General features: G+C 38.0%; 2 protein-coding genes and 1 long non-coding RNA gene across 4 annotated transcripts; 1 reads left to right on the forward strand and 2 right to left on the reverse strand.

The window, feature by feature from the left end:
• Positions 1-23,191: 23,191 nt before the first annotated feature.
• On the reverse strand, positions 23,192-30,561 carry LOC139127756 (death-associated protein kinase 1-like). The gene is made up of 6 exons (XM_070693642.1): positions 30,544-30,561; positions 28,809-29,072; positions 28,541-28,664; positions 27,053-27,201; positions 26,396-26,578; positions 23,192-25,798 (listed from the first exon to the last, which is right to left on the reverse strand). Exons 1-6 carry the CDS (start codon positions 30,559-30,561, stop codon positions 24,713-24,715), a joined length of 1,824 nt encoding a protein of 607 aa, XP_070549743.1. The 3' UTR covers positions 23,192-24,712.
• A 6,260-nt stretch (positions 30,562-36,821) lies between these two features.
• On the forward strand, positions 36,822-37,619 carry LOC139127757 (protein unc-13 homolog C-like). The gene has a single exon (XM_070693643.1). It carries the CDS (start codon positions 36,822-36,824, stop codon positions 37,617-37,619), a length of 798 nt encoding a protein of 265 aa, XP_070549744.1.
• A 7,982-nt stretch (positions 37,620-45,601) lies between these two features.
• Positions 45,602-53,397, reverse strand: LOC139127775 (uncharacterized). 2 transcript variants are annotated; one of them, XR_011551122.1, is made up of 3 exons: positions 52,949-53,397; positions 49,155-49,267; positions 45,602-47,264 (listed from the first exon to the last, which is right to left on the reverse strand). It is a non-coding gene; the product is annotated as an uncharacterized lncRNA (long non-coding RNA). The 2 variants fall into 2 exon arrangements; XR_011551123.1 differs by having other exon boundaries at positions 46,713-47,264; positions 49,155-49,273; positions 52,949-53,173.
• Positions 53,398-72,089: the final 18,692 nt, after the last annotated feature.

The following is a 72,089-nucleotide window of genomic DNA, read 5'->3' on the forward strand; positions in this document are numbered from 1 at the left end:
TCCCTGGCTGCCGCCGTGCCGCCGCTCCATGCAATTCCAAAGTCAAAAGCTTGTGGATATTCTACTGGCCCGACTGTCTCGGTATCAATTGTTGGATTAAGTATATTCTTGAGAAGGAGGGGGGTAAGAGATTGATGAATTACCAAACATGGAAGTCTGTAGTCGTGGCAAATTTCTAAGAAAGTCTGTTTGAACTTGTTATGAATCTCTTCTAGTTCTTTAAGGCGGTTATTTCATATTGTCTTGCTCGAGTCAACACATTCCGCCTGCAATAATCCCAAGGCATATCTTTGAATATGATAATGAAACTGTGTAAATGGTCAAATGCTCTAGAAACAATCTTTTTTTCTTCCGCTGCCACGCCCCGGATTCGAGAAAAAGTTAGATGTTGAATTATGGAAGAGTCACAAATAATGTTAGCGTTCCGAAGGGGACCACCCCTCCTCCCCAGCCTGACATTGTAAACTAAGCGTATGTTCTATAAACTGTTTCTGAAAATCGGCAATCGAAACGTGGCGCCCATTATAAAAGTCGGCAATGTTGCTGGAAAAACTAGTGTCAAATTCTGGTACGTGAGTCACCGTAGCAACTCCCTCCGCCAAATTTACTGCATCGTAACTCTTACCACTTCCAGTTGGTCCATTTATGAATATGTATGACATTTTGGGGATACTATATCATAGAAAAAAATTTTTTTAAATTATTTTTTATTAAGATATATACGATAAGACAATGACAATCCTTTCTATTTCAACTGCAATAAAAATACTTGAAACCGGAGAAGGCGTCCGAATCAGTGACGGCAAACTCATATTTGAAGAATCTTTGGTAGATCCTTTCATATACGTAGACAGTGAGCTAGAAGTGGTTTTCCCCATCGGACCTAAGTACGGTTCTAAAGATCCTGCTACATGCGATGAAATGTGTGTCCGTTGGCAACCGAGTCTTCAAAAGTTTACTGATTTAATAATATTCCGTACCCTAGGTGAAAGTTTCGATGCAAGCACTGCTAAAGTTATGCTGCAAGCCTGGCCGCTCACTCCAAGAATACTACTGGATTTTACAATCCATCTAAAGTGTATCAGAAGCGAGGGAGCGGGGCGCAGCCAGTTGCGTATTTTAAATTTCGGTTTAAAAGAGGGGCACGATTTCGCTACATGTATTGATATGGTTCAAGAAATTGACTGTGCTTTTAAAACAGTGAGCCCATTGCCAGTCCGAGAAAATCCTGCTATTGTACCTCGTAATATCCGGAAAGGTAGTAAGATAGAATTCTTAGCATTTAAACCGCGCTTAAGTAAGCGTGCTCTTTCTTTCACTGTTGAGAGGTTATTTTGTGCTGCGCCTAATAAACCAGAAATTCAAGATGCGGAAGAACTAGTCGACTTAGAAAGATTAGGTGAGATATATAAACAAATAAATGCTGACAAAAATATTATAGTGGATTTTGATGACCTATCATAGAATAATTATTTTTCATTTTAAAAATTTTAGGATAGTATATATCATAAAGATTATTATGGCCCGTCGATTACATACAGCATTCAAGGGAGCAGTTTTACGAAAAGAATTTCCTGAAGTCAAGCGAGTCAAGGATATCGGGGAGCTGGTGGATATTGAAGGTATGGTCAAAGAAAGAAAGATGTACTCTGTTTATACTGAAATGGAAGTCAAATTATCGGATCCGAAAACTGGTAATACACAAAATCGTACATTGCCTGTTAAATTAAAAGATACATACACAAAAGATGTAAGAGGGGCGGATGTGAAACAACAATTAATAGATCGCTACGATCGTATGCTTGATACAATTGAAGCTGTTGAGGGTTCTGGCCTCGTTCTCGAGGAGATACTTAATTTTGAAGTAATTCTAGTAGAAGTTTTACTCGGGGCTGGCGCAGTCCAACTTCCCGGATGGTTAAAAAATAAGCATTGTGTTAGCGAACTTATTCTACCGGTGGGGGCCGAGAATTGTTTTCAGTATGCCGTCGTAGCAAGTATAAAGTTGAGCGATCCCGAGTTTCGCAAAAAGAAATGTGGTCAGGTAAGGAGAAAATGGAATACGTTTTACAAATTTATTGCTGACTACTGTTGGGAGAGCATTCCGTTTCCCACGCCCGCCGATCTGACTGTATTCAGGCGCTTCGAGCAGCAAAATCCGAGCACGAAACTTCAAGTGTTTCAGATCCACGAGTCCGATCCCGCCCCGTCAGACATAACTGTGTTATATAGCGGAGCCGAGGGACCCGGCGGAGCGGATCGGGTAGCAAATATATTACTGATAGTTGGTGAAGAGGGCGGGGGTCACTTCGTGCCAATTACTTCGTTAAATCGTCTTCTTAATTCTCATACTAATCGTAAGAATGAGCACAGACGGAAGTGTATTTGCCCGGTTTGTAAAAGAGGTTTTAAGTCAACAGAAGAATTAGAAAAACATCAGGTATACTGTGGAACAGACGCCGCCCAGCCAGTTTTTCCTAAGGAAGTATGTCAATTCGAAGGACATCGGAAGAAGGTCCCCGCCCCCTACGTCGTCTATGCAGATACTGAGGCAATTATTGAGAAGGGGACCGGTCGACATATTCCAATTTGTCTTTCGTATGTTATGGTGGAACGGGGGTGGGCCCCTTCGGAACGGCGGCCAAAAGTTTATGGTAAAAGAACATTCACAGGTCTCTCCTGTGTTACAGAATTTCTAAAGGATATGAAAGAACGGGCCGAGTATTATTCGAAATCGTATTATTGGAAAATAATACCGATGAAAGATCCTTCTAATTACGACAATCCAGTCTGTATTGCATGTGGAGAGCCGGCAGGATACCGAGTAGTGAAGGAGGGGGCGACTTTTTATTGCGAGGGATGTCGACCGTCGAGAACCATTCCTATCTACTTTCACAACCTCAAGGGATACGATGGTTCTTTTATTTTGAAAGAATTACATGAAATAGATGATGGTTCCGGACCAGAGCCTAAAATCATAGCTAAGACGAGCAATGGTGGAATTATGGGTCTCTCGAAAACATTTATTTTTAGTGCCTCAATTGTTGTTGATGGGAAGAGGGAGATAAAGAAACGTTTCTTTTCTATAAAGTTTATGGATAGTGCTCAGTTGATGATGGGGTCGCTCGCGAAGTTGGCAAAAACTGTGCCGGAGGATGGGTGGACGGTACCACTTTCGTACCCGGACATTCAAAGGGCGAAAGGTTTCTTCCCCTACGAATATTTAGACTCGGTTGACAGACTGTGAGAGGCGGAGCTCCCGGAGAGGGGGGAATTTTATAGCGAATTGACGGAAGAGGGGATTTCAGAGTCCGATTACGAACATGCTTTGCGAGTATGGGACGAAGTTGAATGTAAGACGATTCGTGATTATATGGAATTCTATTGTGAGACTGACGTTCTACTTCTTGCAAATATATTCGAAAATTTCCGTGACACATGTTTAGAAGCATATAAGTTAGATCCGGCCCATTACATGTCAGCGCCCGGCTTGACATGGGATGCTATGTTACTTTACACAGGTAATAAATTTGGGCTCATTCAAGATGCTGAGCAGATGAATTTCGTACAGAGGGGGATTCGAGGCGGTATCAGCCAGTGTAATATTCATTACTTACAGACAAATCATCCTGCTTACGTCGCCGAAGGGGCTGGTGAAGCTGGCGGGAACTGGGATCCAGAGAAGCCGGTGACCGAATAAAATATCTCGATGCAAACAATCTCTACGGCTGGGCAATGAGTCAGGCAATGCCTACGGGCGGACTTCATTGGATGACGATGGAAGAGTGGGAGGAATGGAAGGCAGGGCCCGAGGCGGAGCGGGGGGAGCGGGTTCCGGAGGGTGGGGACCTGGTTCCACCTTTCCACCAAGTTTTCTAGAAGTAGACTTAGAATATCCGGTCGAATTACATGAAGAACACAGCGATTTGCCATAGCGCCACATCACTATGAATTCCGAGGCAGGGCACTCGACTGATTACAAGTGTGTTGGACAGAGAGAGATACGTCTTACACTACAAGTTGCTGGAATTCTATCTTCGGATGGGAATGAGATTGAAAAAGATTTATCGGGTGCTTGCTTTCGATGAGAGGGCATGTCTCGCGAAAATATTGACTTTAACACTAAAATGAGGGCAAGGGAAAGACAGATTTGAAAAGAATTTCTATAAGCTGATGAATAATGCAATGTTCGGTAAGACAATAGAGGATGTTCGAAAGTACAGAGACTTTAAATTTGTTTCGGACTGGAACGGTACGGATAGTGGCCGTAAAAAGATTCAGAAGTATAATCCAAAGACGAAACATATAACTTTCATAACTTCCGAAGAGGATGGCGATTCCTGCGACAGTGCCCTACTGGAACTGAAAACGGATGAGCATAGATATGTAAAACCAGTTTTCATCGGCGCCGCAGTACTGGAACTTTCTAAGCTGCTTATGTATGAGACGCATTACAATTACTTTCGAAAGCAGTTCCCTGGAATACGATTAGCCTACATGGATACTGACAGTTTTGTTTACAGTGTACCTCTTCCTTCCAAAGACGTAACTTTCAATGATATAGTCCGAGAAGATGTTGAAAAGAATGGTAATGAGTCTATATATGATACTAGTGGGATGAGCGGCCCCGATTTTCCGAAGATTAATAAAAAAGTGATAGGTAAATTTAAAGATGAGTTGAATGGTGAACCTATTCTTGATTTTGTCGGCATACGCTCGAAAGTGTATGCTTTTCGAACTCCCGTTTCCGAGACGAAAAAAAATAAAGGGGTTAAAGATGTTTGTGTTAGAAAACATTTGAACTTTGAAGATTATAAAGATCTATTTGAAACTGGGAAGAAGCCGGAGCCGGCACAATTTGTACAGTTTGTACGGAAAAAGGCTGGAGAAATCCGTAGTGAAAAGCGTAGTAAAATCATGATGGCGCCAAATGATATCAAACGTGTGCAGTTATACGATCTGGACACGGGCGAATGGCTGGCAGAAACATGGCCGATAGGAATGAGTTACGGTTAAAATTGTAAAGACTTTAATCTACTATTTTCAACAGAGACCAGGGCATCACTGATAACATAAACGTGGGCAAATATATTATCATTGTGAGCGTCGTCGCCACCCCACGAGGCATCTTTCTTCAGGATCTCAAGCTGTATTCCATCCTTTGTGTTCATTACTTTAAGACCATTTCCATGAAACTCAATATCTTTAAAACTACGCAGATCGATAAACAGACAGAATTTATTCTTCAAATAATCGACCTCATCTATATCAATTTCACACCAATCTTTATCTTCAGCAAAATACCGTCGTGCCTCTCGCCAAAATTGTCTTGGTATCATCTTCTGAGCGTATACTTTATTTGCAATACCTTCGATTGATACAGACACAGATTCAATGGATGGTTAAAGAAAAGTTCACTGATTAAGTTCTGACTGATTCTGATTTTTAGTGAAGAGTATAGCGATACCTCTAATGCTACGTCGTGGTACATTTATATTTTCATTGATAACCGTGGTTGATTCTTTGAATGGTATTATTCTAGAATAATGTATATGCTCGTAAAGGTAACTTTTTCCACCGTTGTAATAACCAGCAGTTTCTATCGCGAGTTTGGGGTCAGTTATTGTTTCGTATTCCATTTGAATGTTTTTTAATTTATAATTGGCTGTAACAACCTGATTACTAACAAGTAATTGGGAGGCGGGTGCCAACGTAATTCCCCATTCGATATGACTCCCTAACGCTTTTGGATATGCAACCCCATGACCTGTTATGAGGGGATGGGACAGACGAATAGCATATTTTGTTTTATATGTGTCGAAAAGTAACTTATCGCCCACGACGGCGGCATCTGCATCGGTCGCGCCACTTCTCAATTTTCTTAGATTTTCGTTCTGAATTCCGTACAGTGTCATGTTCGTTCTCTCCTTTTTATGTTTGAAGAGATCGCGATAACATTCAATGAGGTTATATTTATTCAAATTGAAAAGTGCCTGACCCTCAAATTTGAGTTCCATACGCTCCACCAAATTTTTTGCAACATTTTGTACTACTCGGTTATATTCATCTCCCGTTACTTCGAGATCAAAAACCAGGTCGAAAGTATCTGGAACTAGTACTACTCCGCTTTCTAACTTCGGACATCGTATGATAAGTGTCTGGCCTGGATCTGCCTCACTTGGATTATGGGCAATCACATGATGAGTTCTTTCTGACTTCGTTCCCTTCGGTATTCGGTTGGTGAAAGTCGGTGATAATGTTCTATCGTACCCCATTTTCGTGTAATGTATATAGTAGAAGAAAAAAAGAAAATTAATCACATCTTTACGTAAATATTTCCGTCTGCCTGAAAGATAAATCGATTGCCTGTGTCGCGAATCAATCGAAGAACCCAATATTCTTGTAAATGTTGGACTTCCATTTCATCATTGTCAATCTCCTGAAAGACGTTTATGAATTCTAGTCGCTTAAAGAAGTTAGTCTTTTGACATTCTTTAATGAAAGCTAAAATGTTATGATAAAGATTATCATCTTTGAGTCGGACACCTGGATTTGCTCGAAGGATATGTCGATTTACCCGCCGAAGTTTGCACCATTCCAATTCGACAGAGAAACCAAACAGGTCTTTATTTTTAGAAAGAAACTTTGCAATATTCTTTTCACCAAACATGCGCGGCCATATATTAGTACATAATTTTATTATAATGACTAATGTTAATCCAGTCAAAAATATCCATAGCTGTTCTCCAACAAATCCAACCACCGATCCTGCTGTTTTTAATAGAAAACTGACGAGGGAACCGATTAAACCTGGTATTGCAGCAGCACTTTTTGCGGCCAATGTTTTTAACCATTCACCAAATTGCTTTACAATTTCTTTCGCTTTGTATATACTTTGGGTGGACCTGAACCTCCTGTGTTTGCTCCAGTTCCTCCTCCCCCTCCTCCCCTCCTTAGTCACAGCCAGGGCAATTGTTGATATGTCATTCCAAGGGCAGTCAGTATTGCAGCGATTGTTATACCATTTCGTTTAACAAGGGACTGGGACACAAATTACAGGGGGGGGTGGGCCGGTGTTTTTTGGGGGTGGGTCGCCATTTTTCGCGCAAGCATTTTTGAAGGGTCATAAAATTTTGTGCAAGCCTATGGGGGAGGGTCACCTTTTTTATGCATCAAAGCTGAAATTGCATGTGCACGTTATGGAATACTGAAAAAAGAAAAAATACCTCCTGGCACTTTCATTTTCTGCCATTACCATTTTCGGCGCGCCCTTCGGGCGCAAATTTCAGGTATAATAAACAATGTATTGATGATCCAAGCAGCCACATTGATTTAAGTTGTCATGATTTCTACTTATTCAACACTATTGTGCATAACTGTCCCCTATAATAACTCTTTCAATAACAATTTGGGAGATTACTTATTTGACATCATTCTCCCATTGACAATACATTGGGTATAGGTCGGTGTCAAACGTTCATGTCGCTGTATGTACATTTTTTAATTTTTTGAGGACATTGACAGAATACAAACTGTTCAGAATAGTGCATAGTGTCATCAATAACAACTGGAAGCTTCAGGTCGAACAACTTTTGAATAACAATTTAGGATCAGATAACCTATGAGTTATTTGTAGTTTCCTCATAGCCTACAATGTATAGTGAATCAACATTTTGGTGAAATTCCAAAATCAAATTTCTTGCACAACCATTGACTTGAAACCACTCTAGTCTAATCATGAATATTAATACTAATAATTAGGTGTACATAAATGCACAGGTTTACCAAGTTTGTATTGGAAAAAAAATTATTCATAGTTTCATCATAGACTGCCATGTATAGTGAATGGACATTTCAGTGAAATTCCAAAATCAAATTTCTTGCACACCCATTGACTTGAAACTACTCTAGTCTAATCATGAACATTAATACCAATAATCAAGTGTACATAAATGCACAGATTTTCCTATTTTTTTATTGGAAAAAAATTATTCATAGTTTCATCATAGACTGCCATGTATAGTGAATCGACATTTAAGTGATATGCCAAAATCAAATTTCTTGCACAACCATTGACTTGAAACCACTCTAGTCTATCATGAACATTAGTACCAATAATTCAGTGTACATAAATGCACAGATTTACCTATTTTTGTATTGGAAAAAAATTATTCATAGGGTTTCACCATAGACTGCCATGTATAGTGAATCAACATTTCGGTGAAATTCCAAAATCAAATTTCTTACACACACATGGACTTGTAACCACTCTAGTCTAATCAAGAACATAAATATCAATAATCAAGCATACATAAATACACAGATTTGCCAAGTTTTGTATTTAAAAAAAATTATTCATAGTTTCTTCATAGACTACAATGTATAATGGATCCACATTTCATGCGAAATTCCAAAAACAAAGTTATTGTACACAGATGCACGTGTTACCACCCTCTTCTAATCAAGCACAATTATGTCAATTATTCAGGGTCATATATACACAAATAGTGCATATTTTTAATTCTGAAAATTTTTTTTTACAGTTTTGTCATAGACTCCCATGTATAGTGGATCAACATTTTATGCGAAATTCCAAAAACAAAGTTATTGTACACAGATGCACATTTTACCACCCTCTTCTAATCAAGCACAATTATGTCAATTATTCAGGGTCCATATATGCACAAATAGTGCAAATTTTTAATTCTGAAAATTTTTTGACAGTGTTGTCATAGACTCCCATGTATAGTGGATCAACATTTTGACAGAAATTCCAAAATCAAATATCTTGTTCACATGTGCACTTGTAAACAACCCATGCTAATCAAGTATATCTATATCAGTTATTAAACATCTGTATATGAACAGATATAGCTAGTTTTATACTGGAAAATACACGTTCGTAGTTTTCTTATAGTCGACTACATGTATACTGAATCAACATTATCGATAAAATCTAAAAATTACATTTTTTGTACAGGCATGCACTTTTTACCTGCCACTTCAAGCAAAGTACATTTACATGAATTATCACACACATATGATTGATATTTCTTGGACAACGCGTTATATCGGCCACATTTTGCCTTCCTTTCGGGAGGGCGACTTAAAAAGTATAGCAAGTCAGAAGGGGGTCTTTAACACATTGCGGTTTTTTTGGGGGGTATTGAGTAACAGGGGAGGGTCACTTATTTCATGCACGGATAAGGGGGAGGGTCACTAATTTTTGTGCATGAACTTTTGAAGGGTCACTATTTTTTACGCAGCGGTTTTTCGAAAAACACCGGCCCACCCCCCCCCCTGTAATTTATGTCCAGTCCTAACTCTGTCAGCTTCAGCCTGAATGACAATTCTGGATCGGAAATTACATCACGAAGAGACCTAGTCGTAGCCAGACTTTCACGTGCCCCGCTAATCTTACCATTTTCGTATTCAATTCGATTGTCAATTTTAGCTTCTCTTGTTATGAGTTCAGCTAGTAGTTTCTCGGCTTTTTCTTTTCCTTGGGTGTGATCTTCAGGAATTTCCTTTAACTGTTTTTCAACTTCTCTTTTCTCTAGCCTTATTTTAACTTTTTCGTTGTTAAGGTCGCCAAGACGCATATTCGCAATCCTTAATTCATCATTAATAGCTCTATATTCAGGGTTTAGATTGTTCCATTGTTCGATTTTATTTTCAAAAGCTTGTATTTTATCTGCATTACCAGAAGCATCTTGCCGTAAGAATGTCAGTTCATCTTTGTATACACCCATGTCTTCTGGCGTCATCTTCTCAGCCGGTATTTTATCGTTTTTCACATCTTCAGAATACAATGTACGACTCACATATTCAGGCTCTGCGCTGTCCCCCGTCTTACTGTATACTTTAGTTACAAATTCATATCCTCCCGTTACTTTTTTTACTGTCTTGAGCGATCTAAATCCACGTCCTGTATCTTTTGATAGCCTGAGTTCTTTATAATACAGCTTTCCATCCCTAATCTTTGCATTCAAAATTAATTCGTTTCGTGCTGCTTCATCAGTAATATTATTTTCATCTAAGAATTGTTCAGCCATTTGTATTCTAAGTTCTACTCTCTGTCTAGTCGAAGGATCTACCTGCGGGCTCCGCGCGCTTGAGCTAGCATGGAAAGGATCGGCTTCTGCAAGAGCATTATCGTCGTCTATGAAGTATGTTTCAGCAGTAGCGTCATCATCATTTAAATTTGCATCATCGAAATCCTGGAGTGGTATATCTTCTCCTCCTTCTGCCATATTGTATTTCTATATTACTACAATTATTTTTTATCATCCCTTACATATACAGTAAAAATGCACATCTCAGTTGTTGAAAGCGTTGAACAATTGGCTGATTACATAGAAAGAACAAGTGCTGCATATCGACGAAGTTATAAATTGATGGGTCGAATTGATATGGCTCTTAATGTGACTAAGGGAATTCTTGTAAGTTCAGCTGTCATAGCAGCAATTCCGACAGTTCCAGTTCTTTTAGCTTTAACTCCTATACCAGGTGTTATTATTGATGTAATACAAGGGAAAACAGGAGTATCAAAAAGAAGAGAGAAATATAAACATTATTACGTTCAATATAAACAGCTGCTTACACAAATACAAGAAAAAGGCGCAACAACAGAAAACGGGTCAGAACTTATTCAGAACATTTTCAAGCAGGCACTAGAAATACAAAAACAAGAAGGATTTAGTCCGCCGCTGGAACGATACCTACGATATTATGGATTAAATGGATATGAAACCTAGAATGTTTCATCTCAATCATGACATCACAAGTTACTAAGCAACCGGAACGGTATTGCGAAAGTCCCACTGGAAAGTCCTTCTGGAAACGTCCCGATAGGGGTATTGCGCAACATCCCTACGGTTCCGGTAGGGTATGTAGCTGCACATAAATTACATGTACACTGTAGAGGATGGATCCACTGGTCATCAAATATAACAACCATTCAAATTCTACAGGTTCTTCAGTGTTGGTTCCAATAACTATATCACACACGCCTAATTCGCTCATTCAGAGCTGCTGGACTCCGTCTGTAGATCTTGAAAGTGCCAGTCTGTGTTGAAGAGTCTCCGTCCTTTGAAATGTGACTATTTCTTTCTATACAGATGTTGAAATACCAGGAAAACACTGACGTCAGTTTCCGGTAGCTATTACAATGAGTAATCTGTCAATGAGTGACGTCAGTGCCGACTGTCCACGTACGTGAGGTCATCCTCACTTAATGTAGGGGACCTACCAGCAGCTTTCATGTCTATACATACCACACTGGATTATTTTAGATAACCATCTGTTAGCTATATCAATGACAAAGCCCGTTCCGTCTCCGGGGGTTACTGCATATTGGAGCAGTTCTGGGTTTTTCTTTTTAGTATAGTATATATTGATGTTAGGCGCAGTCATAGCTAGCGCTGAGTGACAGGGAACTCCCTCTTATGCACATGCGCGGGAGTTCCCTGTGTTAAAAACAAGATGTTTTGTAGAAAAAACAAGATGTTTTGTAGGAAAAAACAAGATGTTTTGTAGGAAAAAACAAGATTATCCCGAAGGCCAAATACTTCTTACTACTTTTACCCAGAAGTACATTGTTGCACATCCACTTGATTGCTAACGGATAAAAGCTTTTCAAATTTAATATTCATCACAGAAATATGGGTTTTCCATTAATTATTTATAATATATTAAACGAAAGAAATTTACCTTTCGACATTAATTCCTAGTATATTAGTCTCAGCGATGCAATTTAAGCGAACATATACCTCGATATTGTTGTGGAAACCGTTTTAGCAGCCATCTATTTCATTGTTGGTTCTAGAGTCAGGCCATGAGAAAAACCCTTAGCACAAACTCTATCGCTAGACATTCATTACAATGACAATACAGAAGTGTAGACAATGTTTGCTATCCAATAAACATCATGTGTTTTGTAAATAAACAAGCGTGTTTACAAACACAGAATGAAAACCCATAATACTCACTGTATTTGCATGGATTATTGCCTATATATTTTAGCTGAAGAGTGCATATACAGATCAATACAGTCAATAATTCATAGCTTATATTCAGCAAGCCTGTATTCGTGTGGATTCGTGTGAATTCACGTATATTATTGTATAATATAGTCAACTAATTAGTGTGAATTTATCTGCATTATTGCGTTTTGATGCAGTGAAACTTGCACAGGGGAGTGGTAATAGCCAGAAGTTTTTACTTTACAATTAAACAAGAGCGCACTTGATTAGGTGTGAAATGGTTGGTCGGCTATTCTTAGTACACATGCCCCTTGACTTTTAAAGCAAAGTCTCGTTCAAGAGGTTTATTTCGTAGGTCAAGAAATCACTCAAATTTGCTCTGATCCTGTCTCTAATTGGGAAATTTCTGACTTATAGGATACATCTAATTAAATGCTTAAACTTTGGAAAGGGTACAACTCTCGTTACATACATGTTATTGCAATGCGATGTCAGGCTCTTGTTTATATCTGGCGTACGAGGTTACACAATTTCCACGAAGCAGCTGGATTCACACTTTTGTCGGTGTGGAAGCTGAAAGAGGGACCCACCCGATTCTCGCTGATTTTATCACGGGGGGCATTACCCCAACACATACTCTGCCAACATACTGGGTTGTAATGTTGACAGTGTCAGTGCCGAAGTACAAACAAATCGTGATGTTTTCTTGGAAACTAAAAATGGTGATGCAGAGACTGTGCCGATACTAGGCATTGATGACGTTGCATTAGCACAGGAGTGAACAACCTAACCATAAACGGCAATTTTCAGGGCCACTACTTATTCCGAAATGAGAGCTACCGAAAACCTTTATCAACATGTTATACTGAAAGACACTTTGATTTAGCGGCATGAATTTGTTAACGAATTTTCATTTCCAGTGGAATTGCTAGCCGAATTTAGCTATGACGTCATGGTAAATATAGAGAGAAGTTTGAATTAGCAGCATCTAAATTAGCGGATTTCACACCTAGCTTAATTACCTAAAATAATGTTCTAGCTACAAAGACATGTTTTACAGTAAGCTGCACGTTCCAACTAGAAGTAGAAAGACGCATTAGCTTTCTTTCTGAAATCGCTACTTTTAGTCTGTTACAAAGTGATAAAAATATTTGAATTGTGCATAGCAATGTAAAAACTGCCAGATGACAATTTCTATATATATATAATATATATATATATATATATATATATATATATATATATATATATATATATATATATATATATTATATATATATATAATTACAGTAATCGAGTTTTGCGAGCACTTTCTCTTTTGCGTGTAACAAATTGCCGTATCGCGGTTGCATGAAAAGGTCCGTTTACGCCTCCCGGACGTACACAAAGTAACAATTTTGCTCAGTTTGACATAAATTCTGAAGACAAACAACTCTGTGATGTCTTTCAAATTCTTGTTTGACTTAAAAGTTTTAGCATGGAAAACTGAAAATTCAACTGTTCACAATGTCAACTTTTAGCATGTGACGATGTTCTTCATTTTGAATACATACTGTGGAAAGTTTCCTGCACAGAAATATTTATGTGCAATAAAATCAATACAATATCCTGGCGGAGGTGTTCGTAATAGTAAAACTGATTCTACAATCGCCTTTGACTAACCAAATCTATTACTTTTACGAGCACCATCACTTGCTCGTGCAACAATTAGTGATATTGCTATTAAGGCGTGCTCATATCATGTTATTATGTATTATTTCATACAACTATATTGATGGGATCGGTTAGGGCGTGAGAACAACTGTACTTTGTTCACGATGTTGATATCCCGCAGGAGGAACAAGCGCAAGTTCTTAGCTGGAGACAAAATTTCGCAATCACTCGTGCATAAATGTAATCTTCAAAATACTATTCTACACTCGTTGCGGGTGTGGTTTATTGTTAAATTTATTCTTGATAACGTGAACGTTTTATAACTTACCGATTCAAACTCGAGTTATTGAGATAGTAGCTGTCACAGCATGTGTATACCCTATGAGGAGATAACAATAAACATCATAAACAATACCGAATGCAGTCCGTCTTGTCATGAAAAGGAATAATTTACAGTTATTCACAATATATAGTAGTTTCTGTCTGAGTACATCACAGTTCAGGAGGAGTTCTGAGTTCAATACTAAGGTAAAGGATGTACGAGGACGGAAGTCTCCGAATTTTGTGAATAAGCATATTATTATTCACAGTTTAAAGTCGAATTTACAAGCAAAGTTGAAAAAAAATATCGCTTCGAGAATGTTCTATTCAGTACCGGCGAGATCGCCTGCTGTCAGATATCCGTAAAGTAAAGAATCGCGGTTTAGCAGAGAGATTTCGTAAATTATTTTTGCTGTTTGTGCCTTGTTGCTCATCAATTGACACTATGTTGTTGAAATGACTATAATATTTACAGCTTATGTAATCTTCATAGGCTATGCAAGCGTGATTATCACTCTGCTTCACACCGGTATGCTGGTGTATATTAGAATATTCATAGTGGAGGATAAATACAAGAAGATGTGAAAATGATACACGGAAGGCATGTCCTGATTTCATAGCTGGAGTTATGAACTTTCTAGTTATGCGAATAATGACTCAACTCTACCCGTAACGAGTATCAAGTAGGATAAAGGCAAACAATTCAGATTATGAAATAAAAATGTAACTGCATGTCTACCACAGGATATGCACCTGAACCTTAGCGAATTGTAGATCATCCATGATGTGGTGTTCTCTATTAGTAAGTCGGAAATGAAACGTCCGTGTTCGTGATCATCTTTAGTTTCGAAGTGGTTAAACGAGGCAATAAACAACTTATGCTAGAAAAAAAACTTCGTCACACAAGTAGAGATCCTTCTACCGTTACCCTGCAATGGAAGCCAAGTAACGCAACTAAGGTACAAAACCTGACGGATACGAGCTGTCTAACGAGTGTGACTAAACAGTAACGAGGAAACGTCCTTTTACTTGTTTTGTGATTGTACCAGGTACCCCTAAGCTTTTCTATGAACTCATGTATACTTGCGCATTAATTATTGGTGGAGTACATTTGATCCTTTGGTGGCGCACCCTATCAAACTCTAAGTAATCCTATGAAACATAATATGGCGTATCCATATGATTACAGAACTGTTCGAAGTTTCAACGCGGAATCATTTCAAGAAATCTATTTAATTTACAAAAGACGCACACCGATTATCCTTTGTTCAGTTCGCTAAATGCTAAAGACGACGTCATTACCTTGTCACATTTGTTGTCTATCTGTGGTGTCATAGTCATCTCATTTGTATCTTCACCACACGGAAAAATATATGGAAATAATTATCGGCTTACTGTATTCGAAATATGAGAATGTTGCGACTTACATTCAGGCTTGATATGTTGCTACAGGTAACATCGGTTGCATCTTCGCTTCTTCGTCAAGAATTCTATAACAGTCATTAAAATTTGTAACGTAAATTTCTTATTTCCGTCAAAAAAGTCTTACTCAACTCAATGAATTTATTACTTAAACCTTGAAAAAGTGCGCCACCACAGTATCGAAAGTCCTCCACCAAAAAATTAATGCGAAAGTGTACAGGATTTTCCGGGAAAAGTTATGGGCATCGGTGCAGCCAGCCAAACACAAAAGTGTGATTTCCTTGTCGTTGTTTATTTACACGTATTAGGCAAAGCGCTTCGACAGCTTATTTTCCTTTTAATAGTTGTATAACAAGACTTTGAACAGTAATAGTAACAGTACTGTGTAAGTAGACTTCCAGTGCAGAGGAACAGCAGGTGGACCTGTAATTGTCTCGCTTAGATTGTTCTACAGTATCTCCTTGAACTTTGACCATTCAAAACCAAAATTGATCGCGAAACTTGACAACAACTGTACATGTTTCACTTCGGACTTATAAAAATAACATTTCACTACTGTCTTGGTGAATATCCTTTGCGAACGTACAGTTACAATTTGTTTTCCCTACTGAGAATTGTTTGAAAGTGTTTGACGTTACTCTTCTTGATACGTGTTACAGGTAACGTCTAGTCATTCTCGGCGTTGCTGGAAGGTCCATAACTGCAGCTATGAAATCAGAACATGCCTGCCGTGTACCCTTAACACATTTACTTGTATTTATCCTCCACTGTGAATGTTCTAATACTAAGCATACCGATGTGGATCACAGTGATCCTCATGCTTGCCTTTTTAACGTCGGCGAACGGCAGCATTTCAGGCATTCAACAACATAGTGTTAAATTGGACAAGCAACCAGCACAAATGTCCATAACAACAACAGTTTAGTAAAGCGAATGACTAAAATTTCAGTCCTTAATCAGATACTGTTAAACGGTATGCTTGACAGTCTGCACGACAGAGACTGTAAGTTTTGTTAGATTTCAGTATTCGCCGAATAGACAGAATTTTGAAACAGAGGTGTACTTCAACAATTTTGTTGTAACTGATTGTTACATACTTAGCAACGTTCTGTTGAAAAGTATTTGGTCTTGAACCATTATTTTGATAAACTGTCGTCGGACTGAACATATGTGCACGCAACGGGAGCTTTCTATACACATAATCTAGGATAGAAATATAAAAGAAATGAAATAAAAGCAATTAATAACGTAATGACATAAACTTACACTGTCTGACGTTTATTTCTCCGCTCGTAGCCAACACAGAACACAACACCACTACATCACTCTTCTTACATTCTCCTTGAAAAAGTAATTTATTTCGGCATGTTCGGAATAGTTACGCCCTCTATGTTGTAGAAGTAAAAATATCCAGCAGTGAGGACTGTGGCAGTATCAGTTCTAGCAGATATGTATTAACTTGAATGTATTTCCCAGAAAATATAGAGAGAGACTTTCTTCTATCTACATTGTACAGATGGTGCAATAGTTACCACTTAAAAGAAGGGTAAACCTGTAGCACACATAGCTTTTCGCGAACGAACTTTATACAAGATGATACATGTAGGCAGTCAATTTGCAGTGAGGGAAAAAAGGTATTTCAAAAAGACTAGTCAAAAGCGTAGCACCCGGTTGGGTAACATGCGAACCCTGCAGCTAGAAGAAGAATGAATGCTATTTTAGTGTCAGTGTCATCTATAGTCAGCAATTTTTCGATTTATGCTTATACGGTTTTTGACAGCTGAGAAAGCTTTATATTACCGAATAATTTATAGCTTCTATTTTCATATAAATTTTGACAACGACGATCATTATATAACGTAGCATTGTCTGCCTAAATTCTGATAATTTCGATGCAAGACAAGTATTTAGAATCCATTTTGTTGACCTTGCATAAATATGACCTCGATACTGCAAAGTACACTATTGACATTTATCAGGCGCTTCTTCTAACTAATTAATTCACAACTTTTGCGCTGAAGTAAATGGCGGCTATGTGTTGAATTGGAATCAACCCAGGTCACGCCTGCTTCACCCACAGCCGAGCTCAGTGTAGCAATGTTTCGATTTATTTTATAAATTGAACTTTTGTTTGAAATAAAATCACTTGATTTGAATTTTTAGGAGTGGAGAACTGAAGAATACAAATGAATTCACTCTATTCCCTTTTACTGTTTATAATCTGTTTATGACTCTCCTCTTTATACTGTTTCTACAACATTGTAGCAAAACTAAAACAAATAATCAGACTTAAATTGTAAATGCTTCCCGTTTCTGAGCAACTTTTTTTTTCTGAAATAAGGACATAAAGGTACACACATTGGAGGTATACACTTTATATTCAGCATAACAGCTTTTTCCCACACAGATTTAGACGTGGCTGATAAGGCCTATTTGGGCCGAACCGGCCATACCCACCTCGTGTATTAAAATTCATGCGTTTATTTTTCTTGTTTACGCACACATTTTATAGATTGGAAATCTAGGTAATGGCTATTGCATCAGGTTGACATCCCCCACATGTGGGCAGCGAATTCAGATTACTCTTTGGTAGCTCTATGCATGGAGCTATCTTCATGCCCTTTGTAAGACAATTGCGATTCCGAATAAAGCAAGACAAGTTTGCTACGAGTACAACACTAACGTTCATCATGTCGTTTGTAATCACAATGTTTGCTGTTTAGACAGTCCCTCCACAGAACCGTGCCGTATAGCAATGAGGTACTAGCTCTGCTCCTGGCTCCATGACTAACTATGGAGGTAGAAAAAAAATGTTTTACCTCATTTGACTGACGTACGCGTGACCTAAAACTAAAGCCACAGAGGTTACTATTAAAGCAATTTGCTGTCACGGTATCAACCGATGCGCGATGGTCAGCCATTAGCCCTACGGCCGGTATAAGTCAAGAGTGTTCAGCTATGACCTTGGTGTAGCAGTATTATAGCCCTGTCACGCAGAGAGGAGTAGCGTGTGTGTAGACGCCAAAGAAGTAGCCTAGGCCCTTCTTTTATTGTACATGTGGTCTTTGGTCCTTGCAAACTTTGTGTGTTCGTCCACGGTTTTCCTCTATTGTGGTGCAGTAACATAGTGAACGGAACATGTACACAATGGTCCACACAGCATCGTACCAATGGTGCATCAGAAAAACATGATAATTTTTTTCTCTATATAGAGAGGGATTGGATGCATACAATTAGCACCTAGTAAAAACTTGTGGCAACTTTTTAGAGAACACAAACTGACCCTGAATCATTTCCTCTAGTATTAACAATCCATGTAGGCACAGACCTTGTCCGTGATGTAGGGGACATCATAGTTTTTACTCCATGGATCCACTATGTGGAATGGTGGGACACCATGGAATTTAATTTTCCTTTTTCGGCCCAACAATGTGTGTTGCAAATTTGATTGTATTTTTATTTTGAACTGATATGACGGTCACAAACTTGAAGAATCTGATGTCGATTTGTTGCAGTTCTAGCCCCCTTACCCTCCACATCCACGACGGCTTCTCTATATTCTCGTCGCGAAACATCCGGGTTTTAGCGTGGCGATTGAGTCATTTGTTGCATGGAGCTACCTGTTGTTGCGTCACGTCACGGCTCCAAAAGTTTCGGAAGCTCTATTGATTGTTCGACTTCTATGCTGTACAATATATATTCAACTTTAAATGTAGATGAATGTTCAGTTATCATGTATGTCACACAATTTCTGTATCGTTTGCTGCTTTGTAGCGTCTGATCTTAATCAACCCCTATGTTAGAACCCACTGAGAAGGAACTCTGCATGGTGTCTCAAACGAAACTTTTTAGTATTGTAACAGCTCTTTGTAGTTTAGAACTACTATTATATAGGCAACAGGATGTCTCACCAGTGCATAGGCCTAGGGGTAATTACAAATCCTCAGAACAGCCATTTTATCCAATCACATACGCGCTTCGTGAAAGGTGTCAAAACATTGGGCTGATCTAATATTTCTTGATAAACATCGAAAACAGTAGTATTAGTGCGTGTGTTATAATCCCAAGCAGGCCAGTTTCTTTGTAGGGATAAGTTTGGATATTTGAAGTGTCATCCGGAAATCGTTAGGCGAGGTTATCGAATATTTTATCCATAAAATCACGTCGGATATTCACTGATAGCTCTGAGTGGCAGGGATGTGATATAACGGCTAAGCATCCAACCGAGGGCTGTTTAGGCACAGTACAGCTAAGCAGAGGTAGTCTCGAAGTGCTTTTCAGCATTCAGTGTCACATAGTTTACTGTCGTTGTTTCAAAATTGGAGAGAAATTTCGAATTCTCAGTAGCTATAGCTTGACCTCGGTGGATGGTTGATGGGAAGATGGGTCCGTCCATCCGTCCGTCCGCCTGATGGATGGACGGACGGACGGACGGACGGACGGAGAGACTTGTCCAACAAAAAAAACCCTTAAAAACCAAGCCAGAGGAACTCAACACCAATGCCGCGTGAAACATCTCAAGAGCCATGGTTTCAGTCAAACGTTGTTGTCGGCTCCGTGCAAATGTACTTCCAAAATATCATCGTAGAGAAGTTGTCAGAGTATGACAGCTATATGATTCACCACACTAAAAAAAATCTGGTACAAATATATCATAAAAATGACGTCAAACGACGGAAATAAGGAGTATTACTGAAATGTTGAAGTCTCTATCTTGTGCATTTGCAATAATCTCAACAGCGCCAGCCAAATTTTCTATTGTCCGTCGTTTTAAAAATTCTGCAAGAGTCAAAAATATGTTGCGACTGTCTTGGAGTATTGTGAATTATCAAAAATGGAAATGACAACTACAATTTTGCGGCATTGTAAACCACTCTACCAAACGTAGAGGATCGCATTCCCTTTCACCTTGCACTACCCCGGTTAAAACATTGACAGGCGCATAGATTGCAGTGCGGGAATACCTGCAGCTTCAAACCTTTGTTGAGAGAGTGTTCGTTTGTCTGTTGCTTGCTGCGTTGTTTTTACTTCCATTGCAATAAATTTTAATGCGTTGTTACTATACGAGGACCCTTGCAGAGCAAAAAGGCACGTACTTGTGGTTACGTTCCCATAAGAAATGATCTGTTTTTTGATAAACAAGTTGTGTGTGACTCAGCATACGTTCTTTTCACGTATATAGTAACTCTAAGACATCGACTTCGTCTACAGAAACAATCTCCAAACCATTTTAAACCAAATGTTCATAATTGTGAGTCGGAAGCGACGATGAACAGAACAAAGAGCAAACTTTATGCTCTGATAGTGGAGGTATAGCTGTTGCAGCTCAATAATCTGCTTGGCCGGCAAGCCTTGGATTAACATTGCCCATGAACATGCAATCGTCTTAATATTTTGTTCTCATAAGCCTATCGAATAAGACCTCCAGGTAACCACAAGTGAACGTCAGGCGGCTTGTGGTTCCAATGACAGTGACCCCTTGTCTTTGAAAAAATTATTCATAAATGATAACTGCTTGGGGCCTGAAGAGAATGAGCAGGCGAGGACGGTTGCGATTCAAAAAAGGGAGATGGGAAATTGTCAACCCCGCCCCTAAACTTTCGTTACGGTATTGGAAAACATGGTTCTCTCCGGTTTTGATTAGATGCCCCTGTATTTATAAAAGTTATAATCATTATAACTATTTTACTAGTAATTGTAAATGAATGAATATTATTCAAAGACGAAAACTGTACGATAATTTAGAATTTAAAGGAGTGCTCACCAAGAATATAAAACATTAATTTATTTTTCCTTCTTAAACAAATATTAAAAGTGTATTGCCGTCCACATTGAAAACGTACCAATGTACATTAAAAAGTTAGGCCATTGTTGCAAGAACAGTTCTGGGGAAAAAAACTGAGGCCCAAGTGAAGAATAGTTGAGGACATGCCATTTGGCAATTGCCTATTCTTAATCATTGCCAACAGCGCCCTCAGACATGCCTCCCTATACTAGCCTGGGTAAACGCTGTTACAAATGAGAGCTCCCGGCAGTGAATTCTCGGTACACCGATTCAGATTACACTCTTCTTGCCAGCATCACAAATTAGAGTAAAAATAAATCTACTTTTTCTGATACGTAGGTCAATCATTAGATCGATTACTGAAAACGTAGACAACAAAATAACGGATCAATTCAGCTCTTCTTTGATCACGGTCACTTCCTCATCTATCTAATCCAAAGTCGCTGGTAGCAAGACAGATACACGGCAAAGGTGCGTGTTCTCATTAAAAAGATTTCATTATAGGCATACAGCGACCTCCACCATGAATCGATCCACAAGAACTGTAATATAGTTTAAAAATTGAATATATTATATGTTGAATGGTGGCGATACAGTGGACTCGCTACCAAGAAATTAGAAACTTAGCCGTCATCATCGTATCATCAAGAAAAGAGTGAATTCCTCGTCAATTGGTGGCGTTGAGGAATACAGATCGGTTGTTTTGAACATTATGAAAAAAAAAACTTGCCAGTTAAGGGCTTATGTTGAAATTATCAAACAGAATCTACCTGACGAAACTTTGTAGTAGGGGCCAGCAGACTAAATTTGCATGTCACTTTCCTTTGATTTGTTTGAGGCTATAGTGGCCATCAATGTCGCATACAGTGATTTCTGGAAATGTATTAATGCACACACATTACTTTTACATGTATAATATAATTATTGTTGTTAAACAAATGACTTTACAAAGGAAATGGTCTTATCGAAAAGATAACCCTACACGGTTGGGGCCGCTATAAGCATTAGAAGGATTCTTACAGCGACTTTCGTCGTGTATCAAACCACAGGCGCCTTTGTGTGCATGAATAAAAGCCTGCATTATATACGTATATGTAAATGCTTACTGACATACTACCTGTAACATACTTTTTAATATCCTTGCAGAAATAATGTTTCTTAGAATTAGAAGCAACATGCTGGATATGCAAATAAAATATAGCGTTATGCCGACTGCAACAAAACAAATAGTGTGCATCCATTTTAGGTTCGAGACAACACAGAAATTGGAAGTCACACGACATTTACTACTCGATATTCTTGGATGTAACACGCCTCATCTTATTATTCTTGTCGAAAAATCGAGTAGTTCCACCATAAACCGTCTCTGTCGCAGACGATACTCTCGTCTTCCTTACGCGTTCGATAGAGTGTGCATGTGTAGATGACAGTTTCAAGTTTCAAAAGTCAACTGTTATACTGTTAAAAAAATCCGGCAAGCAGTTTTGCAAAATGTTGACAGCTAACTTCCCCAAACCTGCGGACTCTACGACAGGACAGAATTGAAACAAAACAAAAGAAACAGTAAGAAGAAAGCAGTGTTGGAAATCGAACTTTATTCGGCAGGAAAAAATAATATTCGCCTTTATTCGATAAGAGAATCAACGAATCGTTTTCTATTAGCTTACACGTTGGTCAAAATACTCTGCGCCTAGTAAACCGCTCAATACAGATGCATTCAATTAATGGCACACATATCTATCAGATATCGACATAGGCTGTCTGCATGTGCATATCAGTCCCAAAAAACAACGTAAAGACATGAATAAGTACACCGAATGATGTATGTCCTCGGAGTAAATAGTAAAATTGATATACCCATGACTCGTGGTTTAATGGATGATCTTAATAATTTTTACATGGTGGAGCACCCGCATTGTACTGAAATGTTATAAAAGAATATCTGGAAGCGTTACAAAGTGCTCAGTTTTAAAACAAACATCTGTGCGGAAATGCGGTACTAGAAATAATAGATATCAGACTTCAATTTTCCATGACGTTATCGTCTTGTTTCCACGGGTTACGTCAAAGCAACGTTTATTCATGTAACAGATGATTCTATACAGTACTCTAGTAGACCAGAAATGACTGTCTCATGTCAACATTGCTCGTTCTGATAAAGAACTTTCTACAAAGAAATCATTATTGATTTGTCACCGACACAAACTGGGCATTCACAGTTTTGAATAACTAGTTATTTGATATAGATTTGATAATATTTGATAATTATTTGATAATATATTACAAGAAAAGCATCCGACATAACATGAACGTCTAAAATGTCGGATAGCCGCAAGGAGAAGAATACGTAAGTTAAAGTTTTATGACGCGTAAAGCATTCTACGAACTACAGTGTAATTGAAGATCTTACAAAGATTGGAATTAAATTTAACAAATAACTCTAGATTTAAAATTGGCGTCATAAACCGTCAGAAACACGGTTGTGATCGCATAAGTATACCTTTATTCCTATCCGGTGACTTTTGTAATGTGTAGTCTTAAATTTCAACGTAATTTCAATCAATTGCAACATTGTAAAATGTATTAATGTTGGGCTAAATCTGCTCGGAAAAAAAGCAATTAAGAAAACATAAAATTACTGTCTGAAATGACGAATACGTCCGTAGGGATGGTATTTTAAGTTTTAAAGAAATGTTTGGCGTTCAAATCTTCTACCCTTTTATACTTTCCAAGCAACTCGTCATGAAAATGTACATTGCAAATATATCGAAGTATTTAATGTAGGTTAAACTTAAATGAATAAATGCAGTCTAACACCAAAATATGCGCTGTCATGATATATTGACGGATCTAACGTACCCTTAAACAACCTCAGACACATTTAGGTTACAAATTTCTAATACTAAATATAGAACAGTTATTGATCATAACACAAATTTAGCATACGTCTTAAAATCTTCTACATTAGGTTAGAAAAACATAAGCTAAATTTTTCTTGTGAAACATATTCATTTGTTATACAATACGGCTACAAGTTTGGTTTAGAGGACGCTGTTTCTAGTATCTTTGTCTCCTGAATAAACGACGATTAAGTCATGCACTTAAAAAAAAAACACATTTTAGTTCTTATATTCTTAAATCCTCTGATCAAGACATTACGACTTGATTTTGAACAACTTTCCATGATAATTGTATTCATTTCAGTGTCATTTATGGCAGGATTTTTTCAAGGTGCCATTAAGATTGTAAAAAGTGAATGTTTTGTCTCGGTATACCTGTATTGATACACTTCAGTCGCTGATTTTGCATTTTAATCATTTTTTTACATTGTTCCGATAGTTAATGTTGGAGGCAGGCTTGATTAACTATTTGTTCAACTTCTTCTCTACTTAATTACGACTTCTCTGTGATACTGTGGTCAACTGTGGACAGACCAAGACGTCGAAACATTTCAACAATCTCATTCCTTGCTGGCTCTACATTACAACTTTCATCACTCAGGATTTTTATTAAATTCCTGAAAGTACTCTCATATAATACGGAGCCCTCAGATGGTGAATCCTCCGCTTCTCTTTTGCTTTGCCCATCGTTTGGACCACTCTGATAAGATTTGCTTGGTTATTGACATCGATTTACCTTCCCAACCTCGGACCTTGAGTGGTGGTATACCCATTAGATCTGCCATTGTCCCGTAGTCACCTGCCATCTCTCTCTTTATATCCATTATCATAGAGAAATTTTCCAGTGTTTCATGATTTATCCACTTGACGTCACATTCGTATCCCTGGGCACGGAGTGGTGTGGTATCATATCCGGCGCATAGCAAATCTGTAGTTGGCTCTTCGCCGACACCTTCCTCGTCATAGACGTTAAGACCTTTCATCTCTGCTTCTAAAATCTTCTGCACTGAGAAGAATTTAGTTTTGTCCGGGTCGATATGGATCCTCAACGAATTGGCGCTAAGAACGTGGCTCTCGATATCACTGCCAGGACTGCAGATTTCTAAGACGTCATTGATCTGTTCAGACACCATTTTCAGTAAGTTGTGACAGTCTCCGATGTTTTCTTCGTTCTGGGCCCTGACACAGATGTGAATGGCTCTCCAACCCCTGGTCATGTACACCAAACATTCAACCACACGGCACACTTTGATACCATTCTTCCATATTCCAATGGGAGTCTGACTTTGATCACGGAAATGATTGTACAGTCTTGCCTGTAGTCGTGGAAACAATCCAGGTGAGAAGCTATCTGTTTCATCTCGACATTGAATTCTTCGACCGAAGTAGATTTGTTTTGATGGATCCATTCTCCACTGTGATTCTGGCATGTTCTCCACCAACAATGCAGGTGCGATATACAACGTATGGTCAACAGATACCGAAGGGCTGTGGTCGGCTTCAAAGATGAGCTCAAATATCTTCAAAAGGTTAAGAAGTAATTCAGTGTCGGCAAAGTCACTGAACACTTCGTCAATTTCGCGTCGACTGTAGAATTTCTGATTCTTCCGTAACTTCTTACTGTATTGAAAGAATATTTCAGTGGCTAGCATTGGTCCGAAAACTCTGGAGCACAGCCACTGAATATTGAGGACTATGATGTCGTCACCTTTGGAATTTTTGATAAAGAGAAGCTGCAAGTAAAAGTTAATTAATATTCAGAAAATATATACCGAAAAAAAAAATTTATTTAAAATTGTGATACTCCTTGTTTATTTATGATGAAAAGTTATCTGCCACTTAATTACGGTTTCAAACAGGCAGTTTAGTTAAGTACTACAGCTGAAACATCTATGATATATTTAGCGAGAAGATAACAAAATATTATCAAATGATATACATGATTGTCGCTAACTGTTAGGAGCTTAACACCAGCTCTGACTATTGGTACAAGTGACACATCCCGGGTTTTTTTGGGTTTTTTTTCTGAGTTGAGCGACGATAGGAGTTTTCAAGGACAACGGTAACCAGACACAGAAAATTATTGTCAGCTGTCGGCTGTAGATGTGAATGTTTGGCAAAGCACATAATACACCCTGATCAAAATAGCATAGAAATCAAGCGCAAGATACCAAAGGTCGCTATTTAGTTGTCATGTTGTGTTGACAAATAGTAGCATAACAAGGTTGACCGTCATACATCGTAACATAAATTACAAAGAAACGAATCATTATATATGAAGAAACCTCCCATCAGAATTAAAAGAATATACTTCTTAAAGGAACTCCTACCTCTCCGATGTTTTCAAGATACGATGTGGCCGTTTTCAGAAACTCGTCCTCAACAAAGGGATCTATTTTCTTCACTTGTTCCACATAGGCAGGCCAATACCATATTGGGAACTTCTCGTTGATTTGCCATTTGTTCTTAATGTCAGAAATCTTCGCACAAAGTTTAGGTATTTGTTCTTCCCTCTAGCAACGAGGATAATTAAAATCGAGGATTAATTACATACTTTACCTAAACTAATAATGAACGAAACATACCAAATTCGTATAACATGATCAAAAAACGGTTAAATCATTAAAACATTCCATCTGTTTAGTACAGAATACGAAATTTCATCTATTGCACGACTCAAACATTTTGACCGTGGTAAAATGTATATTCACTATGACTTAATTTTAAGATAATTTTTCGAAACATAATAAAGAATCATATTTTCGAAAGGGAGACAATTCGCTGCCTTAGCAAAACGCTTTTACTAAGCCTAAACCTTAAACGATTAAGAATTAAATGTTTTTGAAGTTTTTTATGTATATCTCCAAATAGTATGGTGGAGAAAACCAGTTCTTTAATTCAATATATAGTTTGTATTTGAAGATATTTTCATTGTTTTAAGTTGTCATTTTATCATCTTTGAATAGCATGCTAATGACTAAATTTACCTTGTAATCTGAGAGACATTTACGAAGTCTGTCCATATCCTTATGTCGGGAATCATGGCAATTCAGCAGAAAAGTTTCATCCACTATGTCCAAGTATTTTCCGAATATCTCTTTAGTCCTTGTCCGTATGTCTTCAACTACCTTGATTGCTACAAAAATAAGTATGAACGGTCATTATGTCTTTTACGACAGTACACAAGGTGATTAACTTAGTAAAAGAGTAATTTTATTCTTTCACTCCTTACTTCGTCAGATCTGAAGCTCATAAATATTTTAATATTATACTACGATACATGAAACGTACACCCACATTCTGTAAACGGGCAAATCCACAATGGATGCTTTTTGTACATCATCTTCAAATTCCTTGCATTTTTTGAATGAATACTACATAAAACCAACTCATGTTTCTCAAAGGTATGTTTGGTTTCACATTCAAAGTTTACAAGAATAACACATTGGCCTTAAAGTGTAGGACGTATCAAATGAAATTCAGTCGTGCACCTACATGATATTTAAACTTAATGCATGCCTTGATGAACTGTTGTAATGTCAACTTCGATTTTTCCGTGACATAGTCAACATGTTTATGTAATTCAACCAAGCAATACTACAATGTCCCCAAGAGGTCGATTGCATACAAGGTTAGACTGGCCACGATTGACGAACTACTATATTTGCGAAATACCCTAGAACGTTCTTTTTGGCACAATTGTTATATATTAGTATTCCCCATGACCAGGCTTAAAAGGGTCACTACTGTATTCTAAATCTAAACCTAGTTCTCACGCTATACTGATTTAAACTATTTCGAAGGTAGGAGGTAGAATCCAGGCACAGATAGTTGACCAGAAGAGCCCAGTTTGAGGGATCGCATTTTTGCATAATATTTTTCAACTCAATTCTCTACGCTTACGCCGTCCGTTCTTGCACGCACCATCAACTATTTCTTGCAAGCACTGACTACACATACCATCTGATACACTCAAATTACCAGTACGATCGTTAAACGTATCTAAAACAAGTCCTTTTGGTTCATATTTTGACTATATTATTTGAAAAGCGCATGGAGGGGTGATCTCCCGTGTCTCTATTCGGTGCTTGTGAAATAATCAGTGAGTGGTTTATCGAATAGTGCCCAGATTTACTTAATCATATTCATAAAGTCCACAGTTGTAGACGATGTCATCTCAGTCACTTTAAATTGTGTTGTACTCACTAGCATGAAAGGACCCGAAAATTGGAGACGTTTATGCTAATAAGACCGGGCACTCTTGCTACAGTGTTGTTATCGCGTCAGTAGAATATCGCACAGGCCCGGGAGTCATGTTAATACCAAGGGTACATACTGTAAGAACTAATGTCATAGGCATTGTCAAATAATAATAATAACCTTTTTTACTTTTTGCTTCTCAATCTGTAAAGTGGTCGACAATTTAAATGGCCAATATTTAGAAAACATCAATATTTGTAATATGTTTCACTAACCATGATTGCCTCGACGCTTTTCCACCATATCAGCTCCACTGGCCACTAAAATCACTATTGGTCTATTTTCGGAACTGTGGTAATCTGATATTCTAGACTTGATGAACCTCGGCCATGTCAACAACTGTCATTAAAGGCATGAAGAAAGGTACTTATGTGAGAATATTATTAAAGTGTCGATGTCACTATTGTGATATTGTCAAGCTGGGATATTTTGAATTACTCTCACGAATTCTTTTATAGACAGTGTTAACTTTCATCAACTCACCTCTTCATTGAGTGTACCATCAAAATCGTCTATTACATCGATTATCTTGAATACAACCAAGAACACCGAGTCGTCCGCCCTCAAGAACATATTGTGGGTCACGTAATATTCTGGTTGTCCAGCAAAATCCAACACTCTGTATTTACCAGCTTTTGGTATATTGACTATGTTGACGTCAATACCAGGCGTTGGTATATGCGTGGTTTTGTCTGGGGGAGGTGCTTTCTCTTCGGATCGACGAGTGAAGTATGCTTCCAAGAAACCCTAGTGAGTAACAATAGGAATAGAGAGATTGGTGGGAAAATTATGAACCCCCACTTCACAGGTGCAGCCAACGGAGCTATTCATGGAAAAGCTATTCCAGGAGCAATGTTTGAGAGCAGGGGAAATTTAATTTTGCTCGGGCAAGGAACATGTTTTTAAGTGGCAGGGGAGCAAATTTGAGGGTTTTTTGTAGGGCAGGGCAGATATCGGTTGATTGTCCTGGGGGACAGAGCTTGGCGAAAAACGAGGAGAGGAAAAACTACTTTTAAAACGGGGACAGGGGAAGTTGAGCCATGGTGTTTCCGGGGATTGGGACACAGGGCAAGTACTTTTAACTTTTAAGTCTGCAGGGAAAATGGAATGAAAAATTTTGAGGAGGGTTTTTTCCAGGGCAGGGGAAATCGGCAAGTTTTTTTCGCCACAGGGCAGGGGAACTTCAAACATTCACAGTGGGGAGGGAAACAGGCAAATATATGTGGGGGAGCGGGTAAAAAGAAGTTGAGTGCGGCAGGGTAAGTCGAAAAAATTTTCAGTGGGAGGGCAAATTATGAACAGCTAATTAATTACCCTCTTGACTTAAAATTAGTCAGTTCACATTGCTTGTCATACACAATACATCTTATCAAGTAAGGACCCCTTTAAAAGTGCATTGTTCGTGGCTGCACCTGACTTCACAGTGTGATGTTCATTTTTGTGTAGGCTCGAAAGATTTCATTACGTCACAATCTTTGCAACACAAATAATTGTTACAGTTAAACATATATGCTTGCAAGATGTTTGAAATCTAAATGCAGGCCCTGACCATTTATTTGTGTACACAGGTAGCGACAGCATTCGAATATACATCACGATGCTAGAAAGAAATGCCATCGTGTTTATAAGCTTAACCCCACCTAAATATACTGATGTCGATGACTATAGACAGAGACTAAACTTAGTCTACTTTCTTTCTTTAAAGTTATATAGTTTAAAACGCTTAAAACGTTTAAAACGAAAAACACTGTATGGTCGTCGAAGAACAATACAGTTTTTCATGTACATTGTCAAATAAAACATAAGTCATCTAACCACTAACTCTGTTTATTCATAGTTATTATGAACAACGCCCACGGCAGTTTTGTAAAAGCAACCATTTTTTTTGTCAATGGATCCTAACATTCATTCAAGTACAAGAAAAAGAAATATAAGAGACGAAACACTGGAGGGGTGGTGTAGGAAAATTAAGTGTACTGTACCCGGAAAAGCGCAGGTAATTTTAAATTGAAAAATAACACTGGAATGTCTCAAATGACGATGTGTATACGCGTGACTATCCCTAAAAGATCATTTGAGCGCTCACACAAACACATTTAAATACTTTTCCCATGTAGACAATTTATAGTATTAACATTGTACTCCCTCTCTCTCTCTCTCTCTCTCTCTCTCTCTCTCTCTCTCTCTCTCTCTCTCTCTCTCTCTCTCTCTCTCTTACCCGTCGTAATGCATTCATAAGAGTTGTTTTTCCAACACCACCAAATCCACACACATTCAGCTTGCTTCTGTTTCGTTTAATTCCTGGTTCTTGCATCAATACACTAAACTCTGCCTTTTTCTTTGCGGCCTGAAATATCATAAAAAAGGAAATGACTTCATATTTGAGAGTACACGTGAGAGTACATGTGAGAGTACCCGTGTATTGGGTCACAATAAAAGCATGGATTTGCAACATAAACGAATAACGTCTGTGCAAACGAACAGTAAGTCCGTAGCTATTAATTATCTGGCAAATCACCACGAAAATCTACGAACAGAGTATTTTGTGACGTTGATTGCTACCCTATGTTGTTCACTTTTACAAGAGCAAAAAAGACTCTTGTTCTGTCTGTCAAATACTGCACTCAACACTAGAACGCAACGAAAGCCGCGCTTCATGGTGTTCATTGTTCTGGAATGCGTGTGGCTGAACACTGTTTGATGGATTTGAAATGTTGTCAAAGAATTTTAAGATTTTTTTTTCTTGGGATGATACAAATAAAAATCATTCCCGCAAATCCCATGAACTGTGTTTTTTTGGCTGCATTGGATGACAACTTGAAAAAATATTGTATTTAAAGAAATTTGAGAATAGTGTGCTGCAAAGCACGATATAAGCTTACTTTCATCATGGATTTTACTCTTCTGTCGTCGGTAACGTCGAGAGGAGTGCGTCCATACTGAATAAAGTGGATACAAATTGCTTATAGTTACTTGTTTGATTAAAAACCAAACACATTTTATATGTCCGTGCGCTATGAATTGTCATGCATACTTCAAATAGTAAAAAGGAGGAACGACTAGAACATCCCTACTAATATTTTCTAAAGAGTAGCCAGCAATCACAATAACAATCAAAAGTAAACAGGAGTCACAGAGGAAAGCTAATTCCTTAATGTACGAGTTTTATTCGAAACATGAAACTTAACTAACGATATATTTTTAACATCATTGGCAATATGAAAAATGAAATGAAGTAAAAATGCAAAATAGTAATAAAACTACATATATTTGGAAAAAAGGGGAAACGTGAATATATATATATATATATATATATATATAATATATATATATATATATATATATATATATATATATATATATATATATATATATAATACTGTACACAAAAGCAAAAACCAAAAAAACATGCAACACGAACAAAATGAAAACGGCATGTTATACTGTACGTTCACATACAATCATTTGATCTCAGGGGTTGAGAATCGCAAAACTCGCCGCCTTGTGAAAAAAATACAAATTGGCAAAATACGGGAAACAACGCACTGTTAGCGAGCATTTATTAAGTCTGGACGTGTAATTAGTGATTAAAAAGTGAAGTTTTTCAGATACGTTGATGTACACTTAAGGTTAGAGCACAGGAAACATCATCAATTAGGTAGAATTTGATCATTGTTCAATTTTGATGGTAGAAAAAGTTAACATCACATATCTAAATATCTGTTGTGTAGTGATTATCTTCGGGGCGGTAGGACGGCTGGTTTGAGAATTACGGAGACCATGATTAAGGTTACATGCTGTTATTAAATGCTCCCTCGACCACATACTGGATTGTTTTACATATGGGGGCTGTTAAAGGGGAGCGAGACATATGAATATGCGTGAAATTGTCGTTTTCTATTAGTTGATTATATTTAACTAAAACAAATACTAAAGCAGACATTCCAGCTTTAAATTCTGATTAAGTTTGAAGCAAAAGGGAAAAAAGGGAGCATACAAAAGATTCTGTCCGATTAACTTATTGACATTTATTAATGCAAAAGCCTAGGACACCTTATATTTCAGCCACTGGCGCCATGTAGTTTGAAGCTGGTACGGTATACTGAAAAGGATCACCACTGCCTAACAGAATAAATAATCTCTGGGCTTAATACTAAAACTCGACTAACTAGACCTACGGGCATATAAATATTAAAATAGGGTACCGTGACTGAGGCGATCACAAAATGGAAGGTATTTACCTCAAAAGAGTAACGCGTAGAGATCGGGCCCAACAACAGCCAAAACGGCAGCGTACGCAAGAGAAAGAACTAAGTGACTACAACAAGTATATACATTTCGAACATTCCATATATCTCAAGACTAATACAGTATTTCTTTAAAAGCTGTACATATATTCAAATTAGCATATTGTCATTAAATGCTGTATTCTTAGGTTACGGCAGGGCCATGGCCGGCAATTCACTGTACATGTTAATTGCGTTTGCATATGTATTAGAGTATAAGTGATGCTCATTCCTTAAAGGTGGTATACGTGTTCACATAAGCGGGATTTCAAAGTAATGAGATATTTAAGTAAGTTGCAAGGTTGTGCCATTTATTTTTTTAAGTGTGTTACTATGCTAGCATGAGTTTAATTGTACCAATTCACTAGCTAAATGTCTATTTGCATAAGCAAGTGATATTTTTTTTTCATTCCGCCATTGAAAGTTCTGAAATATTGCACTGTTTCGTGATGTTTACAGAAGTAAATTGGAAATATTGCATTATAACTTGATTTATCGTCGCTATATCGATGAGTGGACAAGTTATGTAAAAAAATATCGATATGGCCAAATGCACTTAACACTTACCTTATCTTGTATGTCAATGGATGCTTTAGATTCTAACAGCAAATTTGTAATTGCATCACTGTTTTTTGCTGCCAAGTGAAGAGGAGTTTCCCCACTCTATGGAGAAAAATAGATTTATTATTTATTTATTATTTATTGTTTCATTTATCATACAAATATTCACCAATAGGATACTGAGATCCAGTACTAAAATAGTATTGTTTCCGATTTTTTCAACATTTCCGAAAATTATAGTAATTTTATATTTTGTACAACCGTTTGAGGTTGAGAAACACATTCCTCGCACCCAATAAACAGAAAGGCATCTACCGGCTATTGCTTCTTCGCCACAGTCGTGCTGATAGCTTGTTTAAAACATTGATTTCATCAATGAGGGATGTAAAAGAAATGAATATATAATCTCGAGATACTGTGCTACGATGGTATTCTTTTCAATATTAGAATTTTGAGTTACTTTTAATTCAAATATACAGTTTTTTTTTTACTCTCATGATCCGACGACGGATGTTATAACGCTCACCCCTATAAACAATGGCATTTTACTGCAGATCGCTCGCTTAAAGATTATTATTTCTCCAGTTATCGATACAAAATAATTGACCCAATAATCTTGCTATGATGTACTACAGTTTTATGGTTTTAGATTTGTGAAGCTTTACTTTAATTTTTTTAATCATCCATTGTTACAGACGAAAGAAATTCGGCGACTTACATACAAAATACCCCATAGATAACAACGGCTTTTAAAGGATCTGCACGGGCTCCCTATGTTCTACTAACCCCGTTCACATCGCTTGCCTCATTTTACTTATGATAGTTGAATATAGGATTTGAGAATCGGCGGACCAATTAAAAATATGGAGCCACTTCTGCTATTGGGGCGTCATTCTGTAATGCATCAGGGAAAAACACAGAAGTCCCCCTCACTATTAATGAGTCTACACACTCGTGTTTTACTTTATATGATTCTCATAGCTTTTCTGTTTCTGTGTTTTCTATATCCCATGTAACGCCCTCCTTTTCCATTTCCCTGGATTTCACAGTGACCTTCAAGACTATACTGTTTCTATGCTTTTTCCATTGACGATTGTAGTTTCCCATTATTCACTAAGACTGTTTACGTTCCCAACCTTGAAGTAACCGTCTTTGCCTCGTGTTGAGTGATGTACTGTTTTAACAGACGCTAAACTCATTAGAAATGACCGGAGGTTGACGTTGACTCAAACTTCAGGTTGAAAGAACACCTCATCCTGTTTTGGCAATATTTTCTGAACCTAAATATTTTCTGTATTTAATTACAGTTGTAGGTTAAGTCATTTATTATTATATGTAGATTTGGAAACTATTTAAGTTGTACACTTCTTAGGAGAAGTTCAGAACTGAGATGGCTCGGAGAACGGAGCTGCTCTGCTATAGCCTTTGTCGTCTTTGTTACTGTTTAGTAATAAAGATTGAAGTTTTGCTTACAACCGACAACTTTGGTGTCAGCTTCAGTTACTGAAAGCATTACCATCCAAGACGGGTACCTCAACTTGAACCCAGAGATAGTAAAGGTGGAGACGTGACACTCTGAGTACCTTATTTCATGGCCACTCAATATATTGTATACCAGACGATAGTTTCTTCAAGGAAGAAAACATCTCCAAATAATGACCGTCTCCATTGCACAGCATCTACTCATGGACGTATGGTGCCAATATCGATATCCTGTGTTTTGAAAGTGCGAGTGAGCTCCGTTAATGGGACAATAACATCCATTAAAAAGCATCGTAACGACGACTTCATAGTTTGTTAGATTTTTCTAAAACCCTAAGCTGCTGGATCTCGTTTCCTTCAACAGTACATCCAAGCTACGAGTATGTACACTGCATCCAATGCACTATAAAAAGAAAACAACCTTAAGGCTTGAATTTTCCATATCGATTTTGAGATCAAGAAAATCCTGTATACACTGCAAAATTGATGTACTTAATAGCTGAACGACTGAAATAGTAGATCAATTCAGTCAGACGTTTTTGATAAACATCACAGAGATATGGAACTGCAGCAGCAGCCTGACTAGTAACTAGCGATAAGCGATGCACAATGCAGTGTAAGTTCACGAGATCGGAATTGTCTGCCTTCAGCCTAGTACTGACACCCGTCATTACCGACGCTCCGTCTGTGCCAATCGCCATTACTTTACCAAGTATTACATTGTTTACTTCGAGAGCAGCACACAGTTTCTTTTAGACAACTTTCGCTGTACTGCGTCAAGTTACAAGCAAATTTTATCAAAAAGTCCGCAGTTGAAAGTCTGTTGGTGCTGCAACGCGTATGTACACATTACATTATTAAGAAACGGAAATGTCCTTGCTTTAATCTATCAGAACTGCTACGTAACAGCTGGTACGGACATTAAAAAAGCATTTCAATAATTACAGAAATCGCGACGATGAACTCATTTGCAGTAGGCTTTGATATATACGTAGTATTCTTTCCAGCGCCAATGCCTTTGATACTTCCACATCCTTAAAGGTCGATTAATTTTATGAGTGACTGATATTTGTGCGAGGCGACGTTTTCTTTAGCCAACCAGTGGACTGATCTCAATCAAGTGACAATTCTCTCGCCTCTTTTGATCGTGCCGCTTTGCCGGACTGCAAAAGGTTGAACTATCCTTATTTCAGTCAATGCGTTTTGATAGTCTGCACGCGAAACGCGAAGAGTCAGTGTCGAAGAAGGAAAGTTTCGGCACCGCTTTGCCTCAGTAAACGCATTATTCTTCTACCGTCGTTACAAAGTAGGGACTTCATGCCGTCATCTTCCCCATAATAACGTAGCCAACAAACCTTTAACCATGACCTTTGCTGAAACTTTGGCGTTTAATTTTTGAAGAGTTTCGAAGGCGGTGTTTCTGTTTCGATTCCCTAATCAAGTTCAGACGTGCTACCGACGTCATGCATATGCGTATCACCGTCGTCCAATGGTCGCCGACTGGACGTTCACCATCGATTCGGTCAATGCTTGTGAGGTTCGTACGGGCATCCGATTTACTGATTTCAGCCCGTTTTGACATCTTCCGTTGCTGTTGCACCTTTGTGACCAGATATGGGTTTGAAAAACAACATAATCCGTGACATTTTGAACAAAATCTCGAGAACAAACTATGCTTCCATGGTGTGGTCTAGAATTCGGCGACATCAACATTCCGTATGCAGCATTGTGAACATTGGCTGTAGGCCTAATCACTCCCTAGCTGTGACATGCACCGTGCTAGCGCTCTGATATTTCAGCCGAATTTTCATGGTCAGGCCGATGCCTAAGCCTTCAAACCTGTACAGGACGTCATTTAAAGGAACAACGAAACAGATTTTTCAAGATGGGGACTGATTTGGAAAGTTACAGACGAAAATTGGACATTTCTCTGGTGGCGACCCTTCACGTCAGCGAAAGCTACCAAAGATGGCGGCGCTTCGCATTCCACTTGTAAATTGCTGTTTGTCATTGCTATCAAGGTATTTCTTGTTGGACTTCTTGTTGTAGCTGGTAATGTCGAAAGAAACCCAGGTCCCCAAGACTTCGAAGTACAGAAACAGCAACGAAAGAGGACATCTCTGATCTACACGAAAAATTAGATGCAATTCTCGCCGACACAAAAACCATGAACAATAACTTTGCGCTTCTTCAGTCCAGACTAGATAATGTAGAAGAAGATCTCAACGATATAAAAGTGCAAATACAAGAAGACGGAGAGAGAATTACAGAACTAGAAAAGCTGAAATTTGAGATTGATAAAATGAAAGTGAATTCCAGCGTCATTGCTGACTCAGAGATGCAAGGAGACGATTCAGCTGGCTTGCTGAAATCGGCAGTGGATGATATGAGAAAGTCAATCAACGAAATTAAGAAAGAAAAAGACGACTTGGAAAACAGAAGTAGAAGAAATAACCTGGTCTTCTTTGGCATCACCCAAGATCGTACAAATGAAAATTGGGAAGACTCCGAAGATAAAGTAATTCAAGTAATTCGAAATCAACTCGGCATAGCCGACAACGTGGAATTTGAGCGGGTTCACCGAATGACGAATGCACCACCTGTTCGCGACTGTAAGCCCATCGTGGCGAGATTCAGAAGCTTCAAAGATAGAGAAAAAGTTCTTCGAAATGCTTTCAAGTTAAAGAATACAAATATCTCTGTAAGTGAAGATTTCTCCAGGAGGGTCAGAAGAATCCGTTCAAAGCTATGGGGTCATCGTCGCGCCCTTCTTGAAACCAACAAAGATTTGAAAGCCCATCTTCAATACGATAAACTGGTGGTGAAAGGACTGACTGCAAACGCGTTTTCAGTTTCAACGAAGAGACTGGTCAGATTTCCGAACATACCTTTCCATTCAATACACAATTACCTAGATGAGAAAAGGGCCAAGGCCAAAGGTGTGAAAATTCACTTTCACTGTTAGTTTGGAATATTCGTGGTCTGAAAAGAAACTTGGGTAATCACGACTTCATATCTCTTTGTCAGAAATACGATATTGTTGTCTTTTAGAAACTTTTTGTACAAAAGATGATGTTTTTGATTTTTTGTCAAATTACAATGTGTTTTCGTTCCCAGCCGTTCGAAGTTCTCGGAGAGGCAGACCCAGCGGCGGTGTGTCAGTTTACGTCAAAAAGTATATTGATAAAGTAAAGAGGGTAGAATGTAGAGTCGAAAATTGTATTTTTCTTGAATTCAACAAAGATGTATTTTCATTTGACAAAGACTTACTTTTCGGCTGCTGTTATATTAGACCAGATAATCCTACCCATAGAATTGAAATGTTAGATGACTTTCTGGTTAACTTTTCTTCAGTCAATCCTGATAAACACATTATTTTATCGGGTGATTTTAACTCAAGAGTAGGATCTCTTGACGATTTCATCATTGATGACACAATTGCACATGTACCTGTATTAAACAATCTGGGTTACATTCCTGACACATTTTCCACACCCCGTCAATCAAAAGATTCAGTGATAACTCCAGCAGGTAGAATGTTAATTGATTTATGTAAGCGAATCGACATTCATATTGTAAATGGGAGAACAGCTGGAGACCAAGATGGTTATTTTACATGTATATCGTATGCCGGTGCTAGTGTTAATGATTATGTCATCTTGTCCACTAAGTTATTTCACAATGTAAAGAATTTCAACGTACTGCCTCGCACCGAATCTGACCATATGGCCTTGTCATGTCATTTGTCATACACAGGGCATACGAATCATTGTGATGTAAATGTCGAAAATCAAAATGGTGGTAGAAATATAGAGCGTTTTAAATGGTCTGAAAATTTTAGAGAAAGCTTTCTTGAAAGTATGTCTTCTAATGAAGTGAAAGATATTTTACAGGATTCTCTTGACAGTTTACCCAATGTTGATTTATCAATTAATATGTTCACTAGAGCACTTAAATTGGCAGGGGAAAACATGAAGTGCCCATGTCTGATAGCAAATCGAAACAGCGTAAACAAACAGTGTGGTTTGATAATACTTGTGTTTTTAAAAAGCGTGACATGTACTGTAAATTGAAAGAGTTCAGAAAGACAAACTCTGACATTGCTTTGAGGAATTTTATTGCTGCCAAGAAGGATTTTAAACAAACTTGTCGAAATAAAAAACTCTACTATCAAAATGCTGTAAAAGAGAAGCTCGCAAAAGCTTGCACTGAGGGTAAGGCAGATCTTTGGTCTATTTGAAATCCTGTATGAATCGTCAGTATAATAGTGCAAATAATATTACTTTAGAAGACTGGTATCAGTATTTCAAAAACTTGTATATGCAGTGTGAAGGAAATGAATCTATAGATTGTGACTTTTTACAAACTGTAGAAGAAGCCATTCAAAATACAGCTACTCAAAATACAGATGTCTCATTAAATACTGCACAGGAAATGGATGATTTAAACAAACCCATTTCAATAGACGAAATTTTGATAAGTTTGAAAAAGTTGAAATCATCAAAGTCCCCAGGCTATGATGGTATTCCTAGTGAATTTTTTAAGTTTTCTTTTCATGTAATTGCTCCGTTTCTGCATACTTTGTTTAATTTTATTTTCGAACATGGATATTTCCCACAAGATTGGGCTATTGGTGTGATTATCCCTTTGTTTAAAAAAGGTAACAAGAATGACGTAAATAATTATCGTGGTATCTCACTTTTAAATGTGTTTGGTAAAATTTTCACGTCAATTTGAACGAAAGGTTGACATCATGGGCAGAGAAAAATGATGTAAGGTCTGACTCCCAAGCTGGTTCCGAAAGCAGCATTCTACTGTTGATCATATTTTTGTTTTACATGCGATTGTACAGAAATATCTCAGTGTTAAAAGAGGGAAATTCTATTGTTTATTTGTAGACTTTTCAAAAGCGTTTGATTCTGTAAACCACTCCTTACTTTTGTATAAACTTTCACTCATTGGTCTTTCTGGTAAGATGTTTAACATTTTAAGATGTATGTATTCTAGTGTCAAGTCATGCGTCAAATCTAGGTCAACAGTTTCAGGTTACTTTGACTGTCCAGTTGGTGTAAGACAGGGTTGTATGCTGAGCCCTATTTTATTTACATTTTTCATTGAAGAGTTAAATGACATGCTTAAAAATTCTGGAGGGCTGGTATCCAACTAACTCAAGATATGTTAAATTTATTTTCATTATTGTACGCAGACGATGTTGCAATTATTGCGGATTCTGTTGGAAATTTGCAGAAATTAATTACTGTTTTAGAGCAGTTCTGCAGTAAATGGGAAATGCATGTAAATTTAAATAAGACCAAAGTTATGGTATTTAGAAACGGTGGTCATAGAGCTCGGTCAGAAAAATGGGTATTAAATGGTCAATGTATTGAAGTTGTAAGCTACTACAAATATCTAGGAATTTTAATTTCGTCCAGAAACACCTGGGGCAAAGCGGTATCAACTTTAGCTGATCAGGCGAATAAAGCATCAAAGGTTCTGTCAATTTCTTCTAAAAAGGTGGGGGGATTTCCATTTAAAACGCACTTTATGTTATTTGATTCAATTATTTTCCCATCATGCTTTATGCCTCTGAAATATGGGGGTATCAGTATTATGAAAAACTAGAGCAAGTTCAAAGAAAATTTTGCAGATTATATATGGGTCTACCGTCGAGTGCACAAAATGAAGCGGTGGTTGCTGAATGCGGCAGATTTCCTATTTTTATTTCCACTTTAAAGCGTTGTGTTAAGTTTTGGCTTAGAGTAATTGAATTACCACCTTACAGACTGCCACGTCAAGCGTATGCTATGCTTGTAAAGCTTGATGTACTGGGACGGCAAACCTGGGCGACCTCCTTGAAGCATATTTATATTCATATGGCTTTGGATACGTTTGGCTGGCACAGGAAGTTGGTGATAAAGACAGATTCATGCAAGAGTTTGACTTGAGAATTAAAGATGTATATAAACAAAAATGGTGGGAAACCATCAGCAGGAAACCAAAAATGCGCACGTATATTGAATTTAAGACCTACCTTAGAAGTAGAAAGGTATTTGTCTTTGAAGCTCGACTTCAAAATACTTCAAACGTTTGCTTGTTTTCGTTGTTCTTGTCTTCCGTTACAAATAGAGGAAGGTAGACACACTGGTATTGCCAGCATTGAAAGAATCTGTAAAATGTGTAAATCCAATAAGGTCGAGGATGAGTTTCATTTCCTCTGAGAATGCCCTGTTTTTGACAAGCTTCGGTTAATGTATTTTGCAAAAGAATTTCTTATTCATCCAAATAAGTGTAAATTTCTACGTTTACTACGATCAAGAGATGAGAATACTTTAATTAAGTTATGTAAATTTGTTTACAAAGCTTTTCAGCTTCGCTCAGAAATTCTTTCAAGTGAAACTAAATTGTAATTTCTCTTTACCTGTCAAATCAATTCAATTTCTTTTCCGTTAACCATTTGTATAATTTTTTGAATTGTAACTCCTTGCAAATGGGCCGGAGGCCTTGGAATGCAATAAACTGTATTTTAACTATCTGACATATCTGTGGCAGCATATATAACAAAAACGAACACCAGATTTTATGTTTTACATTTTGCCTCCTATCCACAGTTTGCCGACATCAAAACTTATCTTTCTGGGCACCACCATCTTGAATGATATGTTGCTATTGACAATCGGAATGGCGGCGATTATAACGGTGGCGGCACTGTACTGAACATTAAGAAAACCATCTGCCCCGTAGTATTGATGTGATATAACTCTCTGTTTACCATTGATCTATTAGTATCGGGAGGATCTATATAAGGCCGTACTGACAAATGTATTCAATTGGGAAAAAATTACATGAGTTATAGAGCATGTATTTTGCTCATTTAATCTCTTCAGTTCTCAAAGACGGTATATATTCACATCATCCGGATTTCAAATGTCAGTAATGAGATATCTAGTTCATTAAACGTTTGTGTCTTTTAGTTGCACGTGTGGCGCATTATAAACGCGCCTTTGTATAATTTACTGAATATCTGCATTTATATAGGCTAGTATGATATATGTTTTCAAGCCCGGCTCGAAATGAACCGGGATCGTTTTCAACGCCGTGTTTGAGCGGTTGGTTATTGGGTATGGTTGTTTTCGTAATTGTTTGAGCGTTGCCAATGTAATCTCTTTGCTCCCCTGATCAAGGCCATTGCCGACAACGGTACAATCAAGAGGTTAATTTGTTGCAGAAAAGGAACTGCACTGCAGCTAGCAATAGCTTTGCCTCCTATGAAGACTGTAGGCGGGACACAATCGGCCTGTGCGCTACTTTCTCAATCCTTGTTGCTGTGCTAGTTGTCAGAACTCAGTGTTTCCCGAAAATTGCAATGTCCGGTTAATGGGAATTTGCATGGTGCAGCATGGCGGCAATTATTGTAATCCCTGCTGATTGATGTTATATATATTTAAACGGCATGCATGACGCATTTACATGTATAGAAGGAGAGTCGGAATCAAATACCACTTACATTCTCATAAACTGCGAGTTTCACCATGCAAGGCGAGGCCGGTGTAGACAGATTACATAAACCATGCGTGTAGTTCACTTCCCCTTACAGTACAATAGATGAGCTGCGTTATCGAAAATTGAGTCATGTAAAATATGATGTCCGAAAAGTTTTTTTTTATTCAACCGTTTGTTCGCCTTTCTTATCACCATGGCATCCTCGTTTTGTTGGAAAGACTAATATATCAACATCTCTCGCAACATGAAGAGTATGGCCGTGCTTCCATATTTCTCGTCTACTATACATGCACTTTGGCCCTCAAACCAAGTCTTTGCATGTTAATGAGGTCAATCAGAGACAGTTTGGGTTAGGATATTACATCGGTCAAATTAGGACCGAGTATTGAATACGAAAATACTTTCATTGATCAACAAAAAACAGAATATGTCAGTAATGTCAATTCATAGACGGAAGAATCGAGATTGTCCATGATTTTATCGATTTGGAACACGAAAGAAATTCGTTTGATAGATTGATTAGCGTGATAACCACTCTGAAAGCCATATACAACCCGTTCGCGGTTCTACCTTCTGGCATTTTGTCTGGGCTGACCGTGGTTCGACATAATCGTAACGCTGTTGTTTTCGTTGCCTTAAAGTATCGTTCATTTACCTACTGAAGAGTCGTTTTAAAGGCTAGGTTATTTGGTCGAATTAATAGCGATTGAGAAAGACACAGTTTCCGTCGGTGGTCAAATTTATACAGATAAAATAAAATTATGTTTTTTATATAACACGGATATAACGGGCAGTTTGTTTAAGTGTTATTTCCTAATCACATGGCAAATGTAAGTTCTTTCAGCTGTCGTTCTTTTAGAAGTATCGCAGTAGGTTCTTATCTATAGCCCTATGCAGGATAAGCGATCCTATCGCGTGCAGTAGTTACTGCATTAACGTATACGTAGTGTTATTGACTCGTTTTAATGGCTAAAGTTCGAGCATTTACACCTCTTTGCGTCCCTGCATGATGGACAGTTGTTTGAAACAAGCAAAATCCGTTTCCAACAGATGCTATAAATGGTCTGCGGCCGATTTTCAAATAAAATCTTCTTCATGTTAAAGACTATGTGTTTTTGTATGGATAGTTATGTGGCCGACATATTTAAAAAAACAAACGTATTCGTTTAAACCGCCTTGGGTTGGCTGTAGCTTGTTTAGTGCTATTTTCACGGAGCAGCAAGCTGAGCAGTTACCAGTTGACTTTCGAACTGCTTATAAATCTCCAATAAGTTAGGCGGCCTTTAATACCCTGCACCGGGCATTAAGCCCACATGGATATTATCAATGCGCTGTACCATGTCATCGAAAAGAAATCCGAAATTCGGCATCATCATTTGATTGATTGGAAAATGTGGCCATTTCGATGAGTGAACGAGTTCCGTAAAGAATTATCGATGTGGTCAAGTGCATTTCACACTTACGTTATCTTGTATGTAATGGATGCTTTCTATTACAATTCGGATAGTTTTCAATCGGATTCGAACCCACAACATACGGCATCAGTCGCCTAGCTGAAAAGCGCCACAGACAGAACCAGTCGGCTAAATCTCCACTCCCAAAAAAGAGTGGTTCAATAGCCGGCTAAGTTGTTACATTTTTTCTGTCTGAGGCCGCTCAACACGTTGTAGAGTTCGTGAAGCACTCAGCAATCAGCAAACAGCAATCTTGTAGTGGCATCACTGACATTTGATGCCGCCTCAATGATAGAATGACTCAATGATATTGCATGACAACCACTGTCTGACACTCATCCTATTCCTTCTTATTCGATTCCAATTCGATGAACGCGCATAGCCTTGAAGAGTGCATCAATTTAGGCGCAAACAAACTTCATATAAATGTGTTGAGGCGGGCTAGTAATTCCATATCGTCCTTTGAAAGCATACTTTGTTTGGGCGTTCATCTCAACCATGATTTATTACTTAAAGTGTTTACGTTTTATTTGTTGTCTCTGAAAAATTAGGATTTAAGTGTTTAATTATGACAGAGCATTAATGCATCACGTGGACTGTCCCACGTTCCCATGAAAATGAGCGTTGCCTTGATTAGCATTTCAACGGAAGCGCAAGACAAACATAACAGGTGCATTTTAGCTTTCAGGAGGCTTACTCCCTTTGAAATGTACACTAATTTTTCCTGAATAATTCAATTTTAAACGATTAACCACTTTCTCACAGGCTTACCAATCCACTTGTTAGATTTTGCTGTGTTCAAATTTCTTACTTATCCATTTTATAGCCATTACGGTTTTTAAGTAGATCTTGAGAACCCCATGCCATATTAATTTAAGCTAAAAATAACGTGCAAAGAGTGATGAAAGTAATGGCAGTATTTATGCAAAACATGTCTTTCTTTTTGACCCGGTGACAGGTGTGGCCCAATGCAAATCAATTTCTATAATATATACGGCTTGGCTAGGCTAAAACCTTCTATTTAACTACCACGGCAGGCAATCGTAAATTTTAACCCGTGTTCGCTTAATTTTATTGATTAAGCAACTATAGGCCTATATGCGTTAAAGTTCTTTTTCATGCCCTCATTGATATTTTCACTATGTGAAAAAGCCTGAATCCATTAAGCATTGTTGTGGATTCCTCCGTGGATTCAATCAGAATCCAAGGAATCCAGAGATATCCATTGTGGGTACTCAGGGAATCCTAAGGTATCCAATTATGGATTCTTCTATATACGGAACACTTTTAGAATCCACAGCAGAATCCATTACAGCATTTTAATGGATTCCATAAGACTGTCTCCTGAATAATCCTGTGCAGGATTTCAATGGATTCTGCGTGAAATTAGTGATCATGGGAATCCACCCTCTTGCCTTAAATTTTCCCATGGTACCTTGCATGAAATCGCATAAAATATCACTGCTCTGCTGTCATTCCTTTTAATTCTTTGAATTTCTCATGAATCGGTATTTACTTGAAACAGTAACCTTACCTTTTGCACATTTTGTACTGTTTCATCATTTTATTTTCATAATTGTATACCAAAATAACCTTGTATTCTGCTTCTAAACATGGCCTCTGTATCCTTTATGTTATTTTGACAGATCCATTTCAAAAGGCCTTACTTCAGTGCAATTATCAACAATTACACTGGTAATGATGCATGGACATGCTTAGAAAATAGATATGGGGCAGTTAGTTCTATTATGGGGAAACAAACAGGACCAAGTTGATACAATATGTACAGCGTGGATATTTAATATCTTTTCTGCATTCTTCCATTTGGTCACAGATTATGTGCAGGCATATTGCCATAGGATGGTATGCACAATATCTACCATTATTGATTAAAATGTATTACCGGTATTCTCATGATATACTAGTGTTCTTTCATTTTACTCATACTCACATGTTACACTACACACATCAACAATTTAAGTTCATACAACTGTTATGCAATTAAAAAAATAATGTCTTTTTTATTCACTGAACAATACTGTTCCAATAAAATATTTACAATAATTGACACTGTGTTAAACAAAAGCTGTGGTTTCTGAAAAAAAATCACAAACAATAATATAACCAGATTTTTTGAAACCGACATTTCAAGTCATTCATTGAACGTCTGTACAATTGTAGCAGCGATTTAAAAAAAAAGACAAGGCAAAAGACAATGGTAAAAATTTTGCCAAAAATACAATTATGCAAACTTCACCACAATTTGAAAGTCTTACTGAGCTGTACCCTAAAAACCTCCACACCAACTTTCAAATCAGTTGGAGTTGTGGTCTCAGAGAAGATATCTTGACCAAGAATAGAAAAAATACCGCAATTATACGGTGTCACTCAAATTTGATCAGAATTGGTACATACCAGTATGGGTTAACAAAAATCAACAATAAATGTTGTTTCTATCTGTTCAGCGCAGGAAAATTCTACGTTGATGTTATGACAATGATTTCTGCACAGTACAACCAGAAAAACAACAAGAAATATTTAAACCAGAAAAACAAGAATGACAAAAGTAATTAAGGTCTGAAATTTTAGGTACTGGAGGTCAACTTTAGCAACATGCATAGCTGAAAGGCAGCTAGCCCCTCTTAGTTTGACCATAGACGGTCTTCCTCCCCTCTACTGACGGTCTTCCTCCCCTCTACTGTCTATGGTTTGGGCAGTTCTGTTAATATGTAACAGTTCATAAACAACTCCCCTCTACTGACGGTCTTCCTCCCCTCTACTGTCTATGGTTAGGCAGTTCTGTTAATATGTAACAGTTCATAAACAATGACAGGAAATGACTCAAGATAAGTGGAGTTTGCCTGTTTCTTACTGGCATGTAACTCCTGCACACATGCAGAATTTCCCTTTTTCTTACCTCATTTGCACATTTTTGACACTGATATGTTCATTTGAACAAATTCACATCTCAACCCCTACATCTACCTGTACACCAAATACTGAGATGGTAGCTTTGGCGGTATGGGAGCCTTTGTGTGTGACGGACATACATCCGCACATACCACAAATATACAGACATACAGTCATCATATAAGCTCTTTTGGTATTTATATATAAAACCAAATATGAGCTAAAAAGTGCCAAAAATTCAATTATACAAATAATCACTATTTGTGACTCGGTCGGTGTAATAACATGAGTACAGCCTGTATCTAGTCAATAAAATTAAAAAGTTGAGTGGTCTTTGTTCAAAACTAAAAATGCATCATTGAGCTTTTAGCAGAATCAAGAAAATGCAAAAACATATGCTTATACATTAAACATTGTCCTGTAATGAGTTGTCAGCGCTGTTGATATTGTCATTTGTCTGTATAAACGGCTCATGGCCCACCATCCTCATCCTCAGGCTCTGGTCTGATTGAGGCCACGTCCTCAATGCAAGGTAGCCTCAATATGCATTTCCTTTGATGCAAGCGTTTTTCCATACTGTACGCAGTTTCACTTCTTTCTCTATCCCATGGCAAGTGTCTCCGAATAAAGTCACCACCCTTGCAACTTCTGTCATGCTCACTGTCCTCAGAAGAAACACACACAACTATCAAATGTCTTCAGCTTCATGCTAGTCCTTGGATAGCCCCGTTTACGTCCTTCAATTTCTGTAAATAACGACACACAGAATAAATCATCAGAATTGTACATTATCCATTTAGTTTGTTTTGTTTAAATCTGTGTATTTAAGACCTTTGATAATTCATTTGAAAGTACTTCATTAGACTAGAATGGTTAAAGTTGATATGTATGCAAGAAATTTGATTTCTGAATCTCACTGAAATGTAGATTCACTATACATTGGAGTCTATGAGAAAACTACGAATAATTTTTTTACAAAGCTTAACAAACACATTCTGTGCTTTCTGAGGTGTTTGACAATTGATACAAATGTACTTGATTCAAATAGGGTGTTTGAAGGTTCAGATGTGGACAACAGTAATGATATTGGAATTTCAACTAAACTTATTTCACTTTTCATGGTACTAGTGGTCAACAGGTCACTGTTAAATATTTTCCCTGACAAAAGCTTGCTATATCTCTAATATGTAAGTAATAAAAATTGTTCTTTGCCCTCAGTGTGCTTGATTTACAATAAGACAAGCTCCAGAGTTGCCAAGGCAAGATGTTTATGTGACAGATAATTATACTTTGTTCAGATTTACAGTTAAATGACTACTGAGAGTGAAATAATGCAGCGAATCATTTTATCTCCCAAAAATTTTTTTGAACACTTAAACTACTTTTTTAACAGGACAAATACTTAAGAAAATTAAGTGACTCCAATGGTGTTGGAAAAATACATGACCCCTGTGCATTTTTCAAATTTAAAGTGAACCCCAACCCAACCCATTCCAACATATTACTTTTGTGAATACTTGTGGCATCACCTTGTTGGTGAAATTCTCTCATTGTTTCCATTGTAAGTTGATTTTTTTATGCCAAAACTGCTGCGATGCTGTGGACGTGTTCAAAGCATCCAAAGAACAATATGTGAAAACTTTCAAACACCTGCCAATCATGAGGGCATGCACGATCAAACATCTGTAGTGTCAATCAGATCGATACGATGTCAACAATGAATGAACATCGTACCACTGAGCCTTTTGTACCGTCCAGAAATTTCAAAGCTACAATTTTTTTACCCTGACATATAATACAGCGACCTTGCACGCTAATGATCATTCCACTGCTTCTGTTTGGTTTTGTTGTTTTTTTTAAATTCGCTCCGTGGCCCCAGTAGATTTTTTTCAATATGATAAACAGGTAAGTTTAGTATGACATAGTCCCCACTGGATTATAGTTTAAGATTAAGTTTACAGGAAAATAGTTTCATACTATTTTAGTAAAAGATAAAATTATGGTTTTTGAGCATGTCATGAAATCTGGAACATGTTATCAGAACAGAAGCTTGTTTCATCTTTCATTACACAATTGCAACAAACTCTCCAACGACAGTTTGTCTTGTGATATTGTTTAGATGTTTTGTTTCCCGTACAAAGTTCATAAAGTACACTTCATGGATTCCTTCAATAATATTTGGCAAGTGTTTGGAGACAGAGTTAAAAAGAACATTTCTTAGGTTTGACTATGCAATTATTGTATGTCATCATGTACATTTGAGTTTGGAACTCATGTAAGAACCCCCTTAAGTTGTTTCAACACTCTGCTTCTCTATAAAAAATTGCAGGGTTTACACATTTCATTGTGATTTCAAAATTTGACATGGGCTAAGCTGCATCACTATCAATTACATCTGTATCTTCAAAAGAAGATTATAAAGGCAGATTTTGTTGCTTATGGCTGTTAGGTGCCCTGCAAATATAACCAAACATCAAAGGTCAACTGAGTAGAATTGTCTTACTTTGTGTTGTATTGGTTCTGCTTAACCATGTTCACGTACCATAATTCACCAACACTGGTGCTTTGGTTAACTTGCCCTTCAAGGTTCACTACTTTAGACTTAAACTTATCAGTGAAGACTTTGTAGTACATACCTCTCATATTGTTCCCAGTTGTTGGCATGCCTTTTTGTGTGACTGTCATTCCTTTGGGCACTACACTTTCCTATTTGTTCAACGCCTAATAAATACATGTACTTCCAGGGGACCTGCAACTTGCAAGAATATAAAAAAAGTTAAAAACCTACCAAGAAAAATCAAATTATCTCAAACACAGATGATGAATCACATTTCAAGCCACAATAATGACGATGAATAACCATATTAATCTGACAGTCCATCGACACATTTGAATCAGAAATATATCAAGCATTTTCATGGCCTAAAAAGGCTCAACATAATTGGATTCACGCTGCACTATGCATTCCTGCAGTATCTCAGAGCTTGTAGACTGTCAGACCATTGATGAAAAATTGACTCTTTTTACATCCATGGTCATATAAATATCCAAAATGTGCATGTTGAAAATAACACCACATTTCATTTTCAGCAGTAATAGAAATAATTTAGAAATTTAAAAATTAAATGATGCAAAATAAAATGACATATCATGTTTAGGTAAGATTAGAATTAATCTCATGTTAACTTAAAGCCCTACTAGCTGTATCTTCTAGCATTGTTTTTTTTATTTTACATTCAAACCGAAATAAGTTTGTGAGAATGTACTGATTTTGGTGATGTATACACTTATTATTCACTACCCACTGGGACTATACATGCAACTTTGGCCAAGATAGAGATTGCAATGTGATTAAATATTTGCCCTAACATTAAATCCCATCACCGTGCATACGAGCAAAAGCCTGGATAATGTGCATATCTGTACTGAAATCTTCACATAAACTGCACAGAGCATTGTGCAATTCATGCTATAAGATGTTGAATGACCCTTACATGTACTTCACTATTTGATGCACCACTCAGGACGCAACATTCTCTGAATGGTTTGGTCACACAGAGTTCACGCAAATGCATGTAATTCATTCATTCGCGCAGTGAAGTTGGGCTCCCCAAAGGTCATCACTTCACCTCAGTCATAGTGTGAAATGTTAAAGGGATAGTCCACCCAAATATCAACCTGCCTTTAAAAGTTGAAGTAGATTATTTTTGTAACATTCATGATGAAGAGATGAGAAATGTGCTAATGATTCTCCTGGAAATTTATGTTTTATTAATTGATGTGTATGACGCAATTTTCGCCATATGGAAGCGCCACTTATCGGAATTCCTTGAGAGAGGCTTGGCCTTAGATGATGCAAAGTTTTCGTGTTTGGTTGAGGAAGTTTGGGGGTATCGCTAGGGGGTCTTATCTACTGTACGTTTGTATTGAGCTACTGCCCAATGGACACACTTTGCCTTCAACCTTATAACTTTGAACCGGAATTCAGCGACTTCGAACTCCAGGATTTCGAACTTGGTGTTTCTGACAAATAAACGGACACATCGATAAATTCAGAAGTAAAAGAAGGGCACGTGGCTCCACCAGTTACAGAAGGAAGCTGTACAAGCATGGCTCTTTTGGTAGCTCAAAGGTATAAGTTACAACGTTACGGGAGGCCATGTTTGAAGCTGAACACATCTTCGATATCGCCTCATGACGAAATGAACTCCCAAAATGATTGTATTTTTTGCCAAAACATTTCGATCAGAATTGCAACTTAGATATTATCACTTGAAAAAAGCGATGTTTTATTTCAAATGCCCGAAGAGAATTGCATGACGTAATTGCTCCGCATATTTAGCCATTGCAACGCTGGTTTTAAAATATGGATAAATCTTTTTATAACAAAGAATGGTTATCGAAAAATAATTCAAAGTGCTAATTTTTGAGTAACATATAGAAAAGAATGAGCGGATGATGAGCTAATTCCAAGAACCATTCTCCATGGGGTGGGGGAGGGAGAGACAACGCGGACGACCAGAAACGGCTCATCTGTCGACTCTAAATGGACTGTCCCTCATCTAACAAACAATAGTTGTGCATACACACTTTCTTGTTCTCAGGGGCACTAAATTAAACTTCAAACACACTTTCATGTTCTAGGGGCACTAAATGAAATTTCAATTTATCCTTTCAACGTACAGTCATAAACTACACACTACAATTTTCCTGTTCTCACAACTCACTTTGAACTCTAATCAATTTCTCTGGACATTGTCTCCGGTGAGTTGAAATAAGTATAGTTTCTTGGAATAAATTATGCCATTTGGGACAGGTACTTTTCTCATTGGGACAGGCACTTTTTATTTTGACTTGTCCAGTGGACAGGTGGTTGAAAAAAAGTATTTCAAGCCCTGTGGTGTATTTTATCATAATACTGTACATTTGAAAGCTGTTGAAAACTGTAACTTGATTCTTTTGGACTAAAGATGCTATAACAGACCAAGCCAAGTGGGTGAAAATATGTCATGTTTGGCTCAATACTGGTTTTTACTGACTTGGCTGATGGGAAGGGATACTGTCTGGCAGGAAAAGGGTTTTAATAAAATTTGATATATCGACTACTTTATTTAGGTCACATATTGATAGACTATAGTATTTTCCACAGAAAATTCAAGGGTTTTACATGTATATTGACAATGGCCGCCCCTGATTTTCTTAAATGACCCCCTTGGGACAGGAGTACGGGCCCACATTCATGATTGTCCTGCTGTTTTGACATCCTAGATTGAATGTTCACCCTAGAGGTGAATGTTTTCAACTGTGACATTGTATGTTCTCTCTCCTTGTTAATATTACCAATTTTTAAAAAGGGGCCATAATCAAAATGGCTATTAAAATTTGAGTTTACTGTTTAAATGTTTCTCAAAGGAATGTTTCCTAATGCAGTAAAAGCCAATATCCCTTCAGAGGGTAGAATTCAGAGAAAACCACGACAAAAATGGGAACATATTCTGAGGTCAACAAATTTCACGACTTACAGCTAGTGGGGCATTAAACATGCTATGTCATGTTACTTTGCACTATTTATAACCTTATAAATTAATTAGTTTTGACCATTTCACTTCAAATATGCACTCGCTATCACTCATGCATATATGCCATGAACTGGTCAAAATCTTGTAGTATACCGTCGCTGGGTGTGCTTTATTGCTTAAATACAACACAAGCTAGACCTGTGCTCTTATTAATGTTTGGCAATTGATATTAATGTACATGATGGTTAAAGAGCAGATGTGAACAACAAATATGATATTCAACTTTCACTCTACTGATTATTTCTATTTGGTTAAAGGTATTCTTTAAAAGTTCAAAGTCAAATGAGAACTTATATGTCAATAATTAAGATATCATTTATACAGACTGTGACTCACAGGTCATACAAAAATTTGGGAGGGAGAATCATTTTCTTGCTAACACTTTTTGAAGGGTCATTATTTTCCATGGATTTAAAAAGGCACTTTTGCTGATCCCTGGAATTGCGTTTGTTCTAGTATGCATGAGGACTATGGAGGGGTGATAGCCTGTTGTTTTCCATTGGAATTGTAATCTGGTGTGTAAATTTCTGGTGAGACAATCTGGTGCCAACACAGGCCTTTAAAACACCAACCAATCCCCCCTCCCCCGCCCTTAATTTTTGTCCGGTCCCTGACATGAATCAACAGTCATCCCGGGCGGGGTGCATACCACTAAAAGTCAAATTAGCATAAAGTGACCTGGAAATTTGATGTTCATTGAAATTATCAGGAATATCGATGATTTAAACCAAACAAACGTTAGATACTTTGCCAGATGCAGACATTGCTAAACACGTTTATACAAGAAGGAGTAGACGTATATTCTTAGACACAATTGGGCTGGTTAAAAATAAGACAGCAGCTATACATACCTGGTACATAATATTGTAGTGTACACGAGAGCCGTCCAGCTGATGCAGGACTCAGCGACGATCGAGGGCTTGAAGTGTGTGTTGACCTATCGCTGGTGCGGAAAAGAGGTACTCTCTTCCGTTTTGGCGAGTTTCGTCCTGGTTGAACGGAGAATAAAGCTTGAAGTTGTCGGACCATGTCGTAACTGCATGACACGGCCGATGACACACTGGCACTAGATTCAACGTACAGCATAGTCGTCCAGATGTCCAGGAATTCAAGGGTAGACTCTTTAGCAGACATTCCTAAACACCGACGGGACATGTCAGTAGAAGCTAAAATATCGACAACTGAAGATTATTGACGGCACGATCACGGGGTATGAATGGTACGATATACAGATGTACGCGACGCGACGCCACGCCACGCCAATCTTAACAATGGCGTCTTCTGAGTATGACTCCTTAAGTGCTCAAGTATTCACGAAATGAACTTTGCAAAGAATTTGATTATAACTATCATTGTTTACTCAATCTTGAAGAAAATGTTATTTTTTTGCTCTCGTTAGACAAAAATACTGCTAACTGAACCATATTTTCGTGTTTCGCCAGATAAAGGTACATCATTGTACACATTGACCCCCTAGCATCAGGCTGCAGTTCAGCCCCTGTGCATGTACACTAAGCAGCTTACGCATTTTTTATCTTCATGAATATTCCGTGTTAGGCATACAGACGTGCCTAACCAGAGCACTGAGCCGGATATTTGGCGAGATATTTTTCAATATGGTAAAAATAGCAGCTATTTGGCCTAATTAAAACTTTGGGAAATAATCGTGTGTGAGTCATACGAAGTAGACCTATAGGCCTGTTGCTTGTATTTTGAGGACGGTTTTGAAGAATTCATTCGTTTGTTGCATGTGATTCATATTTAACTATTTTAAATAAACCATGGAGGTAGCAGAGATAAACGATATCTCTTCTCTGATCTTGCTTTGGTAGATATGTATGTGCGTGTGTAGACGGGTTGAACTGTGCAAAGTGGCTAGTAAAACATTGATATTAACATTGATAGTGCATCTGCAGATACAGCCAATCGTGCATCTTGTATTCTCTTTCTTTATTGTACATACAACATTCTTACTGTTGCAATAGCTAGATTTGGATTCATTTCAACACCAACAATGTTGCTATGTACACGTCGGCTATGCTCAAAAATAGTATGGAGGGAATTGAGAATAATACAGTCCATATACAAAGAAAAATAAATTGAAAGAAAGAACTGCAGTACAATATTTCATCCTCATTTGACCGATGTCGTATCCTAACCTACTGAAATTAGTTTCTGACGAACATACAAGGACGTGTATCATTCACCAAGGTGGTGCAATATGTTTCGAGACATTGCAGAAATATTGTAGTTCTGACGATGTTCTCCATGTCAGCTTACGTATGTGGGAGATATACTGGTATCTTTCCGAACGATAATGTGGATACACACAGCGAGGTCTACGCGAAAAGGTGATGAATCAATTGAATAAAAAACGGTTTTTGGAGATCATATCTGCTTATTTCATCAATTCTGAACATGGTTTGAAATCGGTCTCATATAATATCTACCAACCTGTACTGACGGGCCTGGAAAAGCGAAATTCTAGCACTTTTTTTATGAAATCTATTATCGTATATCATCGGGTCACGGTTGCAATTTCACATGCGGGACTGAGCTCGGAGTTCACTATGACTTGATGGGGATTTGATGGAACACGAAGGTAAATGTAGAAAGTGGAAAAGACATTTTCTTGAGCAATTGTCGCTCCAGTCGCGGTGTCTTTTCCCATGCACCCGCTTTTTCGGAAAAGTGTTTTTAATAAAACTGTGCACATTTTAAAACTTCGAAGTTCATCGTCTAAAAGTTTATTTCATATGCAACAGTACGGTACACTGATAGTTCTCGAAACAAGTAAAAAGAATTCCTCTAACTCTGACATTAAACTAGTTGACGGTGTCTTCTGAACGTCCTCGAACACCTGACTGCGACCCTGTTTGTTATGCGTTAGGTAGTTCAGAATTAATCACGATAGATCGATGCATCACAATTTACAGATTCACGTGACTGAACTATCTTGTGATTAGTTTGTTAATTGACGTTTGGGGCGAGGCGGCGAAAGTCCAAGGCCCAAAAGAGAAGTACGCAGTCCAATCACATATTTTCGAAGAAATAACCACTGCTTTCCATATAATGTGCAAAATCCGGCCCTGACGAATGCTGCCGCCCTACTTCCGAGAATAACTTTCGAGCTTTGAAGCTAGCACTGAGCAATGCCGCTAAACAGCCTTGACTCACCCCAAGTCGATTTTTGATTTGGTTGAAGCACGGTCTGAAGAACGAGCACATTTTGCGAAAGATTATGATGGATTATAAGGCTACCAGGCTGTTATAAAACTTCTGTCTTAGGAATTCATAACTGCTAAAGTCGTACAATATTCATAATAAGGGACTGGTCAGTTTATTCGGCGGGGGGGGGGCAGTGGACTCATGAGGGTCACCCTGTTTTGACTATGGTGATAGGGGGGTCACTATGTTTTGAATGCCCAATTAGGGAGGGGCCGGGGTTCACTGTGTTTTAAAAATTTCGACACGGGCTCATACTTGCCTAAAATGCATCATGCAAGCGACAAATTTCATCATTCAGTTGAATTTGCATTCATGGCGCGCCCTTTAGGTGCTTAACTTTAATAACAATAAAAAAAAACATATTTTTCAGAGGCCCCCCCAAGCACGAAACTTTAATATATCAGACATATATGTCATTATTACATGCCTCGTATATCGAACGTCGCGCGCTCCATAGGATTCAATGGTAACTCGTCGATGACGTCGCGGACCGCATAGTCATCATTGGACGTGAACCGGAACTATTTTTAGCTTGACAACTTCATATATAAAAATGTCGAATTTCATGTTTTGCACATGAAATACGGTTTTGGAAAATTTTGCAGAAAAACAATTGATAAACCGCATAACAGTAGTTTAAATATATCATTGCGTCATTCGATGATGGAAATCGTTCCATTTTTAACGGATTTTCATCTAAGATGGAAATAAAGCATTGGATTATCATTTGCCAATAAATCTAAATATTTGAGTGACAGATGTGTAAGAGAGGCATGTAATAAAAACATTATAGCCCAAACATGGGACTATGTACCCTCGGGGCAGGAGACCATTTGCCCGACGTCATTTGCCCTCCTTACGTCGGGCAAATGGTCACCTGCCCTCGGGCACATGGTCCCATGTTTGGGCTATAATAAATAGAGATATCCGTATGTTTAAAATGTTGTCGGCGCGCCCTTTGGGCGCATTACTTTAAAATATCAAACATATTTTCAGCATGCCCTTCAGCCGCTTGACTTTCACATATCAGACATATATATCGGAGATATCCATATGTTAATATTTTCAGCGGGCGCTCCGGGCGCTGTACTTTAATATGTCAGAAATATATAGAAATATTTTGATGTCTGTAAATTGAAAGTCTGTTTTACAAAGTGTACTGATCATAATGAAACCTGCAGCGCATATGAAGAGCATGATAAGTTCCTAATACTGTTCTGTTTTCTCAATGAGAATTCAGCATTAGAAAGCAACATGCACTTGTATTTCACAATCAAGCGTCATACTTCTTGATCTCTGATAAGCACATATGATCCAGTTTTATTCTAAACCTGGGAATTTTAGCCAAGGATTTATTAACAGTACACAGTCCCGGATGTAGACTGGCCCCAGTCGCGCTTTCTCTTCAGTTGAGTTACTTGCTGACCAGGCGACATTCACTCCACGATCCACGAATAGCCTACCATTAGCACAACGGTTTGCCGATGTTTAGTCCTTCAATTTATTATGTTTTGATATGCCCACAGACTTGGAGAAGTCTATCCCTGATACTCTTACACTTACATACCCAATAGGCAAACCTGGCGGTCACACCGTTATACGAGATACAACGTTTGCAACTCTAAAATCTGGCCAGAAAATACTTGGTACACTAGGAAGCACTAGGAAAAATTAAAAAAAAGACAATCTTAATTACCTACCAGAGCAAAATAATTTGACCTTACAGCATTGATGTATCTTTTCACATTCATGCTTACTGATGGTTGTTGTAGCGATGTATTCATACGGAAACTAAGACTATAGTAGGTTCGCTTTGAGAGTATTTCAAATTACTTGTGCCATCAGCTACAGCAAAGTATTTTCAGTATTTTGTCGATTCTGTGTTCAGCATTTAATTTTACTCAGCACTTTAAAACATTCCTTGATCGATTTGAAAGGTATTCGATTCGCCAGATAATTGCTATGCACTCGCCAGGGCACAGGCGACTTGATAGTAACTATGCGAAACCCCCACGATGCAAGTGAGAAGTTGTATCATAGGGTTTTCGTCAAGCCACAGACCCTCTGCACACAAACGACGATTGAAGCATTCGTGCACCAGAGTGTTCATAACATTATGCCATACACTTAATGTGGGAGGACATCAGGCAACCTCCACATTCCGACATTGAGTCCACGTCCCTGCCCTGACAATGCTTGTTGCATACACAAACAATTAATTCCCTTTGTCTGCGTTGCACACTTCACCCTGACTGTACCATTGTACTGCACATGCATTGTGACCACAGAGTGCATACCGGGGGCCTTGGTTCGCCCACTTAATATCGAAAAGGACACTAAATCATCTGGATAAAATGACCGATACATTCACAATTTTCAAATTTGATAATGGTCTTCCCGTCTCAGCAGTCTCCGACTTTTACCATGGTAGTCGGCTGAGGTCGAGTAAGACAGCAAACAAAGGTTGTTTCAATCACGGCTATCACGGTCATCTTTATTTCACGCAAAACTACTCAAGTTACTTTTTTGAGTGTAGACGTTCTTAAAAGTTGTAGAACGCACTAGAAGTGGAGTCTGTGCAGTCATGGATGTAAGGGTACAGGACGACCTGATAATCCCTTTCACACCTATTATTTTATCTTTGTCGACGCTGGCCTTTTCAGCTTTGGCATGGTTGCCATGATGAGGACGGGCAAGACACTCCATGGACGTATCTGTGGTACGTCCAGGGACAACACACACACACACACACACAAACTTCACTGATAATTTTCTATGCATCACAAAAATCTTTCAAATATATGACATTCCTTTTTCATCCATAGTGCGGTAGGGCTGACCATGGGCTGACAGCGATCCTGCAAATGTGATTTCGGGTGCAACTCCATGACAATGCGTTCAATCAACTTTTAAAAGAAAACAAGTTTACAAGAATTGATGTAAATTGCAGACTTGAACAAAGTCTATTTTCAGTTAAACTTTCTGGCAACAGTGACTGAAGCAAAAAAAAACCGCTTTTGTTTATGAATTCAAGGGGTCCTCGTGATTGTTGTTAATGACATATGGCTATTTACACCTTGAGACAATGGAGCAATGAATCAGAGCCCTGCATGACTTGCCATTGCCTGACCATAGTCCCTCTTCATGACATACCGGTGCAAAATGTAATGCAGGTCTCCTGGTTATGTGTCAAATAAGCAAGTTTGGTCGCAGGTCATAGCTTTTTTTCACGAAGTCGAACTCGCAAGAGGGCGGATCGTCTGTGTAGCCGACACGAACACAAACTGTCTGATACCGGCTACCAAATACTGTACTATCACAAGATAGGATGTCATCTACTGACTCCACACATTTGTAATTTGAATGAACAATGTGTGACGAAAAGGGAAGTATCCCATGTGTAACTGCTGTGGCGATATCGATGGCAACTTGATATGTTAATGACATATGGCTATTTACACCTTGAGACAATGGAGCAATGAATCAGAGCCTGCATGACTTGCCATTGCCTGACCTATCACTATTTTCGTCATGACTGCAGCAACATATATAATGTGGTATACAAAACGCAAGCTTTATTTCAGTCGAAAGATAAAGAGACAGTTGCAAAATGATAAGAATTGAAGGAGGGGGATGTGTCTACTACAGTGCGGGGACTCCAAAGTACAAACCCTAAGCCCTTCAAGATGGTTTCCAGATGGGTAGAGTGAACGTTAGAAATGTGAGCCCAGGGAAGTGACTAGATGTTTCTCACTATACATCCAGCTATTCTTTAACACATATAGTCCTTTCCAATTTGTAGAGACTGTAAGTTGTCATCCTCAGTGTTGTTTTACAATCTTTACCTCACACATAAAATTATGCAAATTTATTGGATTGCATAAAGGTGCATAATTTTAGTGAGCCATTAAACCCTTTTATACAAGTGCATAAAGATGCATATAGGCACCACCACTGACACCATGTTTACACACCTTTATGCACTGCATAAAGGTGCGTACAGGAGCTGACCAACTTTATGCAAATTTATGCAATTGCATAAGAGTGTTAAATTTGGCTTTCATCCTATGCTAGTGAAGGTCACTCTACATTTCTGCCATTTTCTTAGTTTTTTTTCGGCAATGTGACGCAAGTTCTTGAGAGTATAGCTTGTCGTCACGATGACGTATTTGTTTGGTTTATTACACAGATGGTAATGAACGATTCCGTCCACTATATACCGTCTCAAATTGTAACGAGCTCGAACAAAACCTGGTATCGATAAACGTAAACTTGCAGCAGGAGAGGGGTCAATTTGAACGGGGAGGGGTTTCAAGCTGATAAGTATAAAAGCAATCCATGTCTTGACTCAAATGATTGATCATGAAAGGCCATAGTCCTCTATCGGCAACGTTGTAGTTCTTGACGTACATTAAGTTTTGGAATTTTGTTTTATTTGTATGTTTATAGGATCTTTAGGAAAAAGCGTTTTGACACTGCCAATGTCGATTGCAAAACGAATTACGAGTAGTAATATTTTTAAGGCGTTTCAACTTTTGCAACGCTTTCACTCAGCATAAAAAAGTGTTGTAGAAGTCATACTTTCAGCACCATCCCACAGTGGGTGAGGGACGGTGCTTTCAGTTACACTGGCAAGGCTAGTATCCATCATAAATACTTTTATGGATTCTCAAAATCTAGCCAGGTCTGTGTTTTTTAGACCCACAATGCATTGTGACACTAGAATCCATTAGTATCCAAAATGGATTTTGGCATGTATTCCCCACAGCCTTAGTTTTGCTGGATACTGGGGGAATCCATTATGTATTCCGGTGCTGGATTCTCAGTACTGGATAATGATGGATACTCTAATGGATTCTGCTGTATACTGTAAGAATCCATCAAAATGGATATTGCTATAGGTCTGTGGATACGGAACACTTCACATGGTGTTTACAATAATTGGCTCCTTTGTAATGTTGTAGGAAACATGTTTGGAATATTGCATTACAATTGGATTTAATAGAAATCATGGCTTTCTCGATAAGTGTACGAATCATGCAAATAATTATCGACATGGTCAAGTGCAATTCAGACTTACTTCATCTTGTACGTCAATGGATGCTTTAGATTCCAACAGCAATCTTGTAGTGGCATCACTGTCATTTTTTACTGCCAGGTGAAGAGGAGTTTGCCTATGCTGTGGAGAAATATAAATATATCGTTAATGATAGAATGACTCAATGATATTCCATGACAACATTTGTATGACACTTATCCTATACCCCTTTATTCAATTCCAACAGGAATATCGCGCATGGCCTAGAAGAGTGCATCAATTGAGGCGCAAAAAATATCTTATATTCATGTGTTCATTCGGGCTATTCCATATCTTCCTTTGAAAGCATACATTGTTCGGGCGTTCATCCCAACCATGATTTATTACTTAAAGTGTTTACGTTTTAATAGTAATCTCTGAAAAATTAGGATTTAAGTGTTTAATTGTGACAGTGCTTTAATGCATCACGTGGACTGTCTCACGTTCCAATGAAAATGAGCGTGGCCTTGATTAGTGTTTCAACTGAAGCGCAAGACAAACACAACAGGTGCATTTTAGGCTTTCAGGAGGCTTATTGCTTTTCAAAAGTACACTAATTTTTGCTGAATAATTCAATTTCAAACCGGTAACCATTTTCTTACAGGCTTACCAATCCATTTGTTAGATTTTGCTGTGTTCAAAATTCTTACGTATCCATTTTTATAGCCCTTACGGTTTTTAAGTAGATACGTAGAATCACTGCTTTATTAATTTAAGCTGAAAATAACCTGCTCAGAGTGATGAAAAGTAATGGCATTATTTTTGCAAAACATGTATTTCTTTTTGACCTGGTGACAGGTGTGGCACCATGCAAATAAATTTCTACAATATTTAAAGGCTTGGCTAGGCTACAACCTTCTCTTTCACTACCACAGCAGGCTACCGTAAATGTTAACCTGTGTTCGCTTAATTTTATTGATTACGCAACTATATATGCGTTAAAATTCTTTTTCATGCCGTCCGTGATATTTTACAATCAATTGGTTCCTTTGTAATGTTGTAGGAAACATGTTTGGAATATTGCATTACAATTTGATTTATTAGAAATCATGGATTTCTCGATAAGTGTACGAATCATGTAAAACAATTATTGACATGGTCAAGTGCAATTCAGACTTACTTTATCTTGTACGACAATTGAAGCTTTAGATTGCAACAGCAATCTTGTAATGGCATCATGGTTATTTGCTACTGCCAAGTGAAGAGGAGTTTGCCCACTCTGTGGAAAAATATAAATATAACGTTAATGATAGAATGACTCAATGATATTGCATGGCAACCGCTGTATGACACTTATCCTGTACCCCTTATTCAATTCAACAGGAATATCGCGCATGGCCTTGAAGAGTGCCTCAATTGAGACGCAAAATATCTCTTCACATTTATGTGTTAATGCGGGCTATTCCATATCGTCCTCTGAAAGCATACATTGTTCGGGCGTTCATCCCAACCATGATTTATTACTTAAAGTTTTTACGTTTTACTAGTAATCTCTGAGAAATTAGGATTAAAGTGTTTAATTGTGACAAAGCTTTAATGCATCACGTTGACTGTCCCATGTTCCTATTAAAATGAACATGGCCTTGATCAGCGTTTCAATTGAAGCGCAAAACAAACATAACAGGTGCAATTTAGGCTTTCAGGAGGCTTATTGCCTTCCAAAAGTACACTAATATTTGCTGAACAGTTCAATTTCAAACCAGTAACCATTTTCTTACAGGCTTACCAATCCATTTGTTAGATTTTGCTATGTTACAAAATTCTTACTTATCCATTTTTATAGCCGTTACGGTTTTTAAGTAGATATTTAGAACCCAAAGCCGTATTAAATTATGCTGTACTCAGAGTGATGAAAAGTAATGGCATTATTTATGCAAAACATGTCTTTCTTTTTAACCCGGTGACAGGTGTGGCCCAATGCAAATCAATTTCTACAATATTTAACGGCTTGGCTAGGCTACAACCTTCTCTTTCACTACAAGGGCAGGCAACTATAAAATCGCAGCCATAAAACAATAAAAATAACAGCAACAACATCAAAAATAAAAACAACAATAACAGGTACATCTGCAGAACACCATCCCTAACTAGCTTGTCTGCGAATAGGGTTAGAATGGGAAAGGTTACTTGGAAATCACTTGAAAGGTAAAACAGCCAATATGTACGGTAAAAATGGTGAATGTAGTACGTTCTGTGCATTCATACGTTGTGTTTGGGAATATACGTGTAGGAACTCCTTCAGAAATATATGTCTGTCAACCTTTGAGTCTATATTCGTACCAGTAGAGGTTCTGTACATTCATGGGTTATGTCATACGCCGACATCGGGGTACACTTAATGGGCGCGGTATTTGCCATGCCGTTTCTCTGGTGTGCCATATCCACAAGGAATCTGCTTTTGCAAGAAATGTGACGACAACATATGAGGGTATGTGCTTTTCAGGGCAAAACTTGGTGAACTCTGTGATTAAGTAACTCAACAGACTACTATTGCTCCGGCGGGGCGATTAGTAAAAAAAATCATATTTGCCCTAAGATGTGAATAGACATCTGACTATAGATAGATAAGGTCATGCAATGAGAAGGGGTATCTATACACTGGCATCTATCGTACTCAAAGTGTGGCACGTGATTTACTTTGTGAATTTCTCGTCTTAGTCTGACTGATCTGAGAAATAAGGACTGCAAAATGGTAACTTGCCCCTCAGTGGATCGAGTAAGGCGTGAAAAAGTATCTAGTTCACTTCGAGTCATGGCGAATAATGACAGATGACAGAAAAATCGTAATACACCCCGCCGCTTGGCGAATTACCTTTTATGAAAGCGATGATAAGGACTCAAACTTACAAAAAAAGTTTGCATGAAAATGAGCATGACCTTGATTGGTCCGTGGATGGCTGTTTGAGTAGCTTTTAACGATTGCCTAGTTTACATGGTCACTTTAAAGTGTTTCGTTATAATCACTGATACCAATACAGTCTGAAAAATACATCTGCTTGACAAATTTCAAGTACTTGTGTTTCAATATTGTCGGCGGATCCTATTCGTAAATCGAGGCTCAGCCACCGCTTTAACCCTCGACACATGAGAGTACTTTCATGCTGAAGAACTGGTGTCTCAAAGAAAACGACGGAGTCACGTACAGTTACCAGGTCACACTTTGCATTCCATAATGTATTCGGCTTCCCCTCACACATTATGTCGTGCAAAGTTTGCTTTCATCCATTATGGGCTGGGTGAAGGAACGCATATTATTGCTGACAAGGTTCATCCGGGATATCAAGAGTGAGGTATTCAACTTGTCGGCTCATGGTGACCTTGTTTGTAAATCACTCTCGTTTCCTTCGCTTATCTATTTTAGGCATCACATTTTCCAGTGACTATGCAATCGTTCAGTTGAATAAATAAATATAATCAAACAAACAGACAAACCAACCAACACCAACCAACAAACAAACAAACGGTCAATATTTGTTGTTGTTTTTTAAAGTTCGAACGAATGATCTTGATTTCCGCAATATTAAAATTCGAAAATTTGAAATGGCGTTTAATTTCGCACAGTTGTTGAGGTCGGGAAAGTCAGTGACTGTATCAGTCGCGAGAGAGCTTGGCGCGGCTTGTTAACGACAACTTTCATACCTGTATCAAATTTCTACTCCGGCTTGAGAAGTGGAGTTCAGTTGTTTACCAAATGTAGATGAAACTCGTACAAACTTAGACTACCGGCATCCGTCTGATAAATTGTAACGGACAGATTGGAAAAACAGTAAATCGCAGTAATAATGATTTAATAAAGTGACGAGACTTTGAAGCTATTGACGGCATGATGATTGCATATAACGAAAGCAATGACGGACAATTCACGTTAAAATAGCGATTAACTTAACTCTTGATGTGCAAGATTATCTGCTGGGTCGTGAGTTTCTTTGATTTCATGCAATCTACTACTCGCTGTAAAACAATAAACCCTGTCTTGATGGCTCAGGCTATAATCAACAATAACGCCTTCAGGATGGCGATTGTGTATTATCATACATGACAGGGTTTGCTGACCTGTCGAAAACATAAAAAGAATCTGTACCGGATACTGCCTTACCTACACTTGCATAAAAATATCATGCACACTGACGAGCAGTTTTGTTTTAATTTGTATTTCTAGTCATATCGTCCAGTATCATACATGGCCTGGCTAGTTCAACAGATTCCCTCACCAGTCCGGCGTAAAATGTTTGAGGGAGGGTACCTGCCGGCCGTACAAACATCTTTGTCTTTGTAGAGAAGTTGTTCGACAGAGCATAGGGGCAAGGTAACCTATATGCAAAGTACTTTCTGATAGGCGAATACACACGCAATTTACTAGATAGCTGGTCATGACTCAATATGGTACAGACCTTCAAGAAAGCTTTCCTGTGGATTTTTTGCTAGTGTTACAATTTTCTTCTCGGCATTATACTTCTAAGACAGTATGCATGGCAAAGTATCACTACATAGACTTAGTCTCTAGTTTTAGAAGATGAATATATACCTGACATCGTCACCGTACCTGACTCAGTACGAGTTACATTAAATTCAACTAAATACTGATAAGCCAGACAGAAAAAAAAAGTATTGTTTCTTGGAATTACCGCTTCTGCTTTAGTGCCGAAATGTTACTGTTTCCCCGAATTTACGCCATAAGAGTACAACTGCATCCCTATTATATTGATGTTGCCGGTGATGTTTCTTTTGTTAGCACGTGAAAATGCTCAGAATTTGCTCAGTAAACACTGTCAGTGTATGTAAGGCTTCTATTATCATGAACAGTTTATGAAATCTGGACTCCAAGTCATCAGTAACAATATGCCTAGTGCAAAATTTAGCTGGTTTGGCAAACAAAAAATATGGCCCACCGCTTTTTCGGCCTTATTTTTCTCTGACTTGCATGTGCAATCAGGGAATTCAAAATGATATGTTTACCATGTGCTTTATTCACATCAATGTACTGTGACACTCCAAGATGTTTTTTATTAGTAAAAATTAACGGTTGTTATGAATAAATTCTATGTCAGGCAATTTGTTGCATAAAAGGGAATACACAAAAACATTTGTTTGCTTTGATTTGTTTACGATGTGATTTTATCTGCAATTAATGGTTGCAAAGTACTTTGCTAAAGAACAGATCTCAAAAACTTCTTCTTCAGTCATGGTGAGAGGTGGTGAGGGGATGGATCGTCACCCCTCACCACCTCGCACCATGACTGAGGTCACGGAGGGCCAGTAAGTGGCTCATTCGTTCAGTCCAAAACCAACTGGAATTCCACGAGGTCAAACTAAAATCCGTATTTGTATATGCATTGACACTAAATGGTTCTTGCCAAATATGTATGCCACAGTTAGGCCTCCAAGAATAGCGCTTGATTATGTTGCGTCACTATAAAACATTGACAATGATCAGCGTGTGAGATTGAGTTACCATTTCCTAAAACCAAAGTGCCGCTACACAAAATCATCTGAACAGCTGGACATAAGAGAGGATGCACCTGCAGCAAGACAACGAACGTGAGATGGGCGAGAACAGACATCTGTCACACATATTCGATGAAATTAAATCAAGAAATACTATACTACTAAAACAAGATATTTTAACCGTAAATATCATCTCGTCTGTTTCTGACGCTCAAATATGAATCAGAGTATATGTTCACAGGAGTGTTTATGATATACTTCTTATAAATATCAATTGAAAATCCAATACCGATTGTCAAAAAATTCTAAGAACAATATCTCGCATTGTATTCAGGTAACGAATACGATTAAGTCAGAATATTGGGCAATTTGTATTTTCACCGTTCACAGTTGTTTTTCACTTCACTGATTATCTGGCCTGGTTTTGAGGATGAGCTACAAATATGTCCACACGAAAATATGACTGTTATACGGATATTAGCTTGGTACCCCTGGGCAACAACTCTTTCCCCTCAGAAATACATAGTTAAAACATTTTCAGACTTGAAACAAGAGCACTGTCGCAAAGTCAGGATCCTCTCAGAAAGCCGCTCGATTTATTTCGCGACACTATAGAACACCGACCACGATCAGCGTGTGATATAGAGTCACCATTTCCTACAACCGCTACATCGATCATGCGAAGTCCGACGCAATTTTGTTCTACGATTGCCAAATCGGTAAAATTAAGTCTGCCAACCGATGTGAAATACTGCTTTGAAATATTCAGAGCAAGAAACCAAACCATTATTTATGGAAATCGTTTGTACTGTACGTATAAGAGGGCTATTTTAGCCGAACTGCCGCTTCACAAAATCATGGGAATAGCTGGACATAAATGAGAACGCATCCACAACACGACAAGAACTTGAGATCAGCGGGAAAAGACGGCTGTCACATAAATTCGATGGAAGTAGCTAAAAACACCAACACTACAAAACATTTCTTCCAAGCAGCAAATTTAAGATGCCCAAATATTAACAAATATCTCATGTCAACAGGACGTCTTTATAAAATACTGCAAAATATCAAAACCGACTGTCAAAATGTATTGTATACAGTGTGCGAAATTAACGTCGGTCCGACGGTCCGAGACCGACAGATTTCTCGTCGGGCCGAAAGTTTTTAGCAACATGTCGGTCCTTATGACCGACTGGAATTTGGAATAGATGATGAAAATTTTCCGTCAAGACCTGTAACAGATGCAGATAATGACTAACTTTGAATCATATGATTCAGACTTGAATGTCATGCACCTATCAATGTTTTCCACCGTGGGAGTGCGGGGCAACAGGGGATATTGATCGCACTTCGTGTCCTGGTAGAGGGGAATTCGATCTATTGTATGCCAGACGGGGAGTGATGACAATGTAGCAACATAGTAATTTTTTGTTTCGCGACGTTTTACATTTACGGAGTCTAATCCCTCCGATCGAGGCGCATAGCACGGTGCAGCTGATTACATTCAGATCAGTATGAATTACGTCCGTGCATGCAAATTCTAGCAATGGAATGGATTTATTTTGGTACAACAATGCGATACAATATTATAATAATACTTGTCTAGTGAGTGTAACTCTGGTAATTTTAGCATATCTGTGTCATATGATAACAACACCCAGTATCAATTCACTAATTCCACACTTTAAGTGTTCAGAATTTACATGTACACAATGTACATAATACAGCCTTCATTTTATCAAACTGACTCCGTTTTCTTTGCTTTGATTTTCAATTGACGCGTTCAAACATAAACGTTTCATAGAAGAGTTTAAGACAAAACCTACTACGAGTACAGTGCTGTTGCCTAAACATATTTGGTTTTAAACATAGAGGTATTTTTTTACCTCCAAGGTTTTGAACTACGCCCAATACAAGGATAAGATGTTAGACAGACAGACCAATAGTGCTACCAGCAGTCGACAGTCAAGTTCACGTTTCGTTACGTTTGTTTCTGGACCGCTAGAACATCTTGCTTGCTCGTTGGTCTTCAACCAAAGTTCACAAGACCGACTGTTAGCACGATATATCGACGTGATAACAAGTGCACATTTTATAAAACAGAGCGGCCTTATCATAACAGTTTTGTAACAGTTTTGTCGAGTTGCACGATCCGTCGTGTATACTCTCAGAGGCCGAGAGTAGGGCTTCAAATTGTTTCGATGTATACCGTTTGACGACAGGCATACAAAAACTCACCGTCATCATGGGCTGTACGCCTAAATATCGCAAAAAATACGTCTTTTAAGATTTTACAGTATCATTAACTGATCGTGTCGCGATCGTTTTCAGCAGTATAGAGTGTCTGTCAAACTTTTCAGAATCATTTTAAAAGGCGATGAGACCCAGCAATCGCTCAGTCAAAACTTTTCAATCAGAAAATATGCATTCATTTCCGCGAGTGGCGACGTGTGCCATTCAAGTGTCTGCAATTTCTATTATCGCGAAAAAAGTTACCATACTTGTCCTTTTAATTAAAAGTACAACTTCACCTGTTTCTTCATGAATGCAACCGAAGCCACATTTAAGCACGTTTATTTTTTGAAAAATTTTAAAGTAAGCCATACGTCATATCAAAATACATACCAAGTATTTCTTCCTTCTGTTTTACATTACAATTAAAAAAGACGTAGTGATCAATGTTTGCATAAAACATTATTCACACACTCCCCTTACTCATGACCGTTTTCAGGGTTAAAGGTATTCACTCACTCCTCTACCACTCAAGTTGGCTAATTTCAGAAGTGATTTTCAGCTCGCCAACCATTTTTAAATCACAATATCACATGCCCTGGTGTAGTGTACAATTTTACACAGCCATGTAGAGAACATCATCTCCCATTGACTGTCATGAGCAAACTGTCTCGCTTTCATCACCCACTCGTGGTCAGTGCATGAGTCTGTATTCGCCGGCCCCTGGGTGTTTGACATCATTTTATGGTCCGAAAGTGGGGGAGTTGACATGGCTAGAAAAAAAGAGTCAAATTCTCCTGTTAGTCCCATAGTCCCCCGCCCACTCCGTGGTGGAAAACATTGATAAGTGTGTGCGCATGACAGTGAGGAAGATTAGGGCTGTGATCTTTTTCAGATTCCAGATCATGTAGCTGAATGATGCATTCACTTACACTGAACAATAGTCCTTTTGTATTGATAAAAGGACATGAAAAATTAAATATTACAACATTCAAAAGCATAGTAATTAGTCGAGAGAGTGTTAACTTTAATGGTTGTTAACAACTGTATTTATTGAGGACCGGCAGTTTTCTGTAAGGACCTGAAGCTTTGGCTTGGTGCAGGTCCTTATGACCTGAAGCTATTTTCTCTTAATTTCGTACAACTGATTGTATAGTGCGATGAAAACGATGACGTCACAATATTGGATAATTGCAAGCCAAGTTTACTTTTACGGATTGAATGATGTAATTTGAACGAAGCTATGTCCAACATACTAACTTGTGAATGTTATATTCTCCCGGCCTGGCTGTGAAGATACCAAATATGTTTACAAGAAAAAAAACTTATGTGGACTGCCGGTCAGGACCCCTGTGCAACAACTCTTTACCCGAAAGAAATGAATTGTAGAAAAAGGTATTCCGACGAAATATACTGAAAAAGATCATCCCTGCAGCAAAAAATCTTTCAGCAGCAAAATCATCATGAAATGCAATGACTATAACTCGAGCCATGATTTTTTATTTGTGGCGACAACATATCAGTGAGCGTCAACATGGCTAGCGCCATGGAACTTGACCTTCTGTGAAATTAAGCCGCAGTATGAGGCATTGATTGTAATGTTGAATTATGACAATGGCGGTGAATGTTTACTTTGAATTCAGAGAAAATCAAACCCCGTGTGGACGTGAAATCTTAGTTTTCTTATCAGCCGCATGAAGACGCGGAAACTTTGCTCCACGAAAACATTGTTTATTATGCAGGCGAAATCCTTGTTTCCCCATTACCTGCATACGGACATGGAATGTCTAAGCTTAGATGCCCGCACTAAACTGTCCTTGCTGAAAACTTATCGTCACTTGCGGACGTTGAATCTCTGCCAGCACATTATCCGAATGTATACGCTGGCAATGTAAAGCATACGCGGAAACTCTATATGCTAACGTTGTGATACGAGAAAACATAAAGCTAATGGTGTACGTTGTGCTGTGGAAAACAAACAAACAAACAAACAAACAAACAAACAAACAAAATAAAAAAAATATTTAATTGCCTGCTGATCGAATATATTCCTTGAACAAATACTAATTATGAGTATGTTCAATATGACAAACTATGGCATTACGTTCAGGTTCAACAACACAGTATGATAGTTAAAACGTTCTGTTGTGTTAAAGAGATATGCAAATGTAGAGTACGTTAAGTGCGGAAAATATCTATGGGAGTAACAAAACCAAATGCTTAATAAATGCGTCGCGGCGAGAAAACACAAGGGCCAGTATGGTATTTTAATTAAACTACACAGCGTCCTACAATAATAACGGACATGCAACCATCTTTATTTCATTTAATTGCATGTATATCTTCAGGCAGAATGTAGATAATAAACACTCAGATTAAATAAAACGGATATCATCATCTTCGTCATCTCCTCTCTCTCTCTCTCTCTCTCTCTCTCTCTCTCTCTCTCTCTCTCTCTCTCTCTCTCTCTCTCTCCTCTCTCTCTCTCTCTCTCTCTCCTGATCGATTGGTTCGTCGAAAATATATGTGATGGAGTTTGTTTTAGTTTCTGATATAGAAGCGGTAACGGTATATAAAGAGTAAACTTGGTTATTTGATGTCTGGGGTGGGTTTTCTTTGAAAGAGACTGTCTGCGGTGAAGGAGAAATAAATAATTTGATTACAGAAGGAGAAAAAAGTGTTCAAACAGATGGAGCTGCCTTAGATCAGCAAAATGGTCGGATATTTGGTTTATTTTATGGTTCGTGGGCTGGAGGGGCCCACCGTGCACCCCCATAAACATACTACATGGATATTTGTTGTTCTTTGGATCTGCTGAACTAGAAAAAAAGATGTTAACATTGTATATTTTGGGATGCACTACCTGTCTGCACTGGTTTTGGATTTGTATGTACCACAAAAAATGGCGAAAAATGGGTAGGGGTAGGGGGTACTATATCTTCCCCCAAATTGAGTAAACTAGCATGAAATAGCACAAACCTTACATTTTTGGAAAGCTCAGATACTGCTCTTTCTGAGAAACACCAACTTTAGCAAAATTAATTTGTGTACATAGAATAGGATGAATTTGTTTGACAATTTTGAAATTTTTTACCCAAAATACCATGTAACCGTTGTGATTTAATCTTTATTAAGCAAAATTTTCACAACTTTTGTGTTTATATTATTTATTCCGACATATTAAACAAGAAAAAAAGTGTTAACATCAGATATTTAACTATACACTACTTCTCTGGAGTTAATTTGCAAAAGCTAAAGGTAGAGGTACAACATTCTTTCCTTGATGAAGTAAACTGGCTTGAAATGCTATATACCTTATAGTTTTAGAAAGCTTAGATACTGGTCTTTCTAAAATGCATAAGGTTTTAGTAAAAAACTATGAAGTCATAGAATCGGATAACTTTAAATTGATTTTTTCTGATAATTCAGTATTTTTAACAGGAAGAAAATACGATAAATATTGTTTCCTCCCAATGAAGCAAATCAAACAGATTTATGGATGTTATTTCCAATTGCAATGTGCTGAAGAAGAAAATAAATGTCAAAATTGGTTATTTACCATGCAGTATTGTCTCTTATCACTGAAATTGCAAGTTTTGCTACAGTGGTATATCGTGAATGGCATTTTGTTGTTATGCAAAGAACTAATGCACAGCCTAAAACGAAGACTTTAAAACGCGCACACATGGTCATATTGCCATTTTCTCCTTAAAGTAAATACTGTTGATGTCTGTCTCTTTTCATAATTTTTTTTTAAATATTTTTTGTATAAAATACTTTTGATAAGACGTATTTGGAAAATTGTCTATGCCTCCTTGTCTTACTTATACAGCAAGCATTACTAACAATCTATTAGGCCGTGGCTAGAGGGGGCGTCTGCGTGCACCTTAAACCCATCCCACCCCACAGGATAATAAACTTGTATTTTTCAGAAGCCTTGGGATCCCTAGAATAAGAAATAGGATTTCAACAGACAAAATATAGGGAGTCAATAGCTGTTACGGTCATGT

This window comes from Ptychodera flava, unplaced genomic scaffold (genome assembly GCF_041260155.1).
Source record: "Ptychodera flava strain L36383 unplaced genomic scaffold, AS_Pfla_20210202 Scaffold_36__1_contigs__length_1797346_pilon, whole genome shotgun sequence".
NCBI classification, from domain to species: domain Eukaryota; kingdom Metazoa; phylum Hemichordata; class Enteropneusta; family Ptychoderidae; genus Ptychodera; species Ptychodera flava.

Bases quoted from the DNA above. Each gene is read 5' to 3' on its own strand.
- LOC139127756 (XM_070693642.1), bottom strand. The intron at 26,579-27,052 runs GTAAATTTAGTC...CCTCGTTGCTAG, and splicing joins AATGTCTCTCAGATTACAAG to AGGGAAGAACAAATACCTAA. The intron at 25,799-26,395 runs GTAGGAGTTCCT...TTTTACTTGCAG, and splicing joins ATCTTGAAAACATCGGAGAG to CTTCTCTTTATCAAAAATTC.
- LOC139127757 (XM_070693643.1), top strand. From the start codon at position 36,822: ATGAACAATAACTTTGCGCTTCTTCAGTCCAGACTAGATAATGTAGAA.